We start from the raw sequence: 72,089 nt of genomic DNA on the forward strand, positions 1-72,089 counted from the left end.
TTTTCGGATGCTCCATTTTCTTAGACTACAATACTTTCCTAAACTTGAGGCATTGCCCTCCTCCATTGGCAGCTTGAGTACCCTAGTAACTCTTGATATCATGAGTTGCTATTTACTCAAGCATTTTCCAAACACGTTAGGGAACTTAAAGGCCATTGAAGCTGTTGAAATTAAAGATTGCAAAGCCTCATGGATTTGCCTACATCTATTGGAGATTTTTCCACTCTTAAATCACTCAAGCTTAGTTACTGTCAAGAACTCAAGGAGTTTCCAAACACCATTGGTAAGTTGACCACCCTAGAGACACTTCATATAAAAGCATGCAGTGCAATCAAGGAGTTGCTATCTTCCATTGGCACATTGACTCACTTGCGAGTCCTAAACCTTGAATATTGCATTGCACTGAAGGACTTGCCATGTTCCCTTGGCAACTTGATTGGCTTAAATGACCTTGACCTTAGTAATTGCTATGCGCTTAAGACGTTGCCATCTTCTATTTGCAATCTAGGTGCCCTCAGCACTCTTAGCCTTGAATGTTGTCATAGACTTATGGAGTGGCTGCACGACAATTGGAGAGACGGAAAACTCTCTCACTTGTTGTAACATGAGTAGTATGATCCGTGTGTAGCTCAATCCAATGGGATTTGCATCCCTTTCGGAGCTAGGGATTCAACCCGTACCGATGCATGAAAGCTTATCCACGAATGGAGAAAATGCTATGAACACCACTACCTTGACATAGACTTTACACACACAAGCTCAATCTTGCCATAACTCATTCACTCATCATCCCACTCATTCATACATCCAATACAAGAAGAAAGCTAAGCTAATGCATACACAAGCTCAAAGCATACTTCATTCTCAAGCTCTTACTTCCCTAGCATGCACACAAACCTTGAAGCTTAATGGAACTTGAAATAAACATGCATTCTCAATCACTACTCAAGCAATGCCTTGCCCATGGATAAGCTACAAGCTATGGATAAGCTTAAGCTTGAATCCACTAAAACTACCACACAAAGCCTAATAGAGAATCCACAAGCATCCACAAAGAAGCATGCATACTAAATGAGCCACTTTTTATACTAAAACTCCTAAAACTCCCAAAACTTCCCATGTGGGATTATTCTTAAGCCCACTCCCACACTCATCTACAACTTGGAACTCTTTACAAGAGCCCTAAATAAGAATGTCAAGTCTCTTGTTTTCCTGCTTGCATCTTTGTGTTGCATCCTTGCATTGATCATCACCACTCGTCACACAACACTCACCCCTTCCTATTTTGCGCACGTCCTCGAGCGCAGTAGAAGCAAAAGCTGCAAAAAACAATGGATACAAGTAAAGCCTTTTATTGAAAAAAAAACCAGCAATGACAATCTCACACGTGAGCATACAAGTGAAAGGCTGATTAGAGTTTTAAAGAGTGCTAAAAGAGGTGAGTAAAGACTAGTCAAAGTGAGACTAGGTGGTAGATAGTGCTATGCAAAGGCAAGTGTGCTTGTACACCGCAGGTTATGACCGCAGTCTCAATGTTCTACAATTGTTTAAGTTATTCCTACGTGGCAACCCGACTCCTAAATATGAGCAATGGTGATTGGACCTTTTTTTTTTTAGTGTGTGTGTAAAAGTTGAATAACGAGGAAGGTTCCATCCCAATGAGACCCAAGCAATGGCCAAGAGACCTCCGCCAAGAGAATCTAAAGGCCGCTAAGTATCTCAAGGGCGACAGACCCTTTTCTTTCTTTTTGACATAAGGAGTACCCCATGAAGATGAGGGCATCGGTCTCGAGGGCCCATAATATACCCCAGAGTCCTACGAGCATCCATCAAGGCGATAGAGTCCTTGAAGGTCTTTCTTAACCTTTTAGACGTCAGTGTTCACCCCATGGAAACCAAGGCATCGGCCCCAAGGTGCTAAGACAACCCCAGGTCTTACCAAGCATTCCACATGGCTGTAGACACGTCATGTCTCGATTCACTTGTATATATATTTTTAGGGCATGATTTTCGTAAATTTTTTATTAATCCTAGCACCTAGCCCATACCTAAGAGGTAGCTACCACTAGGGATAACTAATATACTTCGAGAGCATAAGAACTTGGCATACTCCGTTGGTATATATCCTACACCGTCTTCAAATAGAAATACCTTCTACTAAGTCCTCTAAGAATTTAGAAATCACTCACCACATTTCAACAACTAATTTAAAACTTAAACCAGCCAACTGTGTGTGAACATGCAAACAATATATCCAAAAGTTAAAAGCTCATAAAGAACAAAAGATTATGATTTGAATACACCTGTTGTAGTGCTCGTTGATCTTGTGTGTTTGCATTGATGCATTGCTGATGTTGTGCAGATTGCTTCTCTTTGATCTTTGTAGGCATATCATGTCTCCCCCCTTCCTAATTTGTGTGCACGGTAGGTGGACTATTGGGGCATGTTTGTATGCTCTTGTTTAGCAGAGATCTCTGCAAAATGTTTATTCACAAACAAGAAATTTAAAGAAAAGAAAGGAATAAAATTTGTTATTGGTGCCAATCACCGAATATAGCCGAGGGGAAAAACCCAGTGGGAGAAAAGTGCCCTAGCTTGTTGATCTTATTGTGGAGTTGATAAGCTTACCCTTGTACTGGTGGTGGATCCGTGTCCACTTCTATTGGAAAGATGGTATCAATCACTTCAGGATGCAAGGACAACCCTGTACAAAAACCGGCCTTTGGAGAAGGTGGTAGAGGAAGGAGTGCTTCCTCGCTAAAATATAGCATTGGTTCTATGGGAAGGTTAAGCAAACAATTTCGATTTTGGAACTGCTCAATATAGGTACTCATAGTGATCCAAAATTGACATGTTGAGGCTTCGAGAAGGAGGGCTTGCAAGATAGGTGGTTGCAAGTCATTTATGCATTTATCTCTCCATTGTTGTGCTTGAACCTCCTCAGGTAATCTACGTTGATTTGGTCCTCGGTCTGGTACTCTCACATTAAGAAGGTTATGGCGTTGGGGTGTAATTCCCACAATTTGTTTCATTAAGCCCGTGCCATATCGTCGAAAGTAAGAGCGGCATAGCCAACAAATGTGTGAAGCTTCTCCTAATACGAGTCGTGCATACTCTTGACAATGTGGAAATGGGTGAAGCTGTTGATAGAATAAAGTGACAAAGTGATGCCCACAGCAATTTTCACCTAAGGGAGCATAAAAGTACCTAGAATGAGTTTGAAAAGGAGGAGCACTATAACCCCCGCGATGTTCAGGTTGAGTACTATCAGGGTCAATGCATGGTGGACATGTATCTCGCCAAGTATCCATCAAGAGGTATCTGATCGTAGAACAATGAAATTTAGAAACTTCAAACTTTATACACTTATATCCATCATTACAATCCCAATAAAAAACATTGTAGATAAGATCATCTCAAAAAGAACACAATCCTCTAAAGGCAGAAGGAACCACATTAGTAAATGTGAGACTATTCAAACACTGATCTACCAAAGAGCTTCAATTGTAGTGTTAATGCCTTACCTTTGGTTTTGGGTATGTCCTTCTTAAGAGGTGGGAAGGTTAGCAATTGTCGAGGAATTTGAGCAAGATAAGAGGATTTAGGCATTGAAGTGCTAGAATCTATGCTCAAAGGAGACTCATATAAAGTTGGATTTGTTTTAGGTACACAAGTTGATGGTGGAATTGTGTAACAAGGAGAAATTTGGACAACTGGTGATTCAATACATATTTTGGGAAGGTCAACACAACGAGATTTGTAGGTGCTATCACAACCACCTATCCTATCTTGAAGAGGTTGTGTTGATTTCCTTTGCACCCACTGATATGGAAAACCAAGGGTGGCTTTTGGAATCTTATTGATACACTCTTTTACCTCTAGTAAACCATGGCATTTGGGAAGCCAAAGTGCTGTTGCACCCTCATAATAGCCTTGTGCTTTAAGAACGTGCTTTGGGACCCAATGAGTAACAATCTGAGATTTAGGCTTGGAAAAGATGTGCTTTTTAGGAGGCTTAGCAACTAGGCTAGATGGTACAAGTTTGTATGCATCTTTGGGTAGCCAAATTGATAATTCCTTCTTGCCTTGCCTTCTTTGAGCAGTGACTAGAGTAGTTGGAACATGCCAGCCATGGCCCTCACTTGAGGACTCATCGATTATCCACATCATTTGTGTTGGAGCTTCAAGAGCAGATTTTGAAAGTGGGTTGTGTAAGGTAGAAACACCACCCTTTTGACATGATAAAGCTCGTGGAGTAGCAGATCCCAAGATGCAATCAGAATCAATTTGCAATTTGTATTGTCTATTCTTCCAATCTAATGAACAATTGGTAGCACTTAACCATGATCGACCGAGAACAGCCTCTACCACTGCCTTGGACTTACTTGCCACATAAAAGGGAACTGACATCTGGTGATCCTGAATGGACATCATAATGACACATTTTTCCTCTATAGGGTTATCTTCACCTGAGAAGCTTCGTAAGTCAATAGGAATGTGCACAAGTGTTAGTTGTCCCAAGGCTATCCATGTGTCAAACGAGAGAACATTATAATCTGCACCAGAGTCAATTAAGGCAGAGACAAAGTAGGTAGTCTCATGAAGATGAAGACACACTTGAATATTGAAAGGATCGACTTATTGTTCATCAGTAGCCAATTGTAAGACCATAGAAGCCTTGCGACGCTCCTTGGCTTTTGCAACTCTAGCTTTAGCCTCTTCTTGAGCCTGACGTTTAAGTAGGTCATGTGCTTCTTTCCGTGTGTGTGCAGCATGCATTTGTTGAAGCATGGCTTCAGTTAATGGTTCATTGTATTTCTTGAGACGACTTCCATTAATGAAGTTAGGCATTTGCTCACCTTCTAGTGTCTCTAAACGCACTGCACCACTTGGAGTAAGCTCATTAATCACAAACGGTCCTAGGCCACGTTTCTTGAGCTTTCTCTTATGCTTCTTAAGTGTGTACAAGAGCACAAGGTCCCCTTTTTTGAATCGGCCAGTTGTTACATTTCTATCATACCATTGCTTTTGTCTCCTCTTCTCGACATACATCCCCATTACCGCCAAAAAAGCGGGTCTCATCAAGCTTTTCCAATTCATCAATGCGTTGTGAAAGCTCATGACCAGTCCAGTCCAATTGTTTAGCAACTCGTAGAGTAGGTACAAGAAATTCAATGGGAAGAATTGCATCTACCCAAAAGCAAGCTCAAATGGGGTTGTGCCCATAGATGTTTTATAGGCTGTCCTATATGCCCAAAGAACGGAGTGCAACTTTTGCTCCCGATCAGTCCTATGTCCCTTAACAATCTTTGTGAGTGCTGTGCAGAGAATCTTGTTAGTACTCTCAGCTTGTCCATTGGTCTGGGGATGATAGGGTGCAAAACGCTTGTGAATTACCATAAATTCTTGAAGCACAAACTCTATGACCTCATTCACAAAGTGCACACCTTGATCACTAATGATTTCAATAGGTAAGCCATAGCGTGTAAACACATACTCATACAAGAACTTAGCTGTGGTTCTGGCATCATTTTTAACTATAGCCTTTGCCTCTACCCATTTGGTCAAATAGTCAGTTGCGACTATAATATATTCGGCATGCGTGTGATGAGCTGGAGGTTTAATGGGATCGACAAAATCAATACCCCATTTGGCAAACGCACATGTGCTTAACATAGGCCGCAATGGCATATTGTCCTTTGTGATGGGAGGTTTGGTCCTTTGACAATCATCACAACGTTTTACATATTCTTCGGCATCCATTTGTAAGGTTGGCCACCAAAGCCCAGACCACCTAATCAACTTAGCTGTGGTATTGCCCGAAAAGTGTCCACTCCCAACACCTGCATGTGCATGAGTCAATATTTTCAAGTAGTCAGCTTCACATACACACATGCGTAAGTTGCCATCCTTGCCCCTCTTGTAGAGTTGGCCCTCTATCAGCATATAGTTTGCCGCTTCAACTTCAATAGCATGCTTTCGATATTTAGGAATTTTTTGATCAATATGACCATGCTGAAGATAGTCCACAATATACTTACTCCAACTTGGTGTAGTTGAAATTTGGAATAATGTGACATTATGAACTGGCTGTTGAATTTGACATGAAGCACAGTTACGAACAAATTTTTCAGCATTCGCATGCATGGTAGGCCACCATTGCCCATCCTGAGATATACGTCGCACACAAGTAGTAGCTGATGCATGGATTCCACCGATACCCACATGTGCCCATTCCAAGATCTCCTCATATTGGTCAGGGTTAGGTATAAGCCGCAGCACTCCATCATTACCCTGACGATATAATCTCCCTGAGATGCCATAGGTCATTCACACCATTTAGGAGCTGTCTCTACAAGGAAAAGTGTTGAATCTAACATATCATCATCCACACCCACAGGAGCTTCGCCAGAGGTGATACGAGACAAATGATCTGCCCTAAGATGAGTTGTTCCTTTTCGGACTGCCACTTCAAAATCAAACTCAAGAAGGATGACAAACCACCTCACAATCCTTCCAGTTGCACAAGGCTTATTCACCAAATATAGCAATGCTTGATGGTCCACAAAAAATATGAATTTGTTTGCCAAAAGGTAATGGCGAAACTTTTTCACTGCATATATCATGGACAAACCTTCTCTTTCTATTGTGGTATAATTCTTCTCAGCATTGTTCAACTGTCGACGACTAGCATATGAGATTGGGAAATCCTTATTATGTTCTCCCGATTGAGCCAAAATACATCCAATTGCAAAGTTTGAAGCATCAATATGGACATGAAAGATTTGGTTCCAATCTGGTGCCCGTAAGATGGGTGCAGTCACTAATGCTTGCTTCAACTTTTCAAAGGATTCCTCACACTCATTAGTCCAATTAAACTTTACAAGAAGAGCATATAATGGTCTGGCTAGGACAGCATACATGTAGATGAATTGACGATAATAGCCACAATGTCCCATGAATATTTGTACCCCTTTAGGGTTGATAGGCTGAGGTAATGAGACAATGACATCAATTTTATCCATATCTGTTGAAATCCCATTGCGAGAAACAATATGGCCCAAAATTTTCCCTTGTCTTACCATGAATTTGCACTTGTCAGGATTCAAGCATATACGATAAACTTGACACTTTTGAAACACAAGTCTGAGGTGTTCTATATGATCATCACGCTCTTGTGAGTGAACACATAAATCATCCATGAAGATCTCAAGAAATTGCCTAAGGTACTCCTTGAATACATGACTCATTAACCGCTGAAAGGTTGCTGGTGCATTTGTTAGAACAAATGGCATAACACGATAGGCAAAGATGCCATCTTCAGTAGCAAAGGCTGTCTTGTGTTGATCCTTTGGATCAATTGACACTTGATTGTAACCGGAGAATCCATCCAAGAAACTATATGCCTTTTTCCCTGCAACTCGTTCCAGAACATGATCCGTGATTGGAAGTGGGTAATGATCACGTACAGTAGCTGCATTTACCTTCTTGAGGTTTACACATACTCGAAGTTTTCCATTTTTCTTGGGCACCACTACAACAGGGGAGACCCATTCAGTGTGTTCAATCTCATAGATAAATTCTGCCTCTAAGAGCTTGTCTATTTCTTCTTTTATCTTTCGTGCAAAATTCTCATTGTAAGTATAAGGACGTTGCTTGGAAGGCTTTGCATCCTCTCGCAATGGAATTGTATGCTGACATATGCTTGGATCAACTCCTTTGAGGTCTTTATAACTCCAAGCAAAAACATCGCGATACTCCTTTATTGTTTGAATTAATAACTTCTCCTTATCTAAGGATAAGTCTGTGGCAATCCACACATAGCGAGGCTCTTCTCCTGGCTTAACGATATCAATTTTTTTTGCATCTTCTGGACCATCATATGAAACCCCTGGCATGCTTCACTTTTGTCGCATGGGCTGTTTAAGAACAATCTTCCGATCTTGAAGAGTGTACTGTGTGAAGTTGGGGGGAACATTGAGACCTTGTTCTTGTCCACTTGAATCGTCACTCATTGAAGACCATGTAGTTTTGAGCTCTCCTTTGCAATCTTGCATCAGATATTTTTGTTCAATCGTTATCTTTGCACTTCCGACATTCTCTTTTGAATCGGTTTTAGACTTGAGTTTTGGTTTTTGTTTCTTCGTTTTTTTTTTTGCGATTTTTGCTAACAGTTTTTAGCTTTTCTCCTGGTTGGAATCCATCTGATCGTTTTACTTGGTCTTTGATACTATCTTGTGCTTGGACATAGTATAGATATCCATTCTTTCCTGAGAAGTGAGGTGGTGGTCGAGAGTGTTCATTCTTAAACTCCTCCTTTTCTTTTTGTAGTCTCTCACGTCGTTCCCTCTCATCTTGTTTACGGATTCTCTTATGGCTCTTACAGCATTTACGTTTAGGTCGGCTTCGAGGGATCTCTACTTGAACCTCCCTTCCTCTCAACGTGCCTTTCCTAACTCTTCCTCCAGGGATTATCACATCATTATCAAAATCAAAGTCCCATCCATCTTCCTTATCAGCTTCATTAGCAGATTCAAGTGTTAAATCCTCCACTGAGACTTCCTCTACATGCAGTGCTGTTGTGGATGCATCCCCATAGTACAAAACATCTAGAAGGTCACGTCGTTGTACCATTCGTATAGGAATAATGTCATATCCATCTGAGTCACAAAATTGAATTGGCTTAGGTAAAGCACATGTCGATAATGTTGCAAGGACATGACTCCATTCTAGTGGATCAATTAAGTGCTCAGGGAAGGGTTGTGGAATGTATGCCTCATCTGATACACTTCGATTACCCTTAAGTCTCTCAGTGTTGAAATTCCTACATGAGGCTCCACACATCCACAGATCTTCTCGCCCATCTGACAATGTAACTCTTGAGCCCTCAGATGAAGCAGAATCAAACTCATGTATTGGAGACCTTGTTACATCACGATATGAGTGATTCTTTAGGTTGACCCTTGTGATGACAGAATCATGTCAGAGGTACAAATAATTGTATCCCCAATCTTGAATCATTTGAAATTGTCGCATGAATGGTCTACCCAATATCACTTCATAGTTTGGATGTTTTCCAAAATCCACTACTGCAAAGGTGTGCTCATATTCAATCCCACATGTGGTGACCAATATGTTCTCAAGCAGCCCAAGGGGATGTTCTAAGCTTCCATCTGCTAGTTGCAAGCGCATCCTGGTACTCCTAATAGCTGGTTTGCCCCACTTTTCCCAAATGGACCTTGTCACAATGCCCACTCTTGCACCACTATCAAGTATTGCAGTTGAAGCTACTTTTCGCACTTCTAATGGGAGGGTAGCATTTCCCTGATCGTCCTCACAAAATTTTCCTACTTTGTTAATAGAAACTGGCATAACATGCTTTGTCTCAGGGTGTATAGTACAATGATGGTGACCTTTTGTAGCAATACCTGCTCTGACAAACATGTGGCAATATCATTCCACAACTCAGGGCGAAGCTTTATCAAATCAAGCAAAGGTAAGGTACAAGCCACTCTGGTGCTGACAAAATAGCTTGCACGATACCCATATCCATCTCCTTTGTCAACCTTCTATGCATGGAGGGTATCCTCAGGGTTTGAGAACAGTTCTCATATTCTCCCAAATATGATGGTAAGGTTTTCATTGTATGCTTACTTCTAGGAGAAACAATTGTTTGAACTTCCTCCTGGATGCTTGGGCGTCTAAAGTTGTTTTCTGTGCCCCTGGTAAAATCCACCTGAGAGAATGGAGGTGAAATAATAGAGGACATATTCTCATTAACTTTCTCATGAACTGCTGCCCACATCTCATTTGCCATGTCCTCGTTAGCATCAATAACTTCATCATTGCATGGGAAGGCAAGGCTAGGTGGTGGCAGAATACCTTCTTTCAATGGGGTGGCAATTGGTGCAGACTTCTCGCTATGAGATTGTGAGATGAGCTCACTTTTCATTTCCCAACTTGATGACACTTCTGGTATGGTTTCTAATGTTGGCTTAAGAGAGGTTGGGCCCCAGGGGGATAGGTGGAGGTGGGCCCTCAAGTATTGATTGAGCTTCCCTAATGAGTTGCTGATGTATAGCTAGATTGATCTTCTCCTCCACGAGGGTTTGGGTATTCTTGAAGCTTCTTGGGTAGCTCAGATAAAGCTACAATGCGACTTCTATGAGCATCAATGATGGCATCTAGAGTCTCGTTCACCTTATCCACAAAAACAGAACCCCCAGAACTATCCTCGGTCGTACTAGCCTCATCTTGTTTAGCACTAGGCCCAGGTTGAGGTTGATGCTCCTCATGCACTTCTTGGGATGTAAAAGTTTGATCCCTCATGTTTTGTTTATAGACTTTTTGAGAACTAGTGGATGCACTCTTAGTTCTCCTCTCCCCGGCAGCGGCGCCAATGGAGAGACGGAAAATTCTCTCACTTGTAGCATGAGTAGTATGATCCTTGTGTAGCTCAATCCAATGGGATTTGCATCCCTTTCGGAGCTAGGGATTCAACCCGTACCGGTGCACGAAAGCTTATCCACGAATGGAGAAAATGCTATGAACACCACTACCTTGACATAGACTTTACACACACAAGCTCAATCTTGCCATAACTCATTCACTCATCATCCCACTCATTCATACATCCAATACAAGAAGAAAGCTAAGCTAATGCATACACAAGCTCAAAGCATACTTCATTCTCTCAAGCTCTTACTTCCCTAGAATGCACACAAACCTTGAAGCTTAATGGAACTTGAAATAAACATGCATTCTCAATCACTACTCAAGCAATGCCTTTCCCATGGATAAGCTACAAGCTATGGATAAGCTTAAGCTTGAATCCACTACCACACAAAGCCTAATAGAGAATCCACAAGCATCCACAAAGAAGCATGCATACTAGAGAAATAGAGATGAGAAGAGAGACAATCATCATCTCATTGCATTGAATTAAAAAGAGCATTGCTCATACAATAGTGTAGATGGGGAGAGAGAAGAGCTTGCACCTCTATGAAAAAGAGGGAGAGCTAGTCTCAAGAGAGCTCAAACATGAGTGTAGCCCAATGTGTCCCTAAGCTCTCAAATGAGCCAATTTTTATACTAAAACTCCCAAAACTTCCCATGTGGGATTATTCTTAAGCCCACTCCCACACTCATCTACAACTTGGAACTCTTTACAAGAGCCCTAAATAAGAATGTCAAGTCTCTTGTTTTCCTGCTTGCATCTTAGTGTTGCATCGTTGCATTGATCACCACTCGTCAAGCAACAACAATCTACCAACTTTTGGAAAAATGTTGCACCTAACCAAGGCTGTCTTTCCTTGAGAAGAGGGTCTAATGGCTAGTCTACACTATTATTCTCACATCTCTACACTACTATTCTCATTGTTCTTGTCCCTTTTACTATTGACTTAGATGCAATGATCGCCTCATCAAAGTGTCACTCTCTTTATTTATTTACATTATGGACATGTAATTGTAATAGTTACTATGACAACAAACCCTATACAACCTATGTATTTGAATTTGTGACATTTTTTAATGGCTGCAAACCCTGGATCATCAATGCAACATGCTCTTTTTTTTTTTGCAGATTAGCATAAGCATCTGAACATTGTTGTCATTTTTGGCCACGGTAAAGCTTCTTTTTTTTTGGGTGGAGGAGAGAGCTCCTTGAATTGCTACTGCGCAGATCTTCTCCCTGCTGCACGCCTAAGCGCCTCCTTCTTCCGGCCCTCCTGTCCGCCTCACCACCACACAACTTCTAAGGTTTCCACATTCATGAAGACATGCCTTATAAGAGAAATACTAAAATATCAGTCGCATTGAAAAGATCACTATATAAGCTCACACTATTGTCATATTTTGGGTGTCAAAGACTCAACAACTAAAAAGAGATTCTAAGAAAGAAATTAAATTGAATTAATTATTAATATAATAAATTTTTATCATGAAACATTTGTCTCTCATGTCTTAAACACTACGTAAGAATTAGAAGAAATTCATTATGAGTCGAGATCATTTTTTTCTTGCATATGCAGGAATCTACTTTGTAAGTTTGGATTATAATGTTGTATATACCTCTACTTATGGTGGTTCATCAATTATATGTAAGATTCTTGCTATCATTTTCATAATTTTGTAAGGTTTCCACATCCATGAAGACATGCCTTATAAGAGAAATACTAAAATATCGCTCCCATTCACAAGATATAAAAATTTTAGTAGTAAATCCCTGAAAAGACATATTTATGTCCGCTTGAGCTACCAAATCAGCACTTAATACTCATTTAATCTCATTAATAAAACTAAGTATTTAGTTATCATATTGACTTGGCAATAATCTTGTCAATTTGCCTAATCTTTCATCATTTGTTTCATCTCCTCTCTCTGTGGATTAATTAAACCTTTAAAGCTCTTAATCTTACCAATTTGCCTAATCTTTCATCAAATTTTTCATCTCTTCCCTTTATGGAAAAATTAAGCCTAATTATGTCATCAACTTTTTCATCTCTTCTCTGTATGAATAAATTAATCCTAATTATTTCTTTAATGTAATCAATAATCATTAATCTTAATTAAATAAACTAAGTACTTGGTTATCAGATCGACTTGATAACTACCTTAGCAGTCTTGCCAATTTGTGAAATCTTTCACTAATTTCTTCATTTATTTTCTTTATGGCTTAATTAACCTAGTAAATTTTTAATATTAAGGGTTTCATCACTTTCTTTATTTCTTTTCTCTCTATGGCTTAATTAACCTAATAAATACTTCATTATAATTAATTATTTTATAATAAAGCTTACTTTCTATGGAATTAGAAGGAAATAGAGCAGTTATAAGAAAATATTACCTTCAAATCTCTTTTCTAATGAATCTAAATCCTTAACGAGGTATCCTCTTGATTTATGAAGCCTCCTAATCTTGATCTCCTTGTCGGGTTGCCTCAAAACTCTGTTAACTCAAGGTTAACATGGGCAACCAACAACGAACCACCAACATGCATCGATAATGCACACACTTGTATCTACGAAAAGCTTACACTCTTATTACTATGCATAACGAGCCAAGAGCATGCATAAGGAGTGCAAAGTCACTAAAGGATGGACACACACGAAGGGCACTGCTTAAAACTTCCTTTTCTGCCCTCACTTATGTGTTGTCCACATCCAAGTAAGAATTAATAACGTGTTCTTCCAATCATTGTATTTCTCTCATAATTGTGCTTAATGATGTACTCAAGGGATGACTAAGCCAAGTGAAAGAGCTGGCATTCACCCAAAAAGTGTGATTAGGCTAGCCTTGACAAGGTTAGATAATAAGTGGGTGCCCAATTAGTTATTAGGTAGTATGGCGCTCAAAGGGATATTCCTTTGAGTGCTGATTGAGATTGTTCTCTTTCTCCTTGTACTCTAGCTGTCAGAGAGAGAGGGCTATTGTCTTTACGTGAGCGGTGGAGCATTGTCTTGCAACATTAGCCAGGGAGTCCCAAGCCCTACATGGGCGTGCCTAGCTAAAGTACAAGTTGAATCCCCTCATAGTAGAAGATTTCTTCTCAGTTGCGAAAGAGATACTTCTCAGTTGGGAAAGAGATACTTTGTGGGGAATGGGAGAGTCTATCTTATATAACTTAAGTGTGGGCATGTCCAGCTAAAGTTCCTAACCTCCTGGAGAGATGAATCTTGGCCGCCTCCTCTTTTGGATGAGTGCCTCTATGGTGGGATCTATGGTGGAAGATGGAATGATGGAAGGGTTGCATGGAATGGGTGGTAGAAGAGATAGGAAAGGGTAGGATTGTAGAAGTGGGTAGAGTAGTGGTAGGTGGGGTTGACGAGGATGGTGGTGTTGAAATTGTATAGGTTGGAGGCGTTGAGGATTTTGGCAAAGTGGGGGGGGAATGTTGATACTAGGTACACAAAAGAAATCTCATGCCAAGAAGCCTTCTGTGCTCAGAAGGCCCTCCACTTCGGTGCTTTTCCTGCTCAAGGACAAGAGGAAGCAAAGTCTGGGAGTCCAAAAAAACCAAGTGAAGCCCAAGAGCAAGCAAAATCTGGGAGTCCAAAAAAACCAAGTGAAGCCCAAGAGCAAGCAAAGTCTGGGAGCCCAAATAAGGGAAGTGAAGATCAAGAGCAGCCAAAGTCTGGGAGCCCAAAAGAAAAGTGAAGATCAAGAGCATTAGAATATTTTGTAACTTCACACATACGCAGTGACATTTTGTAACTCGCAAGATGTATTTGTACCATTTATTGTATATAAATCACAAATTGTTTATGAAAGATGTAGTTATCTACTAAATGTTTGTTCACAAATGGCAATGGTCAAGAAAAATGTCAATTGTCTATTTATTCATGGTTCAAAAATTACAACAGTTGGAGGTAAACAACTCATACAATATATAGAGCATTCAGCTCTTCTTCCAATTGTAGTACCATTGACTAGGGATGGCACTGCTAATCCTCAATTTGCCCATACACACCTATTTTTGGGGGAACAATGTACTGTGCATAGTATACAAAAAGATTACCCTTATTAAAAAAAGCCACATTCTAACACCATACGTGAGCTCTGCAAATTCTTTGTGAATGGCTTGGAAAGTACCACTGAAGCTCTCTACAAGCTGCCACTCAAAACTTGTTGAGGGAAATATATCTGAAGAAAATCGAAAGTTAAAACTTGTATTAAAAGGAAAAATATATTTGCAAAATTGAACTACAACTTACAATGTGCTTGCATAGGAAGATGTTGAGTTGGAGGTACGTATATATCCTTTTCCATGTAAACATGTTGGACCTGAGCAAACCAGCCTTCAGATGTAGCCTTGAAAGCAACAATGCATCCCTTCCAATGGTATTTTGTATCCTCTCTTTTTCGTTTTTTTCACCTTGTGAGATCCCTTGCATGAGGGCAACATAGTAACCCAGTCGTTTACAGTGAAACTTTTGGGTTCCCAAGTTTCATCATCCCTTTTGTTATGTATGACACAAGAGTTTATTGAATGAGAAGGACATCTTTTGGATTCCATATAGAATAGAAGCAAGAGAATGAAATAATGGAACTCAATGAGGTCGAAAAAGAGATGAGAGAGAGCTAAACGATGCAATAAAGCTCAGTGAGGTCGAAAAAGAGATGAGAGAGAGCTAGAAGATGAGAGCTTCTAGACGTTGAGAAGAAGAATGAAAATGGTATGGGCACCAAAAGGAATATTGGAGATAGTTTGTCTAAACTTTAAAAATTTTGGCATTAACTACATGCCATCTTTTTTCAAATCTTTTGATAGATTTTGTCATCAGTATAACGGATCCTAGGGACCACCACAATCGGTCTGAATATAGAGATTTTGGCTAAATTAGAGGAAAAAAGCTCAAAATGGACTCTACTACCTCCAAAGTAGAGGAGACAAGAATACCATATTCTTGTGCACGTGGCACACTCTCTTTGGCTCTTTTCTTAATCACTCACGAGATTAGTGAAGGGCCCTTTTTTAGGCATTTTTGGCCCTAATGCTTGAAAAAGCATTTCTTAGGTTTGAAAGTCTCTTTAGTAATAGAGCTAGTCATGGTTAGTTTCAATCTCTCTGAGGGTTCCTCAGCTAAAAAGGCTTGAAAGACCATGTTAGGGACTTTGGGAAAATTCCAATTCCCATTTTGCTAGATAAAAAAATGGAGGGCGGCATGGTAAACTCTTTTAAGATTTTGTCAAAACCCCCTCATGTGACATCGTTGGAAAGCTCTTGAAGAGACAACTTTGGAATTGGTATGTTCAAGATACACCAAAAAGTAGATTGACAAGAAAATTCCCAAAGTGATGGGATTTCCCCAAACTCCCTAATATGGTATTATGATGGGGTTTGACTTTTGGAGGAGACTAAGGTGTCTCGCACCCTTTTTAAGGAGTCTTCGAGCTCTCGATTCCTAAGACTCAATTCCTAGTATATTCTAAAAGGGGTCCTTGGATGCAAAATAGCATCCACTATCCATGATAGCAACTATTTTCCTTCCATCATCATCAGAACCTCATATTTATTGTATCAATCATTGCTGCCAATTCTCACCTGCTCCAGCATTGGGGAAGCCACTTGCGTTAAAGTTCAATTCAATAGATGATAAATCATTTGCTTAGAGTTTTTCAAAAAGAAAAACACTTCTAGCTTCATTCTTTGTAGTCTAGAGCCTTCATCCTCAATAGGATTCTTTGTCACAGGGTGTTGACTCTAATTTTGAGGTTGATATTCATAATGATCTCTTTTTTACATAGATAGATGTAGTCACTCCCTCGGTCGTGGACCATTATAAGTTGTCTCATAAAAGGCCTTCCCACTATCATATCATACATTGTAGGTTTTTTAAAGTCCATAATAGATATTAGAAACAAAGATGTTATCTAACAGCCAACTTGTTCTTTAGGATAGTGGAGGCCAAAGTTGGTGACCCCCATTTCTCCCATTATCTTTTTGTGGCTATCCTAACTCTAGCTCCCCCATCTAGGGTTGTATAGATGTTTCACTTCACAGTTTCAATGGTAAGGTAGTGTTAATTGTATCGCCTTCAAAATACTTTCCAAGCTTGTTGAAAAGTACATCTTAAAAAGTTGTATTGGGTTTTTTTTAAATCATTAGTGCTCACCTTAGACTCTGGGTCTAATACATCTACAGAGTTTAGGTTAAAACTCTCATCCATCCACTCGCTTGTATCTTGCCACATAGACCTAGGTCTCTTGATAGTAAGAACTCACTAATTTTGGGTGTGATTGAAGAAAACATTACCATGCTCATTACTATTGTATCTTTTTATCTTTTTTCTCTTTCCAAAAACCTAGGTCTCTTGAAAGGAATGTGAGTGTGATTGAATCAGACATTACCATACTTATTCCTATTGTATCTTGTTTGCTCAACCAAAGACAGGTGCACTAATTTAGGTTATTGCTCTGAGGGTGCACAGCTAAGAAACCCTATGTATCATGTACGTTCCAAGAGGTATTTAAAAAATCCCTTACCTGTGAATTTTTCATGAAAGGACCCCTTTTTCTTTATAGACATGGATTTTTCATGAAAGGACCCCTTTTTCTTTATAGACATTGATTTTTTTTTTCAAAATTGATTTAAAAACCTCATTTGTAAATGTATTTATGTAAATTTACCTTCAAATTTTGAATTAAAAAACCCCTTCATTTGAACTCACGTGGTATACTTACATATTTTTAGGTGAGCCCCTTGAGAGTTATTCTTCTAAACCTAAATATGAGGGGAGCGTCTTCAAGGAGTTTGGTTTTGGATTCAATCACATGGATGGTGGAGAAGCAATCGCATGGGTGTTGGAGAAGCACAAGTTTTGGCCTTCTCCTCAAGTCATTAAGATGACACTCCTTGGTGTTTGTGGGTCTTGGAGCTTCCCCTATGTTAGATTCTTTCCATGTTGTCTGAGTGCAAAAATTTGCATCATGCAGTACATCATTGGGTTTGGTCACAAACTTTGATTCTTTGAACTGAGGAGACAACATGCATCCTCCTTAGATTCTTTATTTATAGGGTCAAGGGATTCCTTGGACATGAATTTGTAAGGATCCAGGAGAAGAGGCCCTAGAGGTCCTTCTAATTAGAATTGTGTCTCCTTCTGTTGAAGGTCATGTGTAACCTTGAATCTGGTATTTCCTCAATGGGGTTGGGATATTATGTTAATTTCTTTGGAAGTTTCTAGGGTCCATTTCACTCAAGTCTTCCAACTATAGCTCTTTGAGCTATGTCTAGAATTTCATCGCCAACAACATACATGTTTCATAGATTTGCCACATCAAAAACCTCTCAAACCAATTTTTCTTTCAAGCCTTGCTAAACCAAAATCCATTACATTACCTAGGTCCAATGAATGGACCTAGAATCAGGAGGAGGGATTGTTAACTCAAGGTTACCATGAACCACCAACATACATCAATAATGCACACACCTACATATACAACAAAACTTATGGCCTTACTATGGTGGAAGTGTGCACAAGTGAAGATGGGCCATCTACAACGAGCTAAGAGTATGAACAAGAAGTGCATAAAATGTACACACACAAAGGACAAACCGCCTAAGAGATCCTTGTCTAATAATTGTATTTCTCACATAATTGTGCTTACTTATGTACTCAAGGGATGTCCAAGCTAAGTGAAAGAGCCAACAGCCACCCAATATGTGATTAGAATAGCCTAGATAAGGTTAGACAATAAGTGAGTACCCAATTAGTTATTAGACATGGACGTCCAAACTTATAACTCCCTTATGTATAAGTAAATTTCTCTAATGAGGAAGGAACATTCCCTTCACTATTGATTAAGAGTGTGCTCTAGCTCTCTACCCTATCCTCTTACACTCCTGGTAGTGCATGTGAGAGTGAGTGTGTCTAAGAGTCTTTCCCTCTTCCATGACTTTTTAGTGAGAGTGTGTGAGTGAGGGAAAGACACAATGCTACTAACTTTCCATGGTGTAGCATGGCCTTGGAACGTGAGGAGTCCCAAGATCTACATAGATAACTCTTGTGGTGACAATGGCAGGTGGGTCTTCTTAAGTGAACACGTTTACAATTAAAATAGGTAATATTTTATTAAAAAAGAAATATTTGGCATCTTTGAAAGATTCCTTCCAAAAAAGATATTTTTAAAGGGTTTTTTGAAAACATTGTACTCATGAGTAAAGCATGTCCAAAAAATGACAAAATTTTGGGCACTATATGTACAAATTTGACATGATACAAAATGACAAATAAACTCAAATTTTTGACAAAATGTTACTTGAGAAGTAGACAACTTCTCGAATAAAAGTACAAATTCATGCCATAATTTGGAGTCTTACATTAACGATTGGAATGTCAAAAAAAAAACATACTTTGCTCAGTGCAACTTCCACACTACTCATTATTCACACTAAGTCCTCCATTATCACTAGTGGCAATCTCATCCCCTGAGGAAGTTGATGATGCATATTCCTCCTCATTATCCACAAGTACAATTCCCTCCTCTAAGTGAACTCCTGGAGGAAGGACTCCACTAATTCGTTGGCATGTCCGCGCGGCACATTTGGTGATGAAGTGTTTGCATGCTCCCCAACATTCAAAGCAGGAATGTTTTGCTTGAGAATTCATATTGTTGGCCTATTCAAAAAAACCTCACTTATATCACTCTAGGTTGAGTTTTGCGGCAATTTGGATGTTCACTACAACACGTCCACACTACAACATAATGAGGGTTTAACAACAAAAATAGCAGCATTTTTATAACTAGAAGGGTACGAAGATGTCGGTCTATGTCACTGCTAAACATCGTGCCTCAAGTTATTTGCCATCTATCTAAGAAAAAATTAAAACTGTTATGCATATGACCTTATGCATATAGCCTTATGCATACGGCTAATGCATGTGGCATAATGCATAAAGCTACCGGCATGCCTAGGAAGCTACTGGCATGCATAGGTAGCTACCGGCATGCATAGGAAGCTAGTTGCATGCCTAGGTTTCCATCGGCATGCCTAGGTTGCTACTGGCATGCATAGGCTACCGGCATGCATAGGAAGATACATGCATGCATTGGAAGGTATCGGCATGCATAGGTATCTGCTGGCATGCATTGGAAGGTACCGGCATGCCTAGGTTGCTACCGGCATGCCTAGGTTGCACTAGCATCATGCATAGGAAGGTACCGGCATGCCTAGGTAGCTATCGGTATGCATAGAGTTGCTATCGGCATGCATAGGGTTGCTTCGGACATTCATAGGAAGCTACCAGCATGCATAGGTAGCTATCAACATGCCTAGGCAGTTACTCGCATGCAATTGGAAGCTACACGCATGCCTAAGAATCGACCGCGGCATGCATTGGAAGGTATTGACATGCCTAGGTAGCTACTGGCATGCATAGGTTGCTACTACCGGCATGTCTAGGTAGCTATCGGCATGCATAGGTTGCTACCGGCATGCATAGGTAGCTACCAGCATGTATTGGAAGGTATCGACATGCATAGGTAGCTACCAGCATGTATTGGAAGGTACCGGCATGCCTAGGTAGCTACCGGCATGCATAGGTAGCTACTACCAGCATGCATAGGTAGCTACCGGCATGCCTAGATAGCTACCGACATGCCTAGGTAGCTACCGGCATGCATGGAGCACGGAGGATAGAAAAATAAACAAACCCTAAACTTACAAACCCTGTAACATGTAAAAGCATAAGAGAAGAAATATACAAGAAAGAGATCGCTTACCTTGTGAGACTTGTATGTGTTGAAAACCTACAAAACCAAACCAAAATAAGGAAAAAATGTATTAATAACAAACCCTAATCTTAAAAGCCCTAAAACTTACAAACACTATAAACATGTAAAAGCATGAAAGAAGAAACATACAAGAAAGAGATTTGTTTGTGAGGCTTGTATGTGCTGAAAACCTATAAAATTAAACCAAGTCAAGAAAAAAAAAAGTATTAAGAAAAATCAAGATCTCTTACCATATGAAGCTTTAATGGAGAGCTCTTAATTAGGAAAAAAAGAAGAAAAGAAAAACTTAAAGGAGAGGAAAAAGAAAGGAAATACTTAAAAGAAAGCTTTGATGGTTGGAAAGCTTTTTTGCATAGGAGATAAATGAAAACAATAGCCATACCTTGCTTGAGCTTGAGGAGGATAGGGTAGGAGAGGTAGAAGTGATAGATAAGGCATAAACCTGTAAAAAAAAACTCTGAGTACGAGTTCATTATATTCAAAAGATAAAACTACACGGTAGCAAAAGAAGCAATAAAAAAGCAAGATATTTTTACATTATAGCAGCGTTTTTTCGCTACTATGTATCGTTATTTCATTGCTGTGGGCAATGAAATGTCGCGATTGTTGGGTAGCGATATTTCACTGCTAAGTGCGCAGCTTGGCAGCGAAAAAGCGCTGCGGAGCAGCGATAGATTGTTGCTGAGCATTCTGAAAACCCTTGATATTTTCTTTCCAAAAATGCTACAAAAACACTGCTGAAAAACATTATTGTGCTCCCGACATGTTGTTTGTTTATTTTTTTGCTATGTCAGGGATTCCATTTGCTGTTGAGTAGCTCTTCTAGTAGTGAAATTTTGATGTCCAGAGCGCTTATAGCACAGCGAAGTTTCGCTGCTGAATAGCACTCGTAGCAGCAATTTTTTTTGCTATACTGTAATTTCACTACTGTACAATGAAAATAACAACAAAATTATGCTGTTATTTTCGCTGCATGAAATCACAAAGAGTTGTTGGATGCTGAATTTTAAAAATACATGTCACATACACACATAAAGTGATGTATAGTTAAAAAAACATCTATTAGAACCCTTGGAGCCATGTTTCAAGCAAAAAAAAGGATAGGTGAAAACTTTTAAGAAACGAAACAATGTGAATATCATGAATCTATCCTATCTTGTAATAAATCCATATGTGTTGCTTCATCAATGTCTATATCTAATGAAAGCTCAATGAAAAGATGGGGTTCCATATCACTATCATGATCCAATGAAGCATTGTCATGATTGATAGGTGACTCATCATCTTCTTCGGATTGATGTTCCTCATGCTCTTGATCGGTCCCCTCCAAAATGTTTTCTTCATCATCTTCTTCCAATGAGCCGATTTGAGGTAGTACTTGCACCTCATCCAGAGATTCGGCCTCCACATCTTAATCTTGAAAGATATGTTTTGAACTAGGGGAAACTTGTATAACATACCACCACTTTGGATCAATTGTGAAACACAACCTAATATCACAAAGCAAAGGGGTTACACTTTTATTATACTACATAAAGGTTTAATTTGGGATTGGTTTGGTTACTAACCTATTGACAGTGTTGAGGTAGTACGAAAGTATCTTTCTCATCATTCCAAAACTTGGTGAAATCAATTTGAAAGAACCCATTTGGATGTTTCTTTCATGGTTGCTACTAGAGCACCTCTATTTATCACCTTGAACCATTCGACGTTAAAGATGAATAAACTAAATGATCTAAATCCAACCTCATGAATATCCTGAATAGTTTCACAATACTCAAGATTGTCCTCTATGACATTGGTATCATGTCTACTAGCTCAACTTTCTTGCTCAAAAGTTTCCATCACACCCCATAATCAATTGTGTTTCTTTAGAATCCACACGCTCCGTGCGAAAGTGCCTTCCGTCTAACCATATTGCATTATATAGTTTGTACTAACATTAAACAAAATCATGACATTTAGTATAGTACATTAAACAAGGTATATACGTGAGATAGAGATGAAGAAGATACTTACTTGAGGGTCACATCCTCTTGCACATTCATGCTCTTCTCTTATGCATAAGGCCTAATGCATAGCCCTTATGCATAAGCCCTATGTAATAGGTTTATGCATAGCCTTATGCATAAAGCTTATGCAATACCCTTATGTATAAACCCTATGCATAAAGCTTATGCAATACCCTTATGTATAAACCCTATACATAAGCCTTATGCATAAGACTTATGCAATAGGTCCTCTTGCATAAGCCTTATGAAATAGGGCTTATGTATAAGCCCTATGCAATAGGTTTATCCACAGCCTTAGGGTTAGGTCAATAGCCTTATGCAATAGGGCCTATTGCATAAGCCTTATGAAATAGGGATTACGCATAAGCCCTATGCATAAGCCTTATGCAATAGGGCCTATTACATAAGCCTTATGAAATAGGGCTTATGCATAAGCCCTATGCAATAGGTTTATGCATAGCCTTAGAGTTAGGTCAATAGGCTTATGCAATAGGCCTTATTCATAGGCTATACAATAGTGCTTATGCATAAGGCCTATTGCATAATATGTTAAAATGAACTAATTTTATGCATAATGCCTATTGAATAATATGTTAAGATGACCTATAACCCTTATGCAATAGGTCAATAGGCCTTATACATAGCCCTTATGCAATAGGTCAATAGGCCTTATACATAGCCCTTATGCAATAGGTTTATGCATAGGGATTATGCAATAGGGCTTATGCTGCATAAGCCCTATGTAATAGGTTTATGCATAGGGCTTATGCATAATCCCTATGCATAAGCTTTATGCATACTAAGCCTTATGCAATAGGGCCTATGCATAAGCCTTTATGCATAGCCTTAGGATTAGGTCAATAGGCTTATACAATAGGCCTTGCATAGGCCTTAAGCAATAGCACTTATGCATAAGGCCTATTGCATAGCCTTAGGATTAGGTCAATAGGCTTATACAATAGGCTTATACAATAGGCCTTGCATAGGCCTTAAGCAATAGCACTTATGCATAAGGCCTATTGCATAATATGTTCAAATGAACTAATTTTATGATTTTTTATGATAATATTTTGTAGGTCTATTGAAGGGAACAACCACCAAGGGTTTAGGCCACGAGCGGCTCATACGGATTAGGCTAGAAGAGGTAAGCCATGTTTTTCCATTCTTTGTTTATTCTTATTCTCTTTGTGTTTTTTCACCCTTGGGTGTTAGGGATTAGGGTTAGGTCAATAGGCTTATGCATACCCTATGCATAATGCTTATGCATAAGGTATGCATAGCCTATACATAACCTATGCATAGTGCATGCCCTATGCATAGTGCTTATGCATAGTCTATGCATACCCTATGCATAGTTCTTATGCATAGCCTGTGCATAGTGCTAATGAACTAATGTTTTCATTTATTATGATAATTTTTTGTAGGTCTATTCAAGCAAACAACCACCAACCGGTTCTGGACACGTAGCAGTTCATATGGATCTAGCTAGAAGAGGTAAGACCTATTTTTTCATTCTTTGTTTATGGTTCTTCTCTTTGTGTTTTTGCACTCTTGGGTGCTCGCGATTAGGTTTAGTTCAAGAGCCTATGGCTCCTATGTAGAGTACTTATGCATAGCGTTTGTGCATAGCCTATGCATAGGGTATGCATAGGCTATGCATAAGCTATCCATAGGATGTGCATAGGGTATGCATAGGCTATGCGGGCAGCTATGCATAGCTTATGCATAAGGGTATGCATATGGTATGTATAAGCTATGCATAGAGATATGGGGCATTGTTATATGCCATCTAGAATGCTGCTTATGTCAAGTTAGGAGTGGTTATCCACACGTAGGTGGTTATAGTGGAGGGGGAGCCCTCGATCTTCTCACTATCCTTCCCTTATTAAAGAGGATTTGCCTTTGGCTTTAATAGTGGGGAGCTTGTGAAAAGTCCTCAAAAGCTATCATTCGAAACGGGCATTGTCCACCCTGCTTGTCTAATGAGTATTGTAGGAGGTCTTAACAATGTTCTAATATTACATGTTGTATTTTTTTGTCTAAGCTTTTAGCATGGCTTTTGTTAGAGCAGTCATGTTTTGTTATCCCATGCATGTATGCATAGGCAATGTCAATCGATCCCTCATGAGATCCTCATATGGAAAATCCGCTATCTATTATAAATGAACGATATAGGCAGCAAGCTTGGTCTCAATTTACTCAGACACAGGTATGGTTCTATCAAACCTTTTCACATTCACAAAGTTAATCTTTTTTGCATTCTTCTTATTTTTTAATCTTATATGCAGGCGGGCTTACAATCGGGCCAGCAAACGCTATTGGGGCAATCTACTTGACTTGGCCAGACAACGCTATGGGAAAAATCTACCCCACTTGGCCAGTCGAGACAGACCACACCTTTAATAGGCACGAGGCCGGGTGGTGCAATATGGTTGTAATAATGAGCTTACACCACCTTTCTCGACTAGACCCACCCCTTCTCCCTCATGTCTGTCTTCACCGACGACGACGTGGAAGGGATTTTGGGGAGGGTAGTATACATGCTAGCAGAGGGGATCAAACTGCTTTTTCTTTGGCAAAAGTAGCACTAGGTCTCCCAATGCGTCTCCCCAACAGGGGGCTCTTCATCTACACATTATGAGCCAACCCTCAGGAGACCCATTCCACCATTCGATCCACGCACCCTACCATACATTGTGGATGTCGATGGTCACCTCGTGATGGATGGATGAGGAAAGCAAGTCATGAACCGCATGCATGTACTTGCAAACCTGGAGTTCATGAACTCCTTTAAAAAATGAAAAGCACAAGACGAGCTTTCAAAGCAATATGTCATTGATGTGCTTAAGTCAAAGTTCCTTGTTCCACATTCGTATGAGGTTTTTGTATGGTTTCATGGCCAAGCAAATTACAAGGTTTGCCTTCAAACAAGCTATAATATAGCACAAATACATAAATAAGACAATCATTCAAAATGGACACAGTGATAAATTGCCATGGAAGATTACACATGGAACCACGTAGTCCACAACACCCTTCCAATGTGTGAATCTTATTTTAAGGTCCATACTAACCAATCCTATGATTTTTTCCATTCGTAAGGTGTTTATTAATGATCTAATTACAATGCTAATCATGCTTTTTTTCTTCTGATATGCATCTACTTCATGAGGTGATTTTATGAGGAGAACAAAGTTGAAAAGATGATCTTCATCCTCAACACGTGAAGGTCTGCATGGTAACAAAGGCAATCCGAACTACAAGAATAAGGTACACGAAACCTCTAGGCTTTCTATGAATCTTCATTTATTTACAAATCCTTAGAAGTAGGTCATGTTCATCCTTGGGAGAGGGCATTGAAATTATGGGCATGTCAAAGTTCAAGCCATATATCACTATAACAACCACTCAGTAGCTTACCAATGATGAAAATTTTATAGCGGGTATTCAAATCAAAAGGGCCATGAAAAAATCCATTTTCCCCATGTCTCTTTTATGTTCCCCATTTGCAGATCTAAGCTTTAATTAAATATAAAGATCCATTACTATGACCTACAGACTTGGTTCATAGTTTGAATTGACAATGTCAATGTGACTAAAGTCCACTGCAAACCTTAATCATAGTTTACAAGGGCAATGCGAAGTGTAAGTGTAGTTAACATACTTTCTTCATAGTTTATACTGACAATGCTCTGTGAGTGAAGTTGACACGAAGCCTTCCCTTTAAAAATGACAACAAATGGAGAGCTTTGCTTCACAAGTACAGATAACGCCTCTGGTAATTGCAGCTACAAGTTGGTTTTCTGTGAAAAGATAAGGACTCTTCATCTTAATAAGTACAGTTTGATGGATCTTATGATGACATGTGGAGATATTTGCGTGGTCCACTCGCAGTTGCAAGTCTTGTAAAAGCATCATGATCTTGGCAATAGAGTGGTTTTGAATTAGACCTTGGACCCTGATGGGGGCTCCCCTGCCCACAAGAAACTACACATGTACTGCCAATCTACATTTCGGGCAAGCAACTTCATTGCTGCCGTTGGCATTAATAGTAGAGCAGCTGCTCTGCTCATAGACGTAAACCCTGTGTGGCCAGAATGAAGAAGCGCTGGTAAGTTGGTAGCTAAATCCTTCTTGCTTAATGTCTCTCCTTAAGCAAGTAACAACTTCTTTTCTGACTCCAAACCATGCATCTTACATTTCACCTCTTGGATATAGGATGCAGCATCTGCTCTTGGATATAGGAAGCTTTATCGATCTTCGACGTGTTCCCCTTAAGGCATAAAAATGCCGGTTAAGCCGTTCTCTTCTTTGACGCTCAGCCTCCACATGGTTCAAGGGCTCTTCTCTGCCATTTGCAGGCTTTCTGCCCCTTTTCTTCATCAGCCACCTCATTTCCTTGTGCTTCCTTAAGGCTGGCTTCCATGCCTGCATCTTCTGATTCCACATCGATATATATGGATCCTTTCTTTGTGAGAGAAACCGCATTGAGCTTCTCTTGTCTACCCTTTATGTCATGCATCCTAGCATCATCGGCACTGAGCAAAGGATGAATAAAGCCTAATGTTTTAGGCTATTCATGTGGATCTGCTTTTCTGGGGCCTTTGAAACATGCGTATATTCTATGGTGCTTGATAGCTTGGAATCCTGTTTATGACTATTGCAGGCCTGAAAGGTGGACCCTTGGACAAAATTTAGCCTTGAGTCAAAGCTTTTCACACTGTTACAGTGAGCAAGTCCCTCTACTACCAACGGGACTTGGGTAGATATTAGCTTTGGTGGCAATGGGCATATAGTCTGCAATGGACTGTCTGTAGATTTGAGCCTCCTAGCTACTTGCTGCATGATTAGAGGTTTGCAATTCTGGGAGAAATAGCGGCTTCTTCGACTCAGGAGAGAGCTTCCGAAATGTGAGAGCTTCGCCGTGCCCCTGGATAGCTTCTCCCCTTCATGTTTTGCAAACATTGCATCAGAGCAAGAAAAACCCTCTGCAAAGACCTTTTGCTGTGTTGTGAGCCGTCTCACTACTGGCGATACGGCTTGACGCCAGGCCATGGATGGTGGGACTTGACGCATGCCCCAAAAAGCCTGATGAAGTGGGCAAATTGCCAGAGATTGCAGAAGAGCAGGAAGCATCCGGATATGGAAGCAAGGCATCATTCCATATACAATATGGAAACATGTTCTTGACTCTGTGCAGAAAAGCTAGGATCCGCTCACCTTGGACCGCAAATTCGATCGGAGCTGGGACACAAGCTTGACCTGTACTGACATTCGAGTGTGCCCAGATCCAGGCCGTTCACCACCATCAACACCACGACAATAGGCACGAAGGTCCCGAGGTCTCCAAGAGCGTCGCTCGCCTCCATCGAAAGGACGTTGTACTGCAAATTCAATCGAGCCTGGGACACAAGACCTGTCTCACTCTAAGTCGAGTTTTGTGGTAATTTGCATCCAAATTGATACAAAAGTTCATCTCTCTCCAAAAAAAACAAAAATATCTTCCCATCTTCCAAAAGTACCACGTGCTTTTTCCAAAAAAAGAGGCCTTGTCGTTTTGTGCTTTTTTCAAAAATAAAGGCCGTTGCCGTTTTGTGCCTTAGCTCCATTGCCGTGCTGTCGTTTCCTTTTGTTACCAATGCTCGGGTCTAGGCCTACACCATTGTAGTTGCATTTTGTGGAAATTTGGATGTTCAACATCCAAATTGCTACAAAAGTTCACCTCTCTTCAAAAAAGACAAACACATCTTCCCATCTTCCGAAAATACCACGTACTTTTTCTAAAAATAAAGGCCACCGCCGTCTTGTTCCTTAGCTCCATTACCGTGTTGATGCTCGGGTCTACGCCTACACCATTGTAGTTGCCGTTATCGGCGCTCAGGTATACGCCTACACCATCGTAGTTGCTGCCAATAATGGCAACTATACCATAGTAGTTACCACCGTGAATTGTTGTCTGCTTGGGTCTACGCAGTCTGTTGTCGTTGCCTACGCTGCCTACACTGGCTACGCTACCTACACCAAGCCAGGAGCTATCGTCTGCTGCTACATCCCGCCTACACTACGTACGCTGCCTACAACAAGTCGAGCTGATGTTGCCTATGGTGCCTACACCAAGCCGAGAGCTACATCACCTACACTAAGTTGAGAGCGACGTTGAGAGATGCTACTTCCAACTCCGATATCATGTCAAAAATCCATCGGGCATCTGCAAGGTGATGTCATGTAGCCTCTTTCCTTAGCTGAGATGGAGGGTGAAGGCGATGGACATCTTAATGCTTTCAAACACAGAAGAAGAAATAGTGGAGGGAGATCAAAATAATAATGATAGACGAGAAAGATCCCCAACCTCGGAACAAATACTTGATCCCTAGTTAAGTTTTAAGTACTAAAATAAAGTGCTTCTACATAGCTAGTATGATTGGTAGGACTTTATATTTGAGAATGGATGCTTTGTAATTGAACAAAGTGCATATGCACCAATAATAGGTTGTTAAATTAGGATTTTGATAGCTTTTCGTCATGCTAGGTTTCACCTTAGCGAGCTAGACACTTTGTATGCCAATTAGACTTTACTTAATACGTTTTTTAGTAATCTTTTTAGCATTACATTCTTTTTTTTAAATTTAATTGGTTCTAGTTTACTTGTAATTTGAAATTGTTGTTGAAAAGTGTTAGAGTACTATTTATTATCTTCAAATGATGATGCGTTGTAATTTGTGTATTCAATTATATATTTTGATATATCATTAACGAGAAATCCTAATGATTACATTGCACAAACGTTACAATTTTCTTGACATTATTTCTTAAAAGATTAACCTTTACTGTATAAAATAATGTAACATTACACAAGCTTTAAAATTTCATTAACTTAAAATTTGCTAACTATATCGCTTGACTTTTTTTCCAAATAAACTAATAAAATCTTTTTCTAGCTTGCTTTGTATGTTCAAGTATTTTAAATCTTACAAACTTTTGTTTCTTTAGAAGCTGCTATTTGTGTAATAATAAAAAATAAAGCATTGCATAAACATGGTTATTTTTAAGATGATTCAAGTACAAAAAATTGATATAATTTGAAGGTAGTGCTTTGATTTACTTTAAGTTATTTAAAATTTAAGCAAATTTTTAGTCTTTTGTGAGAATCAAATTGTAAATTTCTTACCAATACTAAAAAAAGATATATATTTTCAATATTTGGGAAGAGAATCTTTCTAGGTAGTCTAGTTCAACTACCTATTTTAATCGCAAACGTGTTAGTGATGGCTAGCATTTGTGAAGGTGCCTCTTCTACGAGATGGTAAGTTCCCAATGACACGTGAAAGGTGATCTCACTTTTCTCAAGAAGATTTCATGTATTGATGAGGCCTATTTGGACAGTTCATTGGTATCTACTATTCTCAAGAAGATTTCATGTATTGATGAGGCCTATTTGGACAGTTCATTGGTATCTACTATTCTCATAACATTACAAAATCCATATCAAGGTTTTGTATGCACACATTTTGGCTCATGAATGAAGGATAACCCAAATGGGACAGTAGCATGATAAGCTGGTTACTTTAGGATAGTTTGGACGTGGAACATTTTTTAGCTTCCCGAATCCGTGTTGGAGGTATCTCAGGTGAGTTAAAGTGTACCAATCACATAATGCCATGCTACCACAACCACATATCTCACTCGAGATATGTAGCAGCAACCATGTAGGTCGGGCAAGAATCGCCATGCCATATCTCAAGATACATGGCACCATGACCAGGCAATCTAGTCAGCATCTCAATGTATCTCGAGTGAGATAGATGGAGTTGCTGACTAGATTGCTTGGTCATGTCATGCAAACTTAGTATGCATATTTATATCTCGGGCTAGATATGAAAAATGAAAAAATGTACCTTGAGCGATATATGATAAATGAGAAAATGTTTCTTAGGTGAGATAAAAAAATTGAAAATATATATCTCAGGCTAGATACCGAAAATGAAATTGAATTAATATATCTTGAACAAGATACATAAAATGAAATTGAATTAATATATCTCAGGCGAGATACCAATATTAATGATTTTATCTCGGGCGAGTTATTAATATAAAATGATTTTTTATCTTGGGCAAGATACGAAAATAAAATATTGTATCTCAGGCAAGATATGGAAATAAAATATTATATCTCGAGCAAGATATTGAAATGAAAAATGTTTCTCGAAATTTGAATATTATGTATCTCGGGCAAGATATTAAAAATAAAAAAAGCTTGAGAGAATATCAATATTATGTATCTCGATCGCGAAACTAGAAATGGAAAAAAACTCACGCGATAAATGATCAAATAGAACGTATCGCCGTAGAAGATCTATATTCAAATATTATCTCAAGTACGACAATATTTGAATATAAAGAAAACAAAATAATTTTTTGTATGTGGCCAGATATGTCGTCCGAGATATCAATGCCCTAAAATTGGCAAATATGTCACATCTTTCGTTATCTTTGTATCTTGCCTGAGTTGCTATCCTACTGTACTCGTGATCTCAAAAGAGCTATCGAATAGCTATTGTCACCTTCAATTGTGCCCACAATGTGTTTGCTGCTGCGAGGTGTGGAGAAAGAGTGATCATCTTGCCTAGGTAGTCCCACACTTTCGTATTTATTTTTTAAGATTGATTGATCAAAATAAATAAAATTAGAGAGAGAGAGAGAGAAGAATGCGTCTCTTGACAGAGGTGCCATTCCCTTTCTATTTTCATGCTTTTAGGAGAGCCACAAATGTATACTCATTGGGGTGCACACAATAATCTTACATTTACAAAATGAATGCATGCCGTAAAATTCCTTATTCAATAAACCCTTAAATGAGGTTTTTGGCTTTATTGCACTTCTAAAAAATGCATAAGAAGGAGTCGATGGGATGCGGTTGGTGGTCCTTACTTTCAAAAGCATCAAATGCTTTCTCTATGCTGGACCTTTCCCAACACTATCATTATTGTGTCATGGTGAGCTGATGGTGCATCCCCAGGTGATAAATACTTGTATGTAGCCATTCCATTCATCTCCAATCTTGCTAGTCCCATTGAGGCCAAGGCTTCAAGGCCACAAATAATGTAGTCTTTGATCCCCTTACATTCGCAATCCTCACTCTGGCAAGAAGTGTGGGACTTCAAACTATTTAACCTAAAAAATTAGAGCTCTCGCATGACTGTAGTGATGAGGGATTCAACTCCATCAATATTTTTTATTTTCTAAGATATTTTTTTAACGGAATCACATTTTGAATCTACAATCATTTTCTCTATGCAATCTGCTATAGCAAACTTTGTGCTTCTTCTATGCGCAGGTCGACTGCACAGTAGATGAAAGTGGAGACTTCCTCTTCTTTGTTGTCAAATGTTCTGTGACGAAACTCCTCCTTGTGTGCACTAGCGAATTCTCTCTCTTGTGTTCACTACAAGGTGACCTTTTCTTGCAAGTGTGCAATCGCTTGGAGGAGATCTTCACCTTTTTTTCGTTAAACCCCCTTCCAGCCTCTCCACTCTTTGATTCTCTTCTCCATGTTTACAGATTGCTCTCACATGGGCGTCTTCGTAAGAGTCATACCCCTCTCCCTTAACCCAGATTGTCATAACTATCAAAATAATTTGTCGAAACCACATGTAACATTTGATAAAACCTTAAAAATATCTTTAAAAAACAAGAGCATCTCATTCACTAATTACTCAATTTTTTAATTTTTTATAAACTTTGCCCCCATATTCACAAACGGATGCATGGTAAATGTATGCTTGCTTCCTCGGGGTCGTTCAAAGTTTTCAAGGGTTAAATTGATTAGTTTTTAGGCTCATATAACAGGGCTCGTTTTTGCACATTTTGAGATATCAAGCTCAACTAGCGTCGACGACGGACATTGATGACCCGTCTAGGTGATAGCTTCTGTACTTATGCCACTAGCATGGTTGGTGAGATTATGGTTGATATATATGCTATCCATTGGTGGATGATAGGCTGTGTGATAGCCACTTTGGAGTACTAGAGTTACGGCATAGTTATAGTGCTAGCTCATATAGTTAGGTTCACACTACAGATTGACCATTTTATGTTATTGTTATAGGAGAGTAATTTCCTTTTATGTATGTAATCTTATCTTTTAGTTATATGGTTATGGAGAAGAGACGAATATAGAAGAAAATTTAGCCATACATCTCTCTTATGTCTTGCACTCTCTTGTGTGTGTGTTTGCTTTACAAAGAACTCTCTTGTGTGTGTGTTTGCTTTGCAAAGAACTCAAGCTCTCGCTCTTCCCCGCATTCTCTTTATGGTATCAGAGCTCTGGTGTGTGTGAGATCTAAGGAGGTAAGAAAGAGAAAAGAACTAAAAAGGAAGGAAGTAGTACATAGGTAAGAGCATCATCATCTCTTCCCCTTCTTGTTTAGGTACAACACTCCCTCGGTAGCTCCGGGAGCTACACATCTCTGATTGAGGAGATGTCTTCACAAGCTTAGAGGTGCATGTGTGGTATGAAATACTTTGTACTATAGTTTTACAGCCAAATTCATATTTTAGCGCATTTCGATCCCTGTTTCGTCACTATAGTTTTACAACCAGATTCTAGTTGAGAACTGTCTTTAGTCGAAATCTGGTTATTATAGTGTAACAATGTATTTTGGGAGTTCAGACAGTTTTTGCACATATATTATTGATATTGGGTGTATGTACACGTCCTTTTGCTAGATTTGGTAACATACATGTTGTGTTAAAGTACCGATGCAGAGCAGTCCAGAAGATATTACCGTGTTATAGGTTGCATATAAAAATTGTCTATTTGCAGGATTTTGACTGTTGTAGAAAAATATGTCTGATGAACTCATTTAGATTGTTAGTGAGAAGCTGGACAAGAACTTACATGCTTGGAAGTTTAGAATGACCAATTTCCTATTGGGTAAAGGATTTTGGGACTATGTCAAAGGAGACAACGAGGAGCCTCATGAGTTGTCTCTAAAGAGAATGCCACTGTAGCAGACATAAAGGCATTCAAGGATTGGAATGAGGGTACAATGAAAGTCATTTATTGGCTATCAACCATTTTCACGGACACAATGATAGGGCACATACAGGATGCCAACACTTTGACAGTTGCATGGCAAAACCTGGTGCAGATGTTCTGACCAAATTCAAATGTAAGGAAATTGCAACTAAAATAAGAGTTGCATAATGTGGAAAAGAAAAGCATGTCTATCAATGAGTATGCTTTAAAGATCAAGGGCATTGTTGAATCCCTTGGCTATATCAATCTATGAGTGGAAGATGATGATTTGGTGAGTGTATGTTTGAATGGGCTTGGCAAAGAGTACAAGAAGCCGAGTTTCCCTTATCTTGTTTATGCATGGCCCCACATGATTTCACAACCAATCTTCTACTTTAGGCCAAGTCAAGGAGATAGTTCGGGCAGTATCACCTTTACCAGCACCCTCTAGACATGTGATAATTTTTTTTAAATTAATTTTTCATTTCTCAAATATAGATCACTTTCACTTTTCAGGATGCCGAGCTAGATGAGCTGTGTCGACAGGTGTCACAGCTCACTCTAGAGTTGTAGGAGCAGGACCAAGAGATTGAGTGCCAAAGGTAGTTGGTCCATGATGTGGATTTGGAGCAATGGATTGCATACTACCATGTGGAGCACTATATGAGGGAGTGGGACAAACTTGGGCAAAGATGAAATGTGCCATCATGTGATGCCGAGCATCGTGGTCTATCCCCTTCCACCAGACTCTTTGGTTCCGACATTATGTGCAGACGCTAGTACTGCAGTTTGCGGAGTTTGCCTCGACAAGTTTGACACTTCGGGGTGGTAAACACTAGGGTGCCACACCAATTTCATCTTTACTACCTTGTTTGCTCATTGGTGATGACGTCTAGGTGTCCAACTTGTTAGTGCAATATAGAGTTTGGCCTATATCGCCTTTGGGGGATAGATGACTTGTACCTGGGGTTAGCAGTGACTGTGGATCTTGTCACACACAAAGGAACATCAGTAGCACTAACCATTGGCAGGCTATCCTAGATATTATGGCTGATGATGGATATGTTGAAGAGGATCTTGCGATTCCTATATAGATGGATTTATCACTTGAGGAGGAGGAGGCCCAAAGCACATGATGGGCTCACATCCATGAGTTTATTCTACATGCTAGGCAGGTTACTTTAAGCACCCCAGTCAGACCAGGGAGCTTGGTGGATAAAGGGTTTGAGAGATGTTCGAGGTCAATGGAGCAGCCTGCATCATGTGGCCATTTTTCTATTTGAGTGTATGTTGACCTCCTCTTATGGGAGATGAGGCATGAGCATAGAGGCAATCTGATTAACTAGGAGCTTAGTGATGTAGCGCTGCTACACATGGTGAGTCCTCGGCCATGGTAGAGGAGAGTCTCACTCAAAGGACCATTGTAGAGTGGGTTGTACACAGAAGGCAAGGAGGAGTTAATGGATGTTATCTTGGAGCTAATGAGGTCCTCTCGGATGAGGATTTGCCATCGTGTAGATTTATATCCCTTCACGTTTTTGTATTGACCAGTTTCACATATCATTTATATATGTGACGTCATGTTTTTATATATGACATCCACTAGTTGTATTACATTTTGTTTTATATATTAGACTATGTCCTTTTTTCATTTTTTATTTTTAAATTTGTGTATGTAAGGTGCGATGCTCTTTTTTGCATAGGGGACCCCTTGGGCACTATGCAAAAAAGAGCGGATGGCAACACACCGTCCCACCCATCTCGATGGAGCTGAATCTTTGTGAGTGGAGGGATAGTAATCCCATGGACTCACCAAGAAAGTTTCACCCCCATCAGACGCTGTAAGAGAATGATATCCCACCCAAAGCTGTTGTTTTTTACATGGGGGACTCCTTGAGCCGTAAAAATAGAGCGGCTGGCAACACACCGTCCTACACATCTAGTATCCGATGGGGGTGAAACTTTGCAAGTGGAGGGGTAGAAGACTTATGGACCCACTCGCAAAGTTTCAACCCCATCGTGTTCCATATGGGATGGATGTCCCACCCAAACATGCTCTTTTTACATAGGGGACCCCTTGGGAACTATGCCTATCCGGTGTCCGATGGGGGTGAAACTTTGTCATTGGAAGGGTAGCAGCTCTATATAGTCACTTACAAAGTTTCACCTCCATTGTATGCCCGTACAAGCGTGATGTTCCACCCAAACCTGCTCTTTTTTGCATAGGGGATCCCTTGAGACTGCAAAAAAGAGCGGGGGGCAATACACCATCTTTCCCGTTCGACGTCTGCTGATGGGGGTGAAACTTTGCGAGTGGAGGGGTAGCAACCCCATGGAACCACTCACAGTGTTTCAACCCCATCGGATGCTGTACGCTTGTGATATCCTTGCCAAACTTTCTCTTTTTTGCATAGGGGATCCCTTGGGTACTATGCAAAAGAGAGCGGATGGCGACACACCATCCCGCCCATTCGGCGTGATGGGGGTGAAACTTTGTGAGTGGAGGGGTAGCAGCCCCATGGACACACATTGAAAGTTTCACCCCCATCGGAAAGACAAATGCGTATCATGTCCCACCCAAACCCGCTCTTTTTTGTATAGGGAACCCCTTGGGCACTGTGCAAAAAAGAGCCGAGGCAACACACCATCCCACCCATACGACATTCAATGGGGGTGAAACTCTTTACAAGTGGAGAGGTAGCAACCCCATGGACCCACTTACAAAGTTTAACCCCCATCGGACACCGTACACATGTGATATCCCACCCAAACCCACTCTTTTTTTCCATAGGGGACTCTTGGGCACTATGCCAAAAAGAGCGGGTGACAACACATTGTCTTTCCCATGTGCATTATCGGATGGGGGTGAACTTTGTGAGTAGAGGACCCACTTTTAGAGTTTCACCCCCATCAGTGGCCATATGGGAGTGATGTCCCATACAAACCCTCTCTTTTTTGCATAGGAGAACTATGCAAAAAAGAGCTGGTGGCAACACATTGTCCTGCCCATCCAACGTCTGATGGGGATGAAATTTTGCAAGTGGAGAGATACAAATCCCATGGACCCACTTGTAAAGTTTCACCCCCATTAGACTTTGGACGAGCGTGATGTCCCACCCAAACGCGCTCTTTTTTGCATACGGGACCCCTTGGGCACTCTGCAAAAAGGAGCAGGTAGTAACACACCATCCCGCCCATCTAGCATTCGACGGGGGTGAAAATTTTGGAGTGGAGGGGTAGTAGTCCCATAGGCCCACTTGCAAAGTTTTACCCCCATCAGACATCGTACAGGTGTGATGTCCCACCCAAACCCGATCTTTTGTGCATAGGGGACCCCTTGGGCACTATGCAAAAAAGGGTGAACCCACTCGCAAAATTTCACCCCCATCAGACACCAGACGGGCATGATGCCCTACCCAAACTTGCTCATTTTTGCATAGGGGACCCCTTGGGCACTATGCAAAAAAGAGGGTAGCAACACACCGTCAGCCCCATGGACCCACTCACAAAGTTTTACCTCCATAGGACGCTGGACAGCCACCTAACCTACTCTTTTTTGCAAAGGGGACTCTTTGGGCACTATGCAAAAAAGATCGAGTTGCAACACACCGTCATGCTTATCTAGCATTCGATGGGGTTGAAACTTTCTAAGTGGAGGGGTAACAACCCCATGGACCCACTCTCAAAGTTTCACCCCCATGGAGGCCAAACGGGCATCGTGTCCCACCCGAACCCGCTCTTTTTCTTCTTAGGGGACCCCTTGGGCACTTTGTAAAAAAGAGTGGTTGGCAACACATCGTCACGCCCATCTGGCAATTGATGGGGGTCAAACTTGGTGAGTTGAGGTGTAGCATTTCCATGGACCGAGTTGCCAAGTTTCAACCCCATCAGACAATGAACGAGTGTGATGACCCACCTGAACCCGTTCTTTTTGGCATAAGGAACCCCTTGGGCACTATGCAAAAAAAAGAGCAAATGGAAACACACCGTTCTGCCCATCTGGGGCGTTCGATGGGGGTGAAACTTACAAGTGGAGGGGTAGTAGCCCATGGATCCACTTGCTTCACCCCCATCGGACGCCGTACGGGTGTAATGTCCCACCCAAAACCCGCTCTTTTTTGCATAGGGGACCCCTTTGGCACTATGCAAAAAAGAGCAGGTGGCAACACAACATCATACCCATCTGGTTTTTGATGGGGTGAAACTTTGTATGTGGAGGGGTAGAAGCCCGATGGACCTACTCACAAAGCTTCACCCCCATTGGATGACCGACGGTCGTGATATTCCACTCACTCGCAAAGTTTGACCCCCAAAACATTTAAAAGAGAAAGATACAAAACTTGACAAATGAAAAGCCAGCTCATAATACCTATAGATAGGATACAAAGTAAGAGAGATACAAAATGAAGGGCCATAGATACAACAAAAGAGAGGGAGGAAGCTATAATATCACTCTGCATACCCTCTAGCTCTAAGGGTCTTCAATATGCTCACATGCTCGTGTTGGGCTAAGGACCACCGTGGGGGGCCTCCCTTCTTGCTGTTAACTCACCGAAGCGTGAGTTTCATAGCAAGAACTAGATAAGAGTATATAATCACCTTCTTGATCCACTCATACTGCACAAACTCGATATTTTGCTTGCACATCTAACCTTGGACATATTAGACCTTGGACATATTAGTGACCTGCAACTATCATGCTATGGGCATCAAATGAGAATCCATAATCATCAATCACATCACACTCAAGGTTTTGGGCCTAGTTCACCACCGCAGAAAGTAGTAGTCCACCTCCTCCTCATTGCCCTCCTCATTGCCCTCCTTGAAAATGACTACAAAAACGTCCAACCCACTATTAAAATATCTGTCAAACAATCATGATATTCTCCCTTAGGTAGTGTGCGAGGATAAAAATTGATGGGGGGTAACGCTCCTCGCTCTGGCCTTAACACCTAATCCAACCAAAGATCAGCGTACTCTCCTATCTTGCACACTCAGTAGTCACCATCAATGCATGGCCCATAAAAGCATGAATGACATTGTGTGAAGGTGGTAGGTTCATCATAGGATGTGCTCTTGATGGAGTGTAGCCTAAGTGTGCCATCCACTATCGGACAGTCTAGAGAAGCACCATCAAGGACACTACTGTCAACACACCAAAAGAACCTCTTGACAATCCTGGCATCTTGTTTTGAGGGAAGGAAGAGGTAGCACAAGTTCTCAAATGTGCATCACACCAATCCACTACCTGTTGTGCATCTCGAAAGAGTTCACCTGTCATGACAGAGCCAGTGACATCTGAGGGCGCATGTGACACATGCAATTGCAACATCGTGCTCCCCCTTTCCATGTCTTGTTTGGAAGAAGCTCCAAATCACCTAGTAGTTTGTCATGTAATGCCAAGAATATAGCCAATAAAACTAATGAGCACTCTTGAATTGTGCCCCATATCCATCTGACCATATCCATTGTCCTGTCCATGTGGCCTCATGCTATCTCAAAAAGTCATCATGATGCTGGAAGCAATGCTACACAAAGTGGGTGTTGTGAGAGCGATCATCACTAATGTAAGGTGATACTCTCTAATGATGACTCGCTCTTCTGGGGTGCTCGCTATGCCATCCATTTCCGCCACTACATGCCGATAACTAATATGCACAATGATAGCCACCTAGTCAAGCACACAAATATGGATGTTAGATTCATAGACAAAAATAATATAAAATATCTAGAAAACCTTAAACTAAAAATGAGGCAATGTCTCAAGTAATACCTGCTCAAAAAAGTAGTACTCTGACTAAATCTCATGCTATGGTGAGAATGTGTAATTCCCTAGGAAGTCAACCTCAAATACAACTACACCAATAGGAAGCTGTTGTTGCAGGTTGGTACGAAACTAACGGTCCTGCAGGCTACCACTTGGCACCATGAGCATGATGTATGTAGGCATAGACAGAAGATGTAAATGTGCTTCTGAACTCACCACATGCTAAATGGTGCTCCACTAGGTATAATCTCCTCGACTACCCATGTGTCACATACTCATATTGTCGCTATGTCACATCGGCACCCACCGAGGAATCCTCCTCCCACAAGTGAAGCATGGCCAAGCTACTGCATAAGGTACATGTCCCCACCATGACAAGCCATCCGATGGTAGATAGCATCCTCAGCCCCAACAGGTATAATAGCGAGAGTGAATAAAATCCCTTGAGCCATAAGGCACCACCCCTCCATGCCCAAACAAGCCACAAAAGATATCATACAAAATCTGAAATCCAACGTGGTAACTACAAAGGCATGTGTCACACTGCCTCGACTAGTGCACAAACCAAGGCTTGCAAGCCTCAAAAGATATCATACAAAATTTGAAATCCAACATGGTAACTACAAAGGCATGTGTCACACTGCCTCGACTAGTGCACAAACCAAGGCTTACAAGCCTCGAATGAATGCTAGGCTGATAGTGATCTTAGGGTGTGAAGACGTGAACTTGAAGTACAAGTCTATCTATGTCATCTCAATAAAGAAATCCCCGTGCATTATGTACTTCCCATAACGAACCCTATGTCACAATACCTTCTTGTACTTTGTCGATCCATGACAACGCTCCTCCCAAAACCTCTCTATGATCGCCCTCATCTCAGGGTCTAAACGACTACATCTAGGTGCGCAACCACTACTAACCCATAGAACACCATAAATCCCAATATCCAAAATCTATCTCCTCACAAACCTAGCATCATGAAGTGTCCGATGAGGAATCTGAAGTATGCGAGAAGTGGCATGATGCATACCTAGTAGGACACTACTGTGGAAACAAATGTTGTAAGGGCCTTTCTTGTAGCCAATCCATCTGAATGCATCTTATGCTTGAGTATGTTGTAGGACTATCTCAAGATTAGTAGCACACTAGCACTGGCCCTCCTTGAATGTGGGCTGCAAATCGTGGAAGAGCGATGGTACATTGTGCCATGTGCGAGTGGCATAGTAGCGCATCTAACACACTAGATTGTGATGCCACATCGAGGTCAACAAAGTACTTGTTGAAGATAGCATTGGCATGGTTTTGTACTCTAGACCTGGAAATGGATTTCCCATGAGAATATGCCCCATGAGCAACACCAGAGGGTTAAGTGGCAAGCACATGATCAACAATGTCATCAGCATTGCCGAAGTGAGAAGTGTCGGCGGTGGCAAGAAACACATGTGCACCAGGAGAGTGGCATCAAGCTCATGGGCCACATTAGATGGAGGAGGTTTGAGCTCGTAGTAGGTGTCGCCCAAGAGAGGCAAGGAAAACTTGTGGGACATGCCGGAGGGTGGAGAGGCACTGAGTAGAGGAGTGGCAAGGTCACATGGTGCAACCAAAGATGGAGAGGTGCCCAATGGAGGAGTGGCTAGCTCATGGTGGGAGACACCTATAGAGAAGTGCCAAACTCAGAGGGCATGCGAAAAGGTAGAGAGGAACCGAAGATAGGAGTGTCCACCTCATGGTGGGAGACACCTATAGAGAAGTGCCAAACTCAGAGGGCATGCAAAAAGGTAGAGAGGAACCGAAGATAGGAGTGTCCACCTCATGGGTGGCGTGCGAGGGTGGAGTGACAACCGCATGGGCAAGGTGCAAGGGAGGAGTGGCAAAGGGCTCAAAATAGTGTGGAGAAAGAATTGTGGGAGAATGAGGAGGAGAAAGAGGTTGAGTGGGGTCATGGGGAAGAGATGAAGAATAGGTGGGGGGAGGAGGTGACGCCTCATCAATCAAACCCACTATGCATTACAATGCTCGAGCCCTTGCTTTGCACTCATGATCTCTTCTCCTCTAATCTTCCATGTGAACCCTTGCTTGCTCTTCATGAATAAGGTAGATTAGGGGGATCTCGTTGCTTATTACTTTTTCTACTCCTATGACTTTGTGAGCCCATGATAAGAGGTAGGAAAAAAGATATTAAGCATAAAATTAAAGATAATTAAAATTAAACTAGTACTAGAACACGATTAGCATATGCTTGGAATGGAGCACTCTCCAAAGTTGATGAAGCTCTAAGAATGAGGCTAACTCTAAAAGTTGGGCTATATATACCAAGCTAGTTAGCATTTCATTGGTTAAATTAGATTATGGAAAAAATCTAGATTTTCCTAATTTATCTAATCTTTTTAAAGATAATGATTATGTTTTATTAAATACTTGAAAAATATTAAAAGATAATTATAATTTTTAGAAATGATAAATTAATTAATTATTTTAAAGAAAGGGTATTTATTTATTTTAGTTATTTAATAAATAAAATTATTTATTTTATACATAATATTTATTTATTTAATAAATAATATTATAATTTCTTTAGACCTATTTATAATACATATTTGAAGTTTTATCCAAAAAATGAAATTTAAATATATATATATATATTTTTGTTTGATAATAAGTATTTATTTAATTATATCATAATATTTTCTTGATTAAAATTCAAAGAATTAGTTATTTATTAATAATAATTTTTTTTAAAATAATTATTTGATTTAAAAAATATTTTTTCCTTTTTTGAGAAGAGCCTTAAAATTATATTACATAAACTTATTTTGAAATTGCGTACTTAAAAGATAAATAAAGAAAATTTGATTAAGATGGGTGGAAAATGGGCTTTCTTTACTCAAATTCACTCCAAATGTTTTTGTTAAATTCATCATAACAACTATTTTGATCGAAAGAAAATTGGAGTACAATGAGGGTGATATTCAGTTTATATAAATAAATTATTAAACTTCTATAGACCTGCTGATAGACTGAGTGAATTTTCTATAGAAGATCAAAAGAAATTGAACTGTTAGAATTGTAATAATTTAAGAACATGGCCACATTCTAGACATATTTATGTAACTTCTCACTATTGGATCTTTAATGATGAGCTTCACATTTACCAAGATCTTGAATAAAAAATCACATGTTGCTTTACAATATAAAATAGAGAAAAATTAATTACAAAAAATAGTTAAACACCAAAAAAAATTCCCAATAAATCAAGTTAAGCTCTGTACAATGTGTTATTTTCATGTACAAATTGGGATGATCATTAGACTTTGGATGCAGAAGTACTAAGCATTTTATATGTGACATATATTGCAATAGAGAAAGTTGGAAAATGTAAATACCGAAACTTCCATACAATGAAAAAATGCCTAAAATAAATTGGATTTCTGATCAGGGGTACCATTTGAATACCCAGTATATGTATAATGTTCCCCAAACACATGCCACTAAATTCCAAACATATAACCACGAGAGATTGGACCTTTAAGTTATTGAGATTCTTGTTTTCAAGCTACCTTCAAGGCACCCAACTTTCAAAAGTGGTGCCCCTTATCTTGCAACCACACATGCCCTTGTATTTAATGAGTTGGTTCTAGTGCTCTTGTAATAAGAGAAATCCTAACAAAATCAGACTAGTATGTGTGTGGGAGACCAGGCATCGGTGCCAGTCATCACATAAAGGTGAAGGTGAAGCCTTTTTTTGAGAGAAGCTATAGGCTAGAGGCAAAATCAACCCACTCTTCTGTGGGAAAGGATGCCAAGAAGGGGGGTGACGCTTGTAAGAAGAAATGTAAATGTAGCTATTGTGGAAAGCCTGACCATTATATCAATAAATGCAAAAAAAAAATGGAGGAGGAGAGAGAGTTTGGCATAGATATGGCTAATATATATGTAACAAAGTGTTCTTAGGATTCACATGCATATGGGATGTGCCTACGCCCATCCCATGTGCATGTGCATCCTAAGACCTGGGGGCCCGGTTCAGAGGCTTGAACCGTTACTAAAAACTAATTTAATAAAAAAAGACCCAAAACCGGGTGATGGTGCAATCAAAATCGGTGTCAGAATTGTGGAGATAAATGACCCTGCATTGATTGCAAAATAGTACAATGAAAAGAATTTCAGACGAAACCCATCCTTAACCTCTCCATCTAGTATGGACCATTCAATTTGGTCTTCCCCAAAGGCAGAAACACAAGTTTTTGTCCCTGCAATGCCAAAGGCTATCAAACCCAGGGCAAGCATTATGCACCATACAGGAAACATAGAGGCCTGATTTGGAGAATTAGGTGTGGCTGCTAACGCCATCACCGAGTTACCAAGGCTGTAAAGAAGAGATAGATACAAGATTGTATTGTAATTTCCCAGATAATAGGCACTCAAGAGCGCACATGACCGGTGGATCAAGACCCCGACAAGGTTCCCAAGCAGGTCTCCAAGCTTGTGGACACCTTTTTTTTCAAGATCACACGGCTGAACCCCAGCCTTCAGGGGCGGTGGTATTAGTAGTGTAATACACCATCGGGGGCTTCGGAAGCGGCCGGGGAGCAGTGTAGGAAGGCCCTGCTCTATTAGCAGTGTAAGGCTCGCTACAGTTTTGGGGGAGAGATTGCTTCATCGCCTTTCTCTAGGCTCATCAGCCAACGTCAAACCTTCTGCAAGTTTCATCGCTCAGAGCGTATTTGTGCAAATCTCGTGGAGCAGAGATTCTACAAGCTGGGCAGCATGACAACTCGACTGCTAGTTCACTAACCGTACCAGATCTCTCTTGTGAAGCCCATCAAGCTTCATCGCCTTGTTTCAAAAGGCTCAGCCAACTCAAGCGTACAAATAGTGCCTACATCATCATTACCAAGCGTAAGGTATTCGGTCATTTTGCTCATGCTCAGGCACACAACATTTCGTGACTTCCCCCCTCAGCCCAGCCGAGACAAGTCAATGCAGAAAACAGCAGCTACAATACAAGATGCACACTATATACGCTATATCAGGTGGAGCGTGGAGCGTGGAAGTTTTTGGTGTAGCTCACAGCAACACGCAACCTAGGGAAAAAAAACGTAGCTTCACCAAACATAGTGTAGCTTCACCAAACACAGCGTAGCTTGAGCAAACACAACATCTCTCTACGCTTCATACTTCTTTGCTACGACCACAAGCAGCACTTTCTTCTACCACCTTTACAAGCGAGCCCAAAGTGCAGGCGTAAGCCCAGTGCAAGCGATTGTGGCCCTGTTTTGTCGTGCATCAGCCCTATTTGTCTTTGTCTGCGTGTGCTGTAAGCTTGCACTGCTGGGTGCTCTATGTATGCTATAGTCTGGGCTTGCCAACGAAGTGACCACAGTTCGGAGTTTAAAAAAAAAAAACAGACATGATCGGCCTTGCTGGAACGTCTACAATAACACAATCCCTAACCATGACTGAGCTTAGGAGAGTTTTAGGTATCATGGGGAAGGGCAAATAGAATAGGTAACAGTGTAGAGTAGAGAAAGAGAGAAAGTGCAACGTTGAAGAAGCCCTTAGGGTTTGCTATTTAACCTTTTCACATTTTCTCACCTTTCATACCATTCCCACTATGCCCATTCAATTTTGTCCATCCCACACTCTAGTGCTTTTTGACCACTTCCCTTGCCCACATTCCATACTCTCACACATGTGAGATTTTGGTGCATGGTGGACATATTTGGGTGTTCACATGCTAGTTTGGGAGTTCTTTCACATCGATCACATGATGTGTGGGTAGTTCACATACATTGTGAGTGTTATTCACACGCTTTTGGATTTGTTTGGACATGTTCACATGTTTTGAGCCTTGTGGAGGTGGTTAGTGTGTCATGTGGTCGATTTGGTACATTTTGGGCGTTCATGTGCACGCTTTTGGCCATTTGGTGTATTTTTGGGCATTCACACGCACATTTTTTTTACCATTTAAGCATATTAGTGGCTTTTTCACATGCAGTGTGGCATTCTTGTGCACATTTTGGAGTGTTTTCAAACTTTCAGGCATTGGTGGATGACGTGGGGATCCATTACTACCTTTATCCTGCCTACGATCGTCGTGCTACCCACCATCATCGTCATCGACATCACTACAATTCCATTCTAGATGTTAATTGTGTTGCATCTGCTCATACCCTATCACTCTGGCTCCATGTCTACCGTCATTTTGATTTAACATTTCAAGTGTGGAGATACATATCATTTGTCGATTTCACACATCCATTTGGCACATCACGGCTTCGACCTCTAGATCTTTCTTCACTGACATCATGCTATAATGACACATAATATTCATGTCACATATGGATGTTGAGAGCTTTAGATGTTGTTGCCTAGCCAATTTAGACACTTATTTGATGAGGAGGATGTTTGTGCCACATGGTCCAGACATTCTACACATAGTGATTTTGTTGAGGATCTATGTGGTTATCTTTACATGGATGGTTCGGCATTGCTTTCATGGGATGATGTAGGTGGGGACTTGATAGAGTGCCCTACACTCGTGAGCATACATGACTATATACCTAAGGATGGGTATCATGATGGCTCCTACGGATGTCGACACAAGCCTATGTTCTTTGGAGCCAGGACATTTTCCTTTGGATGTATTCTTTGCCATTGGAGGAGCATAATTTTTGGATATGTATCTCGACATTCAGATGCATGGATGGACAGATTTCAGTCTTGGTCTACACGATGATTCTTTTGTGCCAAGATCATTTGACATTCTGGCCAGGAGTTTCGAGCTTCTTCAATGGATACCTTTCATGCCAGATTCACAGCCAGATTCACACTATGGTCATGAGGATGGGCTTACAAGTTTTGTTGAGATGTCAAGCTTAACATGATTTGACACTCACGAGGTGCTTGCATGACCGTTCAACATTTACATTACTGGTGGGTTTGGTAGATGGCACTGACATATCTTCGTGAGAGATTCTACAGCTGGACTGCACCGACTAGTCTATACCTACCCACTGATCCAATTAGCGTGTTCACATTATGGACCGCTTGTATATACTCTGTTGTGTGTGTTAGTCACTTTATCTTCTTTGTAGACCACTTTTGGTGTTTTAAGAAGAAGAAGAATTTTCAGCCTCTCACCTTATGTGTTCTCTTCTAGGGTTTGTGTAAGTGTGTGTGTGCTTACAAGAGCTCAAGCTATCTTCTCCCCTGCATTTTTTCATGGTATCAGATAGTGGTTCATGCTAAGGGCTGAGTGGCAAAAGTAAGCCGTATGAGGGTAACAGGTTCATCTACTCATCCCCCTACACCCTTGTCCTTTCGGGATCTCTTTGGGGGAGGCACCAGCAAACGAACTTTGATTGAGAAGCTTTCTTTGCGGGAGCAGAGCCACAGGGAAACTATATTGTCCATTGGACAGAAATGTCTTGAGCCAAAATCGCGTTTCGAGCGCATCTAGACCTCTGTTTTTCAGTTCGCACAGAAAGTGTTTACAGCAAGTGTTTACGGGCGGGCACTGCAGTTAAGTTTTGATTCTTTGCAGAACTTTGTCTTTGAAATTGCAAGAAGGGCGATTGGTTGTGCAGATATATGTGTGTGTTGCAAAAAGGTCTTAACGTTGCCATTGGATATATGTATGCAAATTGAGGTCATTGGTTGGGACAGTTTGGGTGTAGTATAGTATTGCTGCTGCTGCAGAGAATACAACAATTTGTGCAAGTCAAACAAGAGTGCTATTTTTAGTAAATTTGTGTTACAGACAAGATGTCGAATGATGGAATAAACTGTATTGTTGCAGAGAAGATTGACAAGAACAACTTCCATGCTTGGAGGTTTAGATTGATAAATTTTTTGATGGGAAAAAAAGTGTATTGGGACTACATTGAAGGTGAACATGAGGACACATCAAAGATACCAAAGATTAATCCAACTGATCTAGATGTAAAAGAATTCAAGAAGCAAGGAAAGTCATGTATTGGCTTTCTATTAGTATACATGACACCATGATTGGACATATATAGGATGCCAAGTCACCTAAGGAGGTATGGGACACCTTGGTGAAGTTGTATGAAACTAACACCAAGGGACAAAAGATTCAATTGAAGAATGAGCTTCGTACTGTGGAGAAGAAAAATATTTCTGTGAATGATTATGCCTTGAAGATCAAGGGCATTGTGGAATCCATTGTATCTATTGGTGTTTTTGTTGATGATGAGGATAAGGTAGTAAGTGTGTCTACGTGGTCTCGGGCCACAATACAAGGCATTCAAGACATCTATTTAAACTTGAGAGAACATTCGCAACTTCACAGATTTGGTGTCAATGCTGATTGGCATTGAATAGAAGAATTTAGGTGAAGATCAATAGTCTTTACAAAACAAAAATAGTTCTGAGCAGCATGTCTACACAAGTGCACGTAGAGGATGAGGTAGAGGTCGTGGTGGACGTGGCCAAGGTGGTGGCCAAACAGGTAATTAGAATTATGGTCACAGTAGCAGCAACAGTCCCAGGATTCGCAACAACAACACACAAGTGGAAGAGGCCAGTTTAGAGGTAGGGGGAGTCAAAGAGGTCATGGTAATTGGCAAAGGCAGTATAATGATACACGAGGCTATTTTTATTATGGTAAGCCTGGACATATATAGGCAGATTGTTATAAGAATCAGAGTGACATGCAAAATGAAAAAGTGCAACAAAACAACTATGCGTCCTCTAGTAAAAATAATGAGGATAATGAGAGATCGTTTACTATGCAACACGTAGCTAATGATGTGTCTAGAAATGATGTAGCAGCATGTAAGGATGATGTATGAAATGTTGCTTTAGGTTCTTCGAACCACATGACAAGTCATGGGGAGTGGTTTAAGGAAATGAGGAGTCTTGAAAGACCAGGTTCTGTTGAAATAGGGGATGACACTGCTCATCCGATTGCCCATGTTGGAGATGTGCCATTGTCTATGGAGGATGGTAAGGTGAAGTACCTTGCAGATGTACTTCATACTCCTAAAATTACAAAGAATCTGGTTTCTGTTGGCGAGATGATTGAGCAGGGTTTGTAGGTCCGGTTTAACCTTGATGGCTATTATGTAGAAGACTTTAAAGATAAGTTCAGGTTGGTTGGAAAAGGCAACAAAGTGGGCAAGGTGTTTACATTGAATGTAAATATGCCTGATGTGAGTGCTGTAATGCTTGCAAATGGTTCAGGATTTGTTGCAGATACAAACATTTGGCATAAGAGAATTGGGCATGCAAATGTGCAAACAATGAAGTCTATGAATACAGACTAAAGAAATTGTGACAAGGCTGCCTGAAGGTATGCAGAAAGTATATGAAGCATGTCAATTTGGAAAGAAAACAAAGCATTTATTTTCACATGATAGAAATGTGAGGAGGAATGTATTAGATGTTGTGTATTCAGATGTCTAGGGTCCTGCGAAGACTATGTCTATGGGTGGCTGCAGGTACTACGTAACATTCATTGATGACCACACGAGAAAAGTGTGAGTGTATTTCATGAAGGAGAAGAGTGAAGTGCTCACTCATTTTCAAAGTGATGGCTGAAAAAACAAACAAGAAAGCATGTGAAGTGCCTAAGGTTAGATGGAGGGGGAGAATACTTCTTTGAATTCTTGTGAAAGAATGGCATTCAGAGATAATTTACATGTAGATACACTCCGCAACAAAATGGAGTTGTTGAGTGGAAAAACAGGCACATTATAGAGATACCACGATCATTGTTGGGGTAGAGAAGAATATGTCGTATGAGGAGCTTGGGATTCCAGCAATGAGGACACCTGATGTGAAGAAGGCTATGGAAGCCATGAATGTAAAGTTACGAAGATCTAGAAGAGTAAAAAAAACCTATGTAGAGGTTGACTTAGGATGGTTATATGGCACATCACTATGCTTATATGGCAAAAGTTGTGCAGGTTGTAGAACCCACATGTTTTCATGAGGCTATTGGAAATGTGTGTTGGGAGAAAGATATGGATGCATTTTATGGAAATGAGACTTGGGATTTGGTGCCATTGCTTGAAGGCAAGAAAGCTATTGGATGTAAGTGGGTGTATAAGGTGAAACATACCAGTGATGGTAGGATAAGTAGGTACAAGGCTAGATTGGTAGCCAAAGGATATGCGCAAACACATGGGATTGATTATGAGGAGACATTTTCCCCGGTTCAAAGATGACAACTGTGAGAGTTGTGATTGTGGTGGCTGTAGCTAAAGGTTAGTTTTTACATCAGATGGATGTAAAAAATGTGTTCTTGCACGGTGACTTGTAAGAAGAAGTGTATATAGATCATCCACCTGGTTTTAAGGGTATAGGTCACCTAGATTATCTATGTAAGCTTCATAAGGCTTTATACGGGTTGAAGCAGGCGCTAGAAGCATGGCAGGACAAGATTGCTGAGTATCTTGTCACTATTGGTTTTCATATGGCAGATGCAGATCACTCTTTGTATGTGCGCAAGAGTGATAAGGGTATTGTGATCATCACCATCTATGTAGATGATCTTATTTTTTGGGGGTGACAACTTTGATGAGATTCGGCATGTGAAAAGTCTTCTCAAAAGGAAGTTTGCAATGAAGGATTTGGGAGATTTGTGCTACTTTTTGGGAATTGAGGTCATTCGCACAACTAATGGTATTTGGCTTTCTGTCATCACAGAGACAGTATGTATTGGACATGTTGTCCAAGTATGGGATGGCTAATTGTAAGTCAATCTCGGTGTGCCATTAGATCAAAATGGCAAGCTTAGTGCGGATTGTAGGTTATGTGGTTGGAGGATCCCACTATGTACAGGAAGATTGTGGGAAGTTTGATCTATGTCACGATCAACAGGCCAGATTTGAGTTACATTGTTGTCTTAGAGAGCCAGTTTATGCAAGTTCCACACAAACTACATCTTGACAGTGTGTGACGCACACTTTGGTATTTGAGGGCCACTTTTGATTATGCATTGTTTTATGCAGCAAGTGTACCATTGGAGCTATATGGGTACACTGATGTAGATTGGACAGGTAGCATCTCACACAAAAGATCTACACGTTGTCGTGCCGTGGCATGTCTATGGTGTGAAACCATGCATGTGAGGCCATTAAATGCAAATCTAGATGCATGGGATTAAGTGCCATGACTTGATTTATATGATGCCCATGTACATATGTTCATATTGTAAATGAGGTTCAATAAGACGAGCTGAGACTGAGTCAGGTCTCAAATCCTGTGTACATAATGGGTGTAGTAGGTGTTTTAACACTTGGATAGTGTGATGTTTTTAGTGGAGGAAAAAGGCAGTCTTTTGTTGTGCAGATGCATGCTTGAAGGCCAGGCAAACAGTGGAGAAATGTGTGAGTTTTTGTGAAGCGCACAGGCTGATAAGGAGTCATTTTAGAGGGCAGATAGCAGGAGCTGGGAGTGCCTGATGGGCATGTGATGAACTGAAGAGTTGTGGTCAGACATGCTATGAACAACTTCCTAGAAGGAAATTTTTGCAGAGGAGCTACAGTTTGAGATCTTTTTAGCACCCAAGGTGGGTACTTTTCATTCGGAATAGCTACAGATGATAGATGGCTAGTTTAAAGCGGCCAAGGTTGCAGCAGCATTAACTGGGAAAAATCTTGAAGTGATGGAAATGCTCCTCGCAAAATCTGAGAATAATCTACCACCTAGCCTCAAAAACTCAGAGAGAGATAACAAAATGAGCTGCAGTTCTGAAGCTTCTGAAGAAGAAAGTTCTAAACCATCTAATATAGATAAGGATTTAGTTAAGAAGATACACATTGGGTTCTTGGTTTCATGGTAGTTGCAACAGCCATCTGGCGATTTAAGATGCTCTCTATGATTCTGCGGGTCAGAAAGACCTTCACAAATCCTTTCCAAACGCTTGGAGATGTGCTTACTGAGGGATTCAAAGGGGACAATAAAGAGGAGCCCAATGGTGCTAAGGCGCTTCAAAAAGCTCGTACAGTTCTATCCTCACTGTTGGGAGGTGAAGAAGAAAAGCAGAGAAGCATTGACATTGTCACTTGACAACATATTGTCTGTAGGAAAGTCGAGCAGTAGCATTACTGCTGACAAGGCTCAAGAAGGTGACGCAAGGTGCCAGCTTGCGTGGCATGCGAAAGTTTTTTTAAGGGGAATTTCTGAATATTATGCAGAAAATAAGGTGGCGCAGTATTTTCAAACTGGGAAATGGCAATTTTTGGGCTGCAAAAGGCGAGGGAGCTCCGACTCTTTGGCAAGAAAAGGAGAAATAACCAGAAGCGACGCATATCGTAAGGGGGTATGCAGAAAACGGAGAGAAGTGTGAAGAAAAAAATCAAGACCAGAGAGTAGATGAACCAGAGGTTCTAAAAAGTGGAGAATATCTTCTGTTCATGCCATGTAGGGTTTCGAATTACAAAGGAAATCAAGCTGCTTCTATTGATACGCCTTCTGAAGCTTCCGTCAAGTGAAGGTGTCTGCTGTTGAATTCATGCGCTGGCGATTCTCGGACACGGATAAACGGTGTGCAGCTGCAGGTATACAAAGGAAATCCGCCTTGGGAAGGGCTCTGAGGCGCAGCTACAGCCATATGGGAGCTTCTCAGGTGAGAGCGTAGGCTAGAGAGAAGCTGCTGGTGTTTAACGTGAAGCTCTTGAAGCTGGTGGAGGAGGTGTTAGCGATACTATACAATTCCGTTGATGTTGCCAACGTGTCGAATCTATCCAATCTGAGATATTGTCTTTCTGATTGTGTTGATGTTGGCGTTTTAGTTTCTTATTCCTCAAGGAAGTATGCATGATGGTGTTGTTGTTGGAGATGAGGCCATGTTCTTTCCTCAACGAAGGACAATTGATAATGTATCTGTGATGACTTTGAGGGCTTGGTGTTGAGGCTCTCCTTTTTGATGTTGAGCTCATGTGGGCATATTGACGGGCTGTTGGTCAGTATAGTGGGCTGCTATGGTCAAGTTTTTGGCTGCCAATGGCTTTTGTCAGGACTATATTGATGCCTTTGTGGGTTGTGGACCTTGATGCATTCCATGGCTATGTTGATGATTATGATGTTGATGGAAACGCATAAGAAGTGACAGGCTGACGCAGAGCTACTGGGAGGCTCATAGAGGCTAAAATACCATAGGTGTTGTGTTTTGGTGACTTATGTGCACTACTTGTCTCTGGTCTTCACAAAACTCTTTTCCAAAATAATATACTACATGATTGCATTGATGAGGCCATGTGTTGGTGACCTGGTAAGCTTGTACCCATCTGTCTAAATTGAAAAGCTTCTGCTGGTGGTTCCCCTTTGAAGAGTTATATGTTGTGTTTCTTTGCTGGGATTTGAAAGCTACTCTCACAGCCAGAAGTCTCGCACTTTCCCAGCGACACCGCCCACGTCACGACAGCTTTGGTGAACCCGACGTGAAACTGCTGGGGTGAGAGTGTGGTGAAATACAAATGAGTGCACTCCACCAAAATAGATGTTGAATTATATGAGGGAGAGCGAGATATTTTGTGTAATCTAATTCTACGTCCACATTGCTTCAGGTAGATCCCAGCACCAAGATCAGGATCTGGTAGTGCAAACCAAGAGGACAATAGGATAGGGGGTATAGAGCTAGAGTACAAGGAGAAAGAGCACAATCTCAATCAACACTCAAAGGAATATCCCTTTGAGCATCCATACCTCATAACTAATTGGGCACCCACTTATTATCCAACCTTATCTACGCTAGTCTAATCACTTTTATTATCTAACCTTATCTAGGCTTAATTTATCCATATACAGAGAAGACTTTTGATCCACTCCCAAACCAGTCACACCCGTAGTACCACTCCCCCATGCAGCTCCACCACCACATTTTGTCACACGTGTTACTACCACACCACCACGTGTTACACCCAAATCAACCCTCATGGTTCAGTGGACCCTAATCCCCATCCACCACATGTCCCATGTCCATATACACATCATGCCTAGTCACCTATGACATTGTAGGTTGAGACTTTTGGGCAAGACTTCAAGAGTAACTTAGTGTTGCCCTATCTACTGCATGTACATATCTCATGGACATAGTATATTTAAATTTTTTATGTGAGATTCTTTAATTTATTGTCTTGTGTTCTCACTATATATTCTAACTAGATGATTAATTTCAACTGCAAGAAACAAGATTCAAGGGAAGAAAGAAAGTGCTCACATAGTTGGAGGCCGAATTCGGGAGCTGGCTGGTCAAAGAAGATGATCAATAAAGAGATGTCAGAGTTAGTAATGCATAAGCGTGATAACGCTAGGTATAGCAATATTTTTTTATGAATTAACAAAAATGTGTATGTGTGTGTAGCTTTGTATCAGTCTTCAAAGCTTAATAATAGAACATCTTGTAATCAAAGTAGTGCTGCAAATTACTAGGATAATAAGGTGATTTTCCAACCCTGCATGTAGAAGTATGTCCATGTGGCAATCTAGTATGGTGGTATATGTGACAGTAAATTAAGGCTTGTAATCACTCTAGCTTAAAGTCTTCATTCTCAGCAAGTGAAGCCTCGTATGCCTCAATGAAAGAAGAATATACAAGTCTAAACAATCGTCTTCATTGGGTACTTTAGTATCTTCATCAGCTTCTGGTAAGTCATCCTCAATGTTATGTAGTTCTATAGGTGGGCTAATGTCTTGGTCAGCTCTATTGCAATTTCTTCATTGTTTTGGTCCTTGATCTCCATTGAAGATTTGATCTTATTTCTCTGTGTCTTTCTCTGTGTGATAACATCCCCTTCACTTGGTCTTTCTTAAGATATGTGCCTACCACGAGGTGACCCTTGGATAACGTACCTTCTTTGTTCATCTTGTACATAAGGAAAAATGAATGCTTGTTCACAATGCTCTAGAAAGCTGAATGGCTTAATTCTTTGGTTAAATACTTTTGTGAGTTGACAGCATAGAATCCATTCCATCCTATATGTTGCATGTTACTTGCGGTACTGTGTTAGGAACCATTTAAATCATAGCCACACTTTCTTGAAGGACTTGTAGCTGGCTGACCTCAATGATGTCTTCGAGCATACCAACATAGCCGAGGTTACCATCATTAGATAAGATTTGTATCCATACTACTAGTGCAGCATTGTTATTAAAATGAGAATAATTCCATAATCAATCATGACACATCGTAAATCAACTCGCGTGATCACTGAAGATGTCGACCATAAGCCCACATACTACTATAACATTACACCTCTTAGAACAAGTAGAGTGATACTATGTGAGTTTGGGAATTACATGTGATGTAAATTTGTCTATAGAATGAGATAAATTATTTACTATTAACTTACTTTGAAATCGCACCCATGGAATCTCTCAACTTCATCACATGAGAAACCGTTATCCCCTCGCTCGCCGCCCTATCCAAATCTTTGTTTCTCACAAACACCTACCATGTTTGTGTGCAAGAAGATATTAGGTGATGACATGGTAGCCTTGCTTGGAGACCAGTGGAGGATTGTAGAAGGGATACATAAGGATGACACATTCAAGTGCAATATAGTAGAATCTAGTGTCTCATTTCAGTATCTCAAAGCTCGTGCCACACTACACATACGCTTCTATTATGAGCGGTGGATGAAAAAGAATAGTTGTTGGGTCCCAATGCAGGCAAATGAACAAGTTGTTTTGCCTCTCGACATATGCGTTCGGTTGCCCAGTGGTGCAGTGGAAGTTGTAGGTGCAAGTAGACATTGGAGCCTCCTAAATATTAGAGAGCACCTCAATATCATGGGAGGTGAGGATATTAACATAGCACAATCCAAGGTGAAAAATAGGAAGATTCAAAAACAACTAGAGCCAAAGACCTTGGTAGATCCCGATTGGGATGTTGATGGTATATCGCTCAGTTAATGAAAATTTTAAATTTTGTGAATTTTGAAGCTACTTCAAGTATGCTAATTTTGTAAAGTCCTTGCCCTCAAAAAAGTGTACTAAGCAATGAATTTTTGTCTTGTAACAGCTATGAATTTGGATTTTTATATTGAAGTTATAATATAACTCAACAAATTTACTCTAAAGTTGTCTTGTATGTGCACAATAATGGTCAGCTTAGTGTAGGTACTAGGGTTCCTATTCCAAAATGGTTTAGTGGCACACAAATTTACAGCACATGGTTTTTTTTATGTCGATGGTTTGAGAGTCCATATACAAAACAGTATATAAAGATCAGTCCATAAGGGAATTGAGAAAATAATATCTTACAGCTTATAAGCTCTATACAAAAGCTGCCCATGGATGCAAATTCTTCTAATGAGAGGACTGTTCCTAGCAAGGTTATTAGGCCAGCTATTTTAGCTGTTTCTTCTGATGATGACTCCTATTACTTTGTTCGGGATACAGATGATCAACCTATCCAGATTTTTGAAAGCTTCAAGAAAGACCTTGAAGATGTAGACAAACTGATAGATGAAGCCAAAGAGGTGCATCAAAGAAAAGCTTCAAGAAAGACCTTGAAGATGTAGACAAACTGATAGATGAAGCCAAAGAGGTGCATCAAAGAACTCTTTAGATGAACAACCCAGAGAAGAAGACGGAGGAAAAATTTATCGTGGAGAATTAGAAAGGTCTTGTATCAAGGGACTTAGGCCAAATAGAGTCATTGTAAGACTTGTACTGAAGTGTTGTATCTTAGAAATGACTAATGTGATGAAAAAATTCTACATGGACATGTGTCTACTCTACAAAAAGTACTCATAACGATTTTGAAGCAAACGTCTTTAAAATTCAGTTTTAACCAAAGATAAGTTATAAGAATAAAAATTCTCAACAATCTATTTTATTATGGTAAAGCACAATACTCACAAAATACAAAAATAAGTAGGGCTCAGTAAAAATATAGAATGTTTATATAAAAATGAGCCGAGCTCAATAAAAATACAGAATCTTTACAACGTTGTCTCTGGACATATACAAAATGCCTCTAAGCGGGTTCGGGCTCTTTAGCCTTAGCCTTGGCCTCCTCCTTTGACTCACCCTTGGTCTCCTCCTTTGACTTAGACTTCAGCACCTTGGCCTCCTCATCCTTGTGGCCTCCTCCTTTGTCTCCTTTGTTGTTGGCACCTTGCCTGCCTTATCCTTACCCTTACCTGCAAATAGAAGCTTCCTCTTTGCCTTGCCCTTGCTTCCCCTCTCATGGACTCCTTGTTTAAAGCTGAAATGCTTAATAGGGGAATGAAACGACATCTTTTTTCTCTTCTTTGATGCATTAGTGCCAACTAGTAGAAGTGGCAAGTCAGGGTCATCGAGCATAATTGCATTGTTGAGGATAATGTTTATTGCCTTTGCCCGCACACTCTGCAGCCAGAACTCGTCTGAGTAAATAGACTCAAAACAACATAAAAGTCAATTAGAATAATGTGGGATCTCTCATGAAATGAACATAGAGAAATTATATTAAGTGACAAGAAACCTACACAACTGTCAAAATTAGTGTACTTGGAAAGGAGGAACTTCTAGAAATTTGCGACTACGTGCCAGCCACAAGAGTGTGAATACTTTTGCATAGGAACGGGTTGGTTGAGAAATTTCCACTCTATATCCTTTTTCAATTCAAGACATAGAGTTTCAATCAATGCGACCGCCCTCTTACATGCCCTACAGTCAACGATATAAAGAATGACTTACAATCAACAATTAGGAAGCAAGAAGGAAATGATATAAAGTATAAATTAAATGACTTACAATTTAGATTGTCCGTGCATTCCGAGAAGGCTATTCATAAAAATTGTTCGGCATTTCACCACATTAATTAAACAAGAAGACCAATGCCCTCTGAAATTGTCCAGCATTATAAGAAACCTTACACAGGCAACTAATAACTTAAATTCCATCAACAGCTTGAAATCCAAAGAAAATACATACTTCTCTATATATGGCAGCACAAGAAAGCACGTACCTGGACTAACTCCCTGGAAATAAGAAGCAAGGTCCTCTTCAGACCTCAAGACGGGTCAATCAGAATAGTTGATACTAAAGGATCACGAATATATACTTGCTTTGCCTGGTCTGGCAAAAGCTCTTTCAATAGTACCTTGCCTCTCCCTCCAACTTCAGAAGGTTTTCTACCAATTCATCCCTAATGACATTCTCTTCTAATACTGTCTCCTTTCCCTTTAGATCTGCCCCCTTTGCAAGCCTCTTCAACCCTTGTGGACCCAGTGTTTTCACCTCTTCAATAACCACCTTGACAGCAGCCATGTTTCTCTTCAAAGCAGGAGGAATGGAGAGGATTTATGCTGCCTTCCTATCCTTGAATGGTAGAGGTCACATGAACTTATCATACCTATACCTAACTCTTCTTACTAATGTCATGTCCTTGTCAATTAGTGTGACCCTCGTGGCATGGGCAGCACAAATGTTACTATCATTTAATAAGTCTATAAGTCCTCGCATGACTCTTGAAGACCTGCAAGGGTGCTACTCTCCTATTTAAAGTAACCTTTCCACTTTATTCTGTCACTACTGGATCTGACAATCCTCAAGAAATGAGCTTTTGGGATGAGGAGATTGACAGCTGCCCGTGCCTTCCTTATCTCGACCGCCCGCAAACATTTTTCTTTGCCTCTACAAAGTGACCTTGACCTTTGAAATATTCATGCTGGTGCCGAGTTTGACATCAGGAAGCATAGGTTCACTTGCGACATCCTTTGGAATTTCCTCTGGAAGATCTGGAACTGGAATTGGATTTGGTGTTGGATCTGGGTGCTGGCACTGAAACTCTCCTGAGTGCATGCCATTACAGTACTAGAAAAGAGAAGGAAGAGTAATTAGCCAAAAGTCACACGACCACCATCCACCGCACGATAAGGGGAATCCAAATGTGGACCAATGTTAATTTTGCACGGTGAACGAAACAAGAACTTATAAAATTCACCCAACCATCCACGGGGAGCGATATGTTGATTCGAAAACATGAAGAATGGCCATATTGCACCATGAACAAAATCAACGAAAGAAAAGGGGAAGAGAGAACACCCAACCGTCAACGGAGCGATATGTCGATTTGAAAACATGCAGAATGGCCATATCGCATCGTGAAGGAAATCAGCGAAAGAAAAGGGGAAGAGAGAGAAAAACTTACAGGTGCTTGAAACAAGGGCTGGGATGGATGGATTCAGCGAGCTACACGAGCAAAGCATGGAGCAATTAAGTCTAAGCCTTTTAGGCTCTAATTTCATGTAAATCACCAAAGATCCAATGTTTTCTCCTTCCAAGCTATGAAAATAGAATGCCCTATGCAAATAACATTCAAATAAAAATCAAAAGCAACAAAAATAACACATCTAGGGGACCAAAACTGTGTGTTTTTTAGAGCATGACCTCTTAATATATATTAGGAAATATTGGGTAATCCTAATAGCTTGGAATGGATGAAAAAATGGGCCTAAGCCCTAGGCTAGTTCTCGGGCAGCCCCAAACATGTTTAAGTTAAGAGCTCACCTTAGCCTTGCCAAAGCATGTGTAATTGGGTATTTTCTTGAGAGTCACAAATGTAACTTTCAAATGTAGGTGCACTATCTCATTCATCTTGTCTTCACTCCAAGGAGATGGTCCCTTGTGCGATTGGTTTTCTCTCACAAACTGCAGGGAAAGAAGAAGCTAATGAAAGACTATGTATAGACTCTATGCATAAGACTATGGAATAGACTCTATGTAGAAGACTCTGTAGTAATAGAGTCTATGCTTAGACTCTATTAAGGCTATGGGCTAGACTCTTCTGTATATAGTCTTAATACTATACAATAGACTCTTATGCATAGGTCTATTGTATATCCTTAATACTATAAAATAGACTCTTATACATAAGACTATACATAGGGTATGTGCATAAGTCTATGTTATTGACTCTATGCAAAGAAAACCTAATTTGTTTTCTTTTTCTAACATAAGTAGAGACAAGGAAAAGGGGAAGGAGTTGGAGTAAAGAAACCCTTTTTTTTTCTAACATATGTTTTTTTAAAAGAGAAAAAAAGTAGACTAAGAGCATGGACCAAGAGCGTGCTTACGTTGCTCACAAATCTATCAGGGAGAGGAGTGGGAGAAGTGAAAGGAGTTGAGAGAGGACAAGAGGATGATAGCTGACAATACATAAAGAGAGTGAGTAGCATAAGAGAGAGGCTCCAAAGTTTTTAATAAAAAAAGTCAAAGAAAAAGGAACTATTAGAAATATAAATCTCGTGTCATCAGAATATGTGTAGGAACTAATTTTTTTATAGAATTGGTATAGTTGTCGGTATGTGCATTGGTTGACATATTTGCCGGTATGCCACACTGATGCTTATATTGATAATCAAATGATCATCATACCAATGATATGGAAGAATATATAATTAAACTACATTTTATTTGATATTTATAACACATAGCAACTATGTGAGGATCCTACTGTGTCATTTGACATTTATAACCCATAACAACTATGTGAGGATCCTATTACCCAAAACTCTCTCTACCATCAAGCATTCTTCTTAGACTTCTAGTCATTCTGATGTAACTATGGTTAGAGTTAATGATTTCTCCAAGGCGTTACCCTACTAGATAGGTTCTGTCCCATCAAATCTCACAAGTAAACAATCAGCTAATAGCAACTTAAGTCACTAGGTGGCCATACTTCTCTCTTGTTGGAAGTGCCTCCTATCTCTATATAGTATCGTAACTTCCTAACTTCAATTTCATAATAATCCTTTCCATTTTACATTTCTATTTAAAAATTTCACACCAATTTTCTTTTTTTAAAATAAATGTTCCATTTCCATCTTGGAAAGTACGTGGATCATTCGGCTCCACCCTATCACCCGTTTTCTAGTTTATATATCTTTTTTACCTCCTACAAGAGATCCGTGTAACCCATCCTAACCTAAATTAACACCATGGGTTAGCTCACCTAGCCTAACCACTTGATCAACATATCGAACATTTATCCCCCCAATAAAATTTACTCGCCCACTCATAAAATAAGAAGATAATTCACCCAATCCCCTTCACGTACCCACTTGTAGAATAGGAAGATAATTCTTTCTAAAAGAGTTCTTTATCGCAAGGTAAATTATGGCAATCTATTTTATGTGAAACAATTTGTATATAATTCTATGCAAGTATGTAAAGGTACTATGTAGATGACTCTTCGGAAAGCCAACCAAGCCATTATTGAGTATGCCTCACACTATAGACCGTTATTAGGCATAGCTCACACAACAGCGATAGAGGACACACATCTTTGACCATTACTAGGTATGGATCAGACCCCGATAAGTATCCCCCACCACCAAAACATAACCTAGGATCCCTAAACTTGTTATGCCTAAGCACATTATAAATTAGGGGCTATGGTGTTGTACGCACCATATCCCCATGTAGGCTCCATGGCTCCCTTCTCTTGTCCCTCACCTAAACTATGCCTGGGAGTTTTTTTATTTTTACATATGCATGTAGATCTTTGCTACTTGCATTATTACTTATAAATCAGTGGCCATGGGGTTGCGCAGACCATATCCCCATGAAGGCTCCATGGGTTGCTTCTTTTATCCCTCACCTAAACTATGTTTGGGAGTTTTTTTATTATTACATATGCATGTAGCTCTTTGCATGGGGACTTTCTTCCAGCTCATGCGTGAGGCTTTGCATGAACCTCATGAAGCTTATGCAACCTTTTTTGAAGCTCATGCATATAGATCTAATATATATGCATGGCAAACAACTTGTAGCATGATGTTACACATTGTAAGAGGGGTCTAGAACTCAAATCAGACATGGTGTATGGGAACATGTAATGTATGTAGAGTTGTGTGAAATGAGTCCTAGGTGGTAGAGACATTGTGGAGACCAAAGTGAATAAGCACAGGTGCAAAAAACTAAAATAAAATATGTATGGGAGAAAAAGTGAATTGGGCAACATAACATTCTAGAAGGTGGCAATGTAGCGATGGGCCTAAAGAGGGGAATTATGAAGATTTTCAAAAGGGGAGAGAAAAAAAGAACACATAAGAGAGAATAAAGAGTGAAGAGTGAGTGAAGAGAGTGTGTGAAGTGACTACAGTGAAGAGACTACCTACATTTTGAAGGTTGAAGGAGAGAAATTCAGTGCAGCATAGGTGAAATTGGATAAGGTAGAGCAGAGGATGCACAGTGGACCAGAGAATCAGATAGGAGGTGATTTCCCTATGATTTGTATGTGACGAATCTGTTCGAGACATGACTTGGTATAATTTCTATTCAATTTGAGCTGCTGCAGTCAGATGAGTGCTAATTTGCATGTGTTTGGGATGACCTCCAGTTTGTGGTTTGTTAATTCGTTGTAGTTTGAATTCGTGGTTGAAGTTGATGCTTTGGGAAAGTAGTTGCTGGAGTCTTATTGTGAAGGATCCTCAAGTTTTTAGTGTGTTCTTTTGGTATATTTGAACCCATGTCTGAGGGGTGTTGAGACAAAGTCTATCTTTATTTTTGTGAAGAGAGTTGAGAGTTCAAAGCTTGTATTTCTGTTGTGATTGATGAGAATTTGTGAAATGGATCTTGGTTTGAGTTATTTTGATTGATTTTGTTGATATAAAACAACTATGAATGTATGTCTCATGTTTTGGGAGTTAGAGCTGACTCATAATTGAATTAGTCTTCTTAAGCTGAGAGGATTCTATGTTAGAAAGGATCAGAGGGGTGTCAACTAACAGTCGGTTATGCATCAAGATTCATTAGTTATTGGTGAGGTAGAAGAGTTGTTATAATTTTTTTGGATTCAAGGGAAGTAGTTTTAAGCTAAGTCTGACAGTCAGAAGACTAATAATAGTCAGCAAGTGTAATGCTCCTTGCATTATAATCTTGAGGACTTGTAAGACTAGAACTTTGATTCTCCACCCAACCATATCCCAAATAGTCTCTTAACCCATCGTTATATATGCCTAAGTGGTGTATGACCTTACAAATTCAACCCCTTGACCTCTCATTGGGTAGACATTGGCTTTTCCATGTCCAATGCCTCTTTAACTACCCCTGTTTCCCTTGGGCTTCCATTGTGCACCATCTACTTCCCTTTTTACTTTAACTTTAATGCCTATTAATCATTACTTAGCTATTTCCTATTTTAAATCCCTTGAATCTTATTTATATACAACCTTTTACATATAAATAATCTTTTCTAGTCTTACCTTTTAGTGTTACCTATCAGTCTCATAACATATCCTCTTCCTTGAAAGAAAAGTTTTTGTCCTCTCTCAAAAACAAAACTGGGTAGCTTATTTTTGAGTATGCCAACCTTCTCTTAAAGTTTGAGCACACTCAAACTTTTAAGTATCGTCAAATATCTCAAAACCTTCAAGAACAATACTTTGGAGAAAGATTAAATCCTTTCCCCCTTTTAAAAGAAACAAAGTTCTCGTGAACTCTTTGGTTTACCTTATTGCTATCTCAGAAGATAGCCTTATCTTTTTTAAGGTCTCATACTTCACCTCTTTTCAAGAGAGAAATTTTACTCTCTTTTACTAGAGCATGCTTATAATCATAATAAAAATTGTGTTTAAAGATTTCTAACCTTTCCTTTTAAATCAAACTTAAATCAAACTTTCCTTTCCTTACTAGAGCATGCTTATAATCATAATAAAAATTGTGTTTAAAGATTTCTAACCTTTCCTTTTAAATCAAACTTAAACAAATCTTTAACTTGGAATAATTTCTTTTTTAAGTATTTCAGTTAGAGAAACACTTCTTTTAGTAGAGGAATATTACTTCCTCATTCATGTGCCCTTAAAGTCCCTTTTCTACTAGAGATTATATTTTTCTTTTAAGAACACTACTATCCATGTAAGTATTATTACACCATACAGATTTGACACGTTGTTGAATGTTATGCTACCCTTAGAACAATGAGCTTCGCTTTAACACCTTCTTCTAAGATGAATACTTTATTCTAGTTTGATGCTAAGCATGAGGACAAACCAATATGATTATGTCCACCAACTTTACATGTCCTTGATTAGAGGCTTGTATGTAGTTAATGACTTTTCATTGCTCTTTTTTACTTCTCTGGTATCATGATCACTCAGAAGCTTTACCTGGTTACCATTAACCCTTTTTCTTGTGCACTTGTATACACTAACTAGAACCAATCTTATGAATAACCTCCTTTCCATGAGACACAATTCCCAAATATAATTGTTCTATTACCTTTTAGTACCTTACATACTAGTTGACAGACCTTGTATACCGTAAGAAATAAAGAGTAAAGTAACCATTTACTCCCTTGGCCAATTCCTTTTACTTCTGGAGCGTCTACTCAATCAAGAAATTATTTTGGATAAGACAACCTCAACCTTTTCCGGTCAACTCCTTTTGATTACTCGTACATCGGCATAGCACACATCACTAGGCATCTCATTCCACCTAGTTCCTCCCAAGTACCTTGAGTAACTGGTCATTAACACTAGACCCTTCCTTTTAAAAGTTTGGAAGTCCTTGAATTTGAATCTAGGTAATAACTTCTTTTTTGTTACACTTCAATAAGTGAAACAATATCCACATAGACATTTCTTTTTATTGGTAGACCCTTTTCAAGCAACTTATTTGCTTGATAACTTTTATGCTTAAATAGAAACAATTATAATATTCCTTGTACCATGTCTACCATTATGGAATCCATGAGCATAACCACTCATAATTGTGCCTCTCTTTAATATGGTCAATTTTTCTTTTCACAAATGAGTATGTCTTATTACTTTCTTTTACAAGCACATAGTACTCATACCTTTATGATGTGGCCGAAGAAGACCACACTTTATTATGTCACCACCATGAGAATTTATAGTCTTTCCTCTTTTCCAAGGATTTAGACTTTTATTTATAGATAGAAAGGCCCCTTTTAACAGGCATTAACTATATTTACCGTCTCGACTTAACATTGGTAACATGTTTTGTTCATGACCCAAAGTAGTCCTTTTTGATGAGTCATACCTTTAGCCAAATCTAGAAAGATTACATTTGAGGCACCATGACCATTCATTAAGGTTAACCTTTGTAAATGAAGTTACCTAATAATAGATGTGAATTGTACTCCATTACGAGCCAACTCACATAAATCAAGATCAAATGCCACAGTTATTACCAACCATTAAGTGCTTGTACACAACATAAACACTAAAAGAATTCCCCCTTAAAGTGCTTGTATGTGCAATTCATAAACTTCCATCAAAATTTATCTTCAGATAACCTTTTGAAGTAAATGAAAAATCAATGATTAAAGGAATATCCCCTTTAGTTACAAACTTCTTCGGAAAGGTAAAACCTCATTAGAATATGTTCATACTAAGAACATAACATACAACTTTTCATATTAAAGTCTGTTTTACTAATGAACAACAAACACAAATTGTGTCTGCTCAATAGGTTAGCCACATAACATTGTGAAAGACACTTGACCATAAATTTCCAAAGGAATATGATTGACACAATAGGATCTTATGATACAAATTCGCAAACAAACGTATTTGATGTGAACTCAACATAACATAACATAACGTAAACATACACGTTTGGAAAGGTAAAACCTCATTGGAATGTGTTCATATTGAGAACATAACATACAACTTTTCATATTGAAGTCTGTTACTAGACGAACAACAAACACAAACTGTGTCTGCTCAATAGGTTAGCCACATAACATTGTGAAAGACCCTTGACCATAAATTTCCAAAGGAATATGATCGACACAATAGGATCTTATGATACAAATTCACAAACAAACTTATTTGATGTGAACTCAACATAAAATAACATAAACATACATGTTCGGAAAGGTAAAACCTCATTAGAATGTGTTCAATCGGAGAACATAACATACAACTTTTCATATTGAAGTCTATTACTAATGAACAACAAACACAAAATGTGTCTTCTCAATAGGTTATTCACATAACATTGTGAAAGACCCTTGACCATAAATTTCCAAAGGAATATGATCGACACAATAGGATCTTATGATACCGATTCACAAACAAACGTATTTGATGTGAACTCAACATAACATAAACATACATGTTCGGAAAGGTAAAACCTCATTGGAATGTGTTCATACTGAGAACATAACATATAACTTTTCATATTGAAGTCTGTTTTACTAAACGAACAACAAACACAAACTGTGTCTGCTTAATAGGCTAGCTACATACTATTGTGAAAGACCCTTGACCATAAATTTCTAGAGGAATATGATCGACACAAAAGGATCTTATGATACAAATTCACAAACAAACTTATTTGATGTGAAATCAACATAACATACACATACACATACATGTGATATGCATAAAAATAGTTAAACTTTAGGGCCAACAACTCTATGTCTCTTTGCATCCACATGGAACTAAAACTTACAACAAAAAACCAATTGCATAAGTTTCTCAAATGTACAAAAGCTTGTTTACTATGCAAGCAAGAGAGACATGTAGAATATGACCCAAATGGGTTGCTTGGACATAAATCAAAGACTTTGAAAAACAAGTCCTCAACTGAACTCTCCAATAGTTTGAACTTTGTCAACACAATACATAAAGAGAGTAGGGGAAATTTTCTTGTCCATAACTTTCGAGTCCTGTGTTAGTATTCAACCCTTAACTCCAATAAAAAAAACATTAACTTTTCATTATCACTAGCACTTCACTAGTAATCAACAAACTTAATTGATGTTCTTACACCCACTAGTCACCTGTATTGAAACATGTGACCAATCATTCTTCATACACTTGATGCGAACATGAAAAACATATCTATGCTTCTAATCGCATGCTAAAAGCACATAATATTAAACTTCAATCTCATATATAACCCATACATGCATGCTTATATAGATGAGCCGCTCACTTGAAAAAACTCAAATGTCCACACAAGGCCAATACCAGAGTAACTAGAGCAAGAAGATCAAATAATCGACTGTGAAACACACTAGAACCATACATCCCAAGCCCATCACACTCAAACGCATACGTCACGAGTGTAAAATATGTACAATACCTTTTGCACGTAATGGTTCTTAGTGATGTACAAAACTTATAAATATTAAGATGACAAAGTCATTTTATGGCCCCATACGCAAGAATTTGCAAACAAAAATAAGCACCAACCTTTACTCCACGTTCTTGATGAAGACTTTGGTGTAAAAAGATTCTTCCCATGTCCATCAAGCATTTAGCATAAAGTGTTTTGCGTGTGACTATGCACACAAATCGTCCTCACTCTCTCACCTTGGTGGTGAGCTATGCCGCAACAACCTTAGAATAGGTAATTGGGACTATGCTTTGTGAGAAACCAACGCTTGGGTGTACTTTAATGCTATCGGACTAAGAACTTCAAACTATTGATGTGGCTCTAGATGCTAACATTGAGGACACCGATGATACAGTGAAGGGCATGCCAAGTTGCAGCAATTACTGTAAAAAATCCAACCTTGAGTGTTTCCTATCTTTTAAGTGAACCTTGAAGCATCACCATCCAGGTTGCCAGGATCACCGGCGGCGATTATGACCATGTAAATTAGATTTCTCAACTACGTGACCATGGCGGGTATGTTACTGCAATTACATAGGTGCTCTTCAGGGCACCTTCCACAGGAGGTGTTGTCACCACCACCCTGATGCTGCTTCATTGTGTGGCATGCACGAATCCCCTCGATCCCATGACCTCTCCACAGACTTTGTCATAGATGGAAAAAGGACATCGGATTGGCTACAAGCAACTTTCGGATCCAAAGGTGGATTGAGGGTGGATTCAAGGCATCACTTCTGCTCTACTTCCAAGATTGTTGCACCCGTTCACGATCAAGGCTAGAATTGAGCGTTGCTTAGGTGCATGACAGGTTTGCATTGCTTGTTGCAAGGTGTAAAAGATAGACCAACACAACTCAACGCCCTCTATATCAGTGAGACAGGACAGACGCAACGCAACCTCTATATCAAAACCTTTGAGACCACAGTCAGGTGCTGGAAAAACTCTCAGATTTTAGCAATCTAGCTGGTCATCTTGGCTTTTTTTTTGTTGTCGTGTGTGAGGGAGATCTCTCTCAAGGAGAGAGACAGAGACTTCCTCTTCTCACGGCCTGTATGCGCCGTCGGCATGTTCACCAAGAGTTTGTTCGAACTTCACAATGCCACTGCCCACATCGCATGCTAGGAGAGTAAAAGTAATAGTCCATGTGAACACAGAATTATGTTGCCCGGTTTCACAGCTGTCGACAGCTGCTTGTAACTCATGCTTATCATGTTACTGTCTCCCCTTATGCTGTAATCATTGGTTATCGTTTCCCTTTCGTCAGCTGTATTGGTGTCGAGCATGACGGCACATATAAGCCGGGTGTCCTTCATGTGGCGACTTGGAGGTTCTCGAAGGGCGACATTCATGCCTGCATGAAGGAGGTGTTGGAGAATGGCGACATACCATCTTGGTCTTGCGGTAGTGAAGCCCACAAGAAACCTCCTCATCCTTCTCTTTTTTTCTCTCTACAAGGGCCACATTTCCTTGAAAGTTTCTCCATGTTTATTTCGGGGTTGGTTGTAGGCGTTGCAGTCCTCAATAGACCCATTACAAAGTTTGATAATCAAAACTTCAAAGTTTCTTTTATTTTTCCAAAGAAGAGAAACCATACCATAATATATGGCTATGTCTATTCAAGCTTTCAATCAAAACAATATAGCAAAAAGATAAATAACAGCACCTTATCCTCTTACTACAAAGAGAAAAATATAACTTATCCATTCGTTGTGTTCATCGTCTCGCCGAGAAGCATGAAGATTCCCTCGAGATTGAATGCTAGCTCTGATACCAATGTAATGCTCCTTGCATTATAAACTTGAGGACTCTCCACCCAACCATATCCCAAATAGTCCCTTAAATCATGGTTATATATGCCTAAGTGGTGTATGACCTTCATACTTTATCCCCTTGACATTTCATTGGCTATACATTTCTTTTTCCTCGTCCAATGCCTCTTTAAATACCCATGTGTCCCTTGGTCTTCCATTGTGCACCATCTACTTCCCTTTTTACTTTAACTTGAATGCCTATTAACCATTGCTTAGGTATTTCCTATTTGAAATCCTCTTAACCTTATTTATATGCAACCTTTTACATATAAATAATCTTTTCTAGTCTTGCCCTTTAGTGTTACCTGTCAATCTCATAATAGCAAGCAGTGGTCAGCTGTGAGCAGTTAGATAGTCAGGTTTGTGGGTTGATTGGTCATTCAAAATCAATTGGCGAGTTGATTGTAATCAGTTAAATATTTAACTATTATGTGGTTTGAGTGTTAAGGGGGTCTAGAGGTGTAAGAGGACTCAGAGCTAAGGAAGTCTAATCTAATTGAGTCAGATGTCAGTCATCAGCTCGTTAGAAATTAGTTCAATCAAACTAGTCAACTGTGAGTCAGCCACGCGGACATCAAAGAGTCTTGTGTGTCATAACTCTATTTAGCCAGAGTAGTCTATGGGTTAGGGAGAGTCAATGGACAAGTAAGATAAAGTTCATGATTTAGTGAAGGCAATTCAGTCGGCTATGTTTAACTTAGTCAGCTAAATCAATATTCATCAAGATCAGTCGGTTTAGTGTCAATTGAAGGTCCGCGGAGCATAAGGAAGATGATCATTGGGAGACCTGGGGTTCAAGGATTGAGGTTAGGTGGACCTGGAGGACAATAAGAGAGCTATGAGGACTCATTTTGGATTAGAGTCAGTGTTAGTCTTTCGAATTAGTTTATAGACACCTAGGTCAAACTAATGTCATAGCAAGGAATTAATAAAGGAGAGCTTACAGGTTTTGTGAAGTTTTGGGGTAAGTGTTCGAAGTTATCTAGTGTTAGAGGACATTCTGGGAGTCAGGCGGCGGACATGACTAGGATCCGTTTTAGACTACAATCCGAATTTGATCAGCTAGGAAAGTTTAGGTTAGCTGCTTATCAAAGGAAGTTAGTTGAGGCTTTTAGGCTAAAGATCAAAGGTCTTGGGAGTTAGATCTGACATGGGAGGATAGGTAGAGGTATCAACCGACCTAGATTGAAGGGTGTAGGGGTGTCCGTTTGTGTCAACTAGAGGTCAAAGGATAGGTTCCTAGCTGATTAGTGCCTTTTAAGGTGGGATCCTAGTGTCCCCTAGTTCCAGTCCTTATACATTTTCTTCTTGTGTACCTTTTGGTGGTGTAATAAAGGCCATCACCCAACCACAACACAACATGAAAGAGGAGTAGATATCCCAACAATCTTTGTAAGTATATTGCCTCAAACTATATCTTATCTTTTAAGAAAAAAAGGTTATCTGATAACAACATAAAAGCAATGTTTTTTTTGTATATCTATAGCTTAAAGCACTAGTTGATAGCCTCCCTATCCAAGATGATTATGATTTTGCATTATTACAGAGTTCGAAAGCTCTCTTTGAAAAGGGTGCAAGAAGAAGGATAGATTGCTATTTCTAGAGGCAATGCTTGGCAAGCAAGGCAAGTCAGTACATCACTAAAGGCATAACCTCTTTGTTTTTTCAAAATTTATTTTCACTTGTGTTAGTTTTATTGTGTAAGTTTAGGATCGTGTTACTACAAATCGTGTTATTGCATACGATGAAAATGTGCAAGCGAGAAGCAATGGAAATATAAGAGAAGAGTCTGGAGCTACAAGGGAGAAAGTAATGGCATTATGTACAGGAGGAATGCCTTTAAGTACTTTTTTGTTGGCACTATGTGTTTGAGCATATATTGTAAACATATATAAATAACACAATGTAACTTCTTCTAATTAATAAAAATCCATGTTTTGTGAAATTCAAGTACAAATGTTGCAAGTACTCTTGAATGCTAGCATAGTGGTCTGTAGGACTACACATGGATATACCATTACTCCAGAAAAAAGTAAAACCTATATCCCATTAAAGTAATCGTTGAAATACCAGTCAAAATATTAGTCGGTATCCACGTCGATAAAAGGATCAAAAAGAATGTCGTAAACAAAAAAATAATGTCGACGCTTTCTACAATGCTTTTTTCAATGCGCTTATTTCAACGGTTGTTTTGACAATACTATACCGATGCTTTGATCGATGTGAATTTTAAATCTTTCGAGATTTTGTTACATGTTCATTTTCATCAAAAAGGCATTGAAAATAGGTCCTCATGTAATAGTGCTAGAAACGTTTTCCATTCTTACCAGAATCTCATCCACTCATAACATCCACTCACTCATAACATCCACACAATTGAGGTCAATTATAACACGAGCAATAGGAGAACGTTAGTTATAACCTTTATGGGGACGTCCATTATTTTATTTCAGAAATATTTTATCTTTATTTAACCAATTTCTCAGTTTAATGTGTTTAATCATCTCTGTGCGCTGGTATAATATAGTCCAAATTAATGGGTTTAATCGAATGTGTATGGTGAGTAATATTATTTTTAATGTAGGCGATGATTGATTGGCAAATTATGTGTTAATCATGGACGGAACATACGTTAAACCAATATGAGATATTTTGGAAAGACATGTAAACATTATTATGGTTTCAGATTTTGGCATTAATATTTTTGTAAGGCTAAGGCCTCAAACCTTTGTACATACCAATTATAGTATTCCTATAATTTAGGGAGGCCCAATACTTTATATTTGTCACTTGCTATATTTTTGTAAGAGATTTACGCTCAAAAACTCAAAAGAACTTGAGCTTTTATTTTTGGACTTATCTTTTTAAAAAGAAGGATTTTAATACATATGGGTTAATGGTACAAAGAACCACAATCCAAAACTCAAAAGAACTTGAGCTTCTATTTTTGCTGTTATCTTTTTAAAAGCAAGCTTTTAATACATATAAATATGGGTCAGTGTGGTACAACAAGCCACACTCATCCAGGGGAGATTTAACCCACACTACGACAAACAAAGAGGACAACCATGTTAAGAGCCCCACAAATTTAAGAGAATGTATGTATGGAAAAAAACATTCATGTAGCTATCAGCATGGCTATGCACACGGCTACGGCTACGCATATAAACATGCGGGACTATAGCCACGGATTGTTCACCAAAAAAAGGGGATAGAATGGATGAAAAATGTGGGGACATGTGTCCCCACATCTCTCCCCATTATGTCCCGTGCTTTTCTTTAAAAAAAATCACATTATTTAAAAACTACATAATCACATTTTTTATTTAAACACGACTTAATAATCACATTTTTTTAAAACACTTGAAACACAAAAAATAATGTCATGGATTATATTACAAATTACATACATAGTTGTAACTTACATAAGGTTCTCATGACCAAAAATGAAGACATCAAAAACTAATGAAATTAATGCACCATCTTCATCTTTCCTAGTATCTTTACCATGTGCACCACCACTTTTATCGTCACCGTTATTTTAAGCATCGTCTTCCTACGTTAAATAGTAATACAATGCAAATAAGCTACCCACAAGCAAAACAAATTGGGTAATAATTAAAATTCAAGTTTAACTACTCACCAAGTTGCCTTGCCGAGCGTGTTTGATATTTGCATCAGTGACCACTCCCTCACGTTTGAGCCTCTCAAGTCTCGACTTCATTGTGGCGACCTGTTCCTCTTTCCTACAACAAATTACAAAAACAATGATATATGAAATTCATGATGATAAATGAAGTAAACTTAGTGAAAAATGGCAAAGAGAAAGCTTACAGATCGTGCGAGCCAGCCTGATTTTCCTTCGGATCCATACTTTGTGGCACTGTACTTCAATAGTTCACTCCCATGCATCTCTTTTTATTGAGGCTCTTGAGTACCCTCCCCTGGCATCTTTCTTCACCTTCTTCCACTCCTTAATAGTGCAATTGGTGGGCATTTGTTTCCCATCTTTGCGCACCTCCTTGCACGAGACCTCATATGTATTATGTGCTTCCTAACCCACTCACCGAAAAATGCGTGTGTGGTGGGTTTGGAAACCGCTCATGCATCCATTGTACCACATACATGACATCTCTATTCTACCCATAATTTGAAGACATCCTTATAGGTTTGTTTGACTAAATGAC

The sequence above is a fragment of the Cibotium barometz genome, chromosome 56, assembly GCF_041138505.1.
Source record: "Cibotium barometz isolate CiBa-2024 chromosome 56, ASM4113850v1, whole genome shotgun sequence".
Taxonomy (NCBI): Eukaryota; Viridiplantae; Streptophyta; class Polypodiopsida; order Cyatheales; family Cibotiaceae; genus Cibotium; species Cibotium barometz.